General features: G+C 37.4%; 1 long non-coding RNA gene across 1 annotated transcript; it reads right to left on the reverse strand.

Annotated features, from left to right (window-relative positions):
* Nucleotides 1-35,466: 35,466 nt before the first annotated feature.
* LOC135327475 (uncharacterized) lies at nt 35,467-58,349 on the reverse strand. Its single transcript, XR_010387641.1, has 2 exons — nt 58,288-58,349; nt 35,467-38,176 (listed from the first exon to the last, which is right to left on the reverse strand). It is a non-coding gene; the product is annotated as an uncharacterized LOC135327475 (long non-coding RNA).
* Nucleotides 58,350-61,336: the final 2,987 nt, after the last annotated feature.

Consider the following 61,336-nt stretch of genomic DNA (forward strand, 5'->3'; position numbering starts at 1 on the left):
TACACTTTTAATTAAAATGTTAGAACAATCAACAGTGTGCATGAAACCAGAAGAGATGACATTTGGAAATATCAAACATCTTTAAGGGCTGCACTGCAATTACCACTCTTTATATTCAAATGACTAATACCACATGCATCTGTTAGATAAAGGATGCCTTTCGTCTGGTTCTTGGAGACAGGTCCACATATTGATTTACATGTGGTGACTCCTGAGTATCACAATGCCTCAATTCAAAATGTCCAATGCCAGAAGCAGAAAACACAAGCCAAATTGCAGAGCCTAAGTTTCTTCATGATGAAGAGCTGGGCAACCAGGAGCTGCCAGAACCCTCCTCAGGCCACCACTCCGAAAAAAATATGAAATTCTGTTTTTCTAACAGATTTGGGGGCTAAAGAGGCTTGTGCTGAGCAACCACGCTTCACAGGTGTTTCAAGGGACCAAAAGCCTCCTGGTCTCCTGGCCTCCAAGTTATCTCTATGGGAAAAGAGGAGACAATTAAGGATTTGCAGATTGCCTACATTTTCTACAGAATTTTGTGACTGTCCACGAGGGGTTTCTGGAGCTCACTTGGATACAGATGCCTATATTGTCCTCACATTGTGTTTGAACCACCATTTTAAGACTCTTTTCTAGAGCTTGCCCTAACTGCTTGGAGCACTTTGCTCATTTCTCCCAGGAGCAAGAGTTCTACAGGTACCAAAAATATAATGAATTAACCAGGATGCGATCACCTGATGAATCAAACTGTGAATTTGTTAGAGATGGTCTGAAGTGATAAGAAAATTTCAAGCATCTTCAGGTGAAGGGCTCATAGGAGGTTCAAGCTTTTTCATTATACACTTTCCTCAAATAAGTTCACATATAGTCATACTTTCAAGCAATACAGGTACCAAGGGAATCACAGTATTAGAATGATACCCAGTAGCTATTCCTGAGAAAGACTTACTGACGGCACCAGCTTCACCGAATAGTACAAATAAACAGGTACTTCAGTGAAGAAGACCTGGGAAAAAGCACAGAATTTCAGTTAATGGTAAAAGGCAGCAAATTTCTTTATTTTCTCATACAAGACTCAAACAGGAATCACATTTGGGATAAGGATAGCTTCCTTACATGCTGTGAATGGAACAGAACAGAGGGAGCCTCAGAGATTTGCTTGGGTCACATCCAGCATCTTTCAAAGCTAGAAATACAACTTGGAACACCAGCTCACAGATCTGCAACTGGTCTGCTAGACAAGGCTGTGGCACAGAATAAAGAAAAGTTTAACTCTGCTTAGATTACCATTATTAATTAGTGATAATAAAGTCAATCAAAATCTGTAAATTAGGTGGGTTATGGGCCTACCTTTTCTATCAAGATGCTTCTTAAATCAAAAAGAATAGGCTGAACTTAATGCCACATTTATCAGACAGTTCTTCACAGGACTATGTCATGCAATAGCCAACACTACAGAAGACAAAGATAAAGGAATATTTTTCAACTGTGCACAAGAGGTATAACACATCTTGATCTGCTTAAAAGATCTTGTTCAAATAAAAGTATTATAGATCAAGGTTTCATATTGCTCATTGTGAAATTGTGGTAGATTTGTGTCAGAGAGATAGGAAACCCCTATAGATTCAGGAACAGGACTGTGGGAGGCAAGCTGACAAATTAAGTAACCACAGATTTCTAATTACTCATGTACTAAGCCCCAATATAAAATTGCTTATGCTGTGAAGCTCGGTTGTGATGGAGGACAAAGGAAAAAAAAATCAGGACTTCACATCCTCAAAATGTGGATGGGTCCAGCAGAGACTTTAGCAAGCAGAAAAGGCATGTTCCTTGCCCCACAAACATTTACCTACCTTGCAGATCTAAAAGGCATCCTGACACTTCTGAAATCAAGTGGCAATTAAGTACCTTAATATCATTGTCGATGTGTCACATATAGTCTTGGTATCAAATAATCAGGACAAAGTTAGGAAATGGAGAAACAAAAGATTTCTTTAAATGGGAAGTTAAAGATGAGGTTTCCTGGGGAGCAAGATCCAAGTTATTCCAGGAATTCTTATTCTAAAGAGAAAGGAGAGATATCTCTAGTCTTAAAAGCAAAAAGCAAAATGTGGAAGAAAGAGAAATTGTATGTAGACACTGGAAGGATTAGTAATACATTGTATAGTGGCAAAAAGAATGCCAGAGGAAGAAAACGGCACTTATTTGGCACTGGATTGCTGATGAGTAGCAACTTGACTTTTGTGAGGTGAGAGATGGACAGGCAGTGTTCACTGGAGATAAGTATCTTTACAAACTTTTGGGGATGGGAAGAAGAGGATTTAGGCAGTGAGTCACTGGCCATATTTCAGGTATGCTATTTCTTCCCTGCTTATTTTTTATTCATATAGGATAGAAAAATGTTTTTTCAAAAGATACTTTTGTTAAGCTTATTATATGACATAATTTCAAATTTTCTCATCTTTTCTTCTGCCTAAGAACATCCAGCTAGCTAAAATCTTTTTCTGTACCTGCTAAGGCAGGACATCTTGGAGGAGTCAGACTAGAAATGGCATGGTCCTGGTTCCAGGGAGATTCTTTGTTTGGAATACAAATGGACCAACACTATGGCATGGATGAAACAAGGACAGATATTCATAGCACTGGCTGCATGATGGATTGATTACCTGTTGCACAGTGTCTTGTTCAGGCAGCTGGAAGTGAGAAACGTGATGAAATGTAGGAGAGCTCCTGTGGTCAGTGTCCTGTCTTACAAAGATGGACATTTATGGGTTTGAACATGGAAAAGAAGGATAAAAGCTAACTTTCAGCAATTATCAGAGGTGGCCTGTCTTGGAAAACAAGGGGTCCTGGCAACAAGGAAGAGCAGAATGCAAGGACATTTGGCAACAGGGAAGACAGAGGCAGGACAGGGCTATGTGTTTATCCTGCCTGAGTTTTCTAGAAAAATCCCGCAAGATTCCAACAAATCAGCTTCATCAGGAGAACGGACTGGCACATTGTCCTTTCAAGTACACTCTACATCACAGAGGGGGGGACATGTGGGAGCAGAACCTCTCTCCAGCCCAAGGAGGCCGGAAACCCAGACAGAAGGACTCAACTGCCACGCAAATGGTCCTCGATTCCAATGGTCTGAACAACCCACTAGGGTGAATAAGCAAACCTCTTGCTGCTGTTGCTGCAAGTCCTTTTCCCCTACTTTCACTTCCTCAGAGAAAGAGCCTAGTCCAAAAATTAACGTGAATCTCTCTCTTAGGAGGGGAGGATGTTTTGCTAGCTGCTGAGTGTCTGTTTCAAAGAAGTGGACAATGTGGCCTGGAAGATGTTATTACTCTTACAGGGCTGGACAGCAAAAACGCTAAGTGCTTTGTACGGGTAAGATGGGCACCTGTGGTTTAACATACATAGATAACAGAAAAGTAAAGACAATGGAAACTTCAAGAATGAAGTTGCAAAAGTAACAGAATGAGGCCAGAGCAAGAAAAGCATTTCTACTATTTACCCCTATTTTGATGTGTCATGGATAGGAATTTGTACTCGCAGTCATCTGAGTTATTAAGTTATAGCAGTACCCTCTCTGGGCTTAGTTTGTTCAATAAGCTTCTCCTGATGAGTTTAGGAGAGGTAATGTTAGGTGCTTAAGTGAAGGCAGGAGAGCAGATGAGTGCTGGAAGAAGTGATTGTGAAGATGTAGTTGAAGAACAGTGAAGCTGCTGTCTTTGTCATGTATTTCATAGAATAAAGAAAGACTCAGACACTTGTCTTCCCAATCATGGAAACCGCATCACAGCTAAGCATTCTGATAGCAAGTGATAATGCTTGGAAAGGGGACTAGACAGCACAGAAAAAGTGTGAACAGAAATAATTTCCCAAGTTCCTTTTCTCTTTAACATAATAACATGCACTTTTAACTAGTGTGCTTGACAGGGAAGATTATTCCCCCCATTGTTTCTTTTTCTTTTGTTGTCGTTGCTTTTTCCTTAAGAACTTTCTATTTTTATTTAGGGCTGACAGCAAAACTATCTGAAGCAACAGCTGTGCTTTCAAAGGTTGGCAGTTCCCAGAAGAAATGGAAAAATGCCTGTGGCTGTATTTCAGCATATGTGAAGTGAATGTTCAACACCTGTATTGTAAAGCATGGTTACAATTAATTTTAACAATGCTGTATCAAAGAGTATCTTAAAAGGATCCCTAATGAAGAGGCAATTGATCCAAATATATAAGATTATTAATATCAGTGATTTATGGGGAAGTATTTTTTTCTCTTTTGGTACCTTGGTTTGAATGATAAGTGACAGGTGAAATCTGTTCAGGAAAGGAACTCAGCTGCTCCCCAGCTCAACTGCTCTTTCCTTTAAGAAAAAACTGCAGTAGGAGAAAGGATTCTATGATGATTTTGTAAAGCTACCAAACCAAGTAGTCACTAAACTCAATAGTAGGCACTACTGAAAACATCCTACTTTGTAACCAGCATTGCTTTAAGAATTCACAAAATCAAATCATCTGCTGCTGTTTCAACAATTCTAGTAGAAAAGGAGAATCATGTTACAATAAAAGCATGCACATTGCTGTATGTCGATTTATTGCTACTATTCATATCCAAAAGGATATAGATTCCAGCTATGCTATGGCTATATAGCTGTACAGCAGTTCTGAGGTTTCTTGGGATAGGAAACACATGCAGTACACGTTCTGTAAAACATGTTCTCATTAATACTTCTCAGTATCTGCAATCATAAAGAACATTAATCTGGTTACATTTTCAGATCAATCTTGCCCCCCACTGAAGTCAATGGAAACTAACCTGTTGGTTTCAATAGTATCCAGCCCTCTATAAATTTGCAGACATTCATATGTGCAAGAAGCATGAATACATTGTAAGAAGCAATGAATTACTGCTCAGAAAAGGCAGTGAGTTCTTACAGCTATGTGCTGAGTGTTATGAAATGTTGTGGTTGGTACACTAACAACCTGCTTCCACTGGCATTTACAAAAAAGTTATGGCTAAATTTCACTGCTTTGAAAATTTATTCACAGATTTTTAATAACCAAGTATAAAATTAGATTGAGAAATTTTAGACTGTCCAAGGCAGTAACAAGATGGGACATGAATACATCCATAAACTGTACAAATCTTTATGCAGAGTTCTCATTGTAATGATAAGCCTCAGAGATCAATATGTCAGACTCACCTGAATTAACTATGCCAAAGTTCAAATTTTCCTAAAATACTTTTACAATCCCCAATTTTCCTATTACCTATTCAGCTTTTACCGTTGGGTGCAATGCACAAGTTCTAAATCATTTGGGTATCCAAGAATATTTGGATAACCTTTTATCTTTTCTTTAGCTCTCATTTCTCCCATCCCACAGGAAATTTCAAGCCATCTTCCTTTTCAGCTATTTATCCAGAACCTACTAACAGAAAACTAAATACGGTCAAACAAAATCTCACAAAGAAACATGTAACAGATCAGTTATTTTTTGATCAATAGTTTTTAACTTGTTATCTACAAGTACCACCTCATGCTAAAGTCGCACAGCAACATTCTGCTTTCAAAATCAAGAGTGGTTACCCGCTAAATAATTTTATTAGAACATAGTAATATGGTTGGATTCATAAAACTTCCAAAATTTTAAGTTACCATAGATATTTTAACTCTTTAGGTCTCCTAAATTATTATTCTTTTATTAACAGATCCACATCAACTAACCTACATTTATAACATTTAAATTAGTTTGATTCAATTTTATTTGGCTTCTGCTGTTTCCATGGAGTCCATGGAAGTCTGCCTGATCAAAACTTTAAGGGATTCATACACAGATCCATTGTGTAGTAAAATCACCTTTTGTTGCATATAAGGAAGTAGTTTACCCTGTCAAGAATTCTGGTTGAAAAGCAACTAACCATCACTTTTGATTTTTTTTAATAACCCCTTAGTATTCTCAGAAGAGATTTAGACTGTTTAAGTCTCATGGCCCAGTCCTACAACAATATCATCCTACACTAAGAAATTCAGTATCTTTTTTTTTTTTTTTTTTTTGATCAGTCACTGTTTATTTTACTTAGTCACATGATGGAAGAACAGGATGGGAAATATTAAGTTCATTCACTAAGATCAGTGTGAATACTAACAGGAATAACCCAGCAAAATTATGACTTTAGCAGTGATGTAATTTAGATAATTTAGATGAATTTTGTCTCCTCTTCCCTAAAAGTGTGTTAAAGACTTTTTCTGCATAAAATTCCACAGATATTTCTTCTGTATATGCATTAAACATAGAATCTAGAGTTAGAACCTCACTACTCTTTACGAAAGCAAGCTTACAAAACTAGCATGCTCAATCCTTCAATTACATGCAGGTACAATTTTAAGAACTCTTAACACCTGCAAAGGACGTAGAAAGTTACCATCTGAATCTGCTAAAAGAACTTGCATTGGTTCAACAGTCTGACTATTTAAAGGACGAACATAACAAGCTATGGACAACAGGCAAAGGCCTTGGTACAAATGCAGTGTGGGAGATGTACTGTCATTTTCTATGTGCATTATATACATAGTTTTATATATTTACTATGTGCATTTCTCTTATATATTACTATTAAACCCATTCCATCCACTCAACTATAAGTGCATTTTTCAAGGACAGTATAAAAATGTCTACTATGATACAGTTTATAAGCTTATTGCTGTATTTCAGTCATTCAAAATGTGTTTGAAAAATACACTTGCTCAATAATGTTCAGTGGGAGCAATTCTATTTTGATGAAGATTTTCTGACTTGACTCCCAAATTCAGCTGATAGAGACATGTGGGCTAGGCAGCATAACCGCTATGAAATCCTTTCCTATCACAAATGCTTATTGCCTTTGCAAATAGCTGGCTGTCAGAGGGGTTTACAGATTTGTAATTCAGACAACAATCAGATCAGTGTTTATCTAACCCAGAGGCGATTCTGTATCTGGGGCTACCCTCTGCATTTAGTTAGTCATAGTAATTTTTCCTCCTAATGTGGAATGTTAGTGTCTGAAGGATCTTTATGTTTTTTTCTATTGAAAAGCCCAGATTATCTTGATGGGTGGCTTGGATGACACTACAGAAGACTATATATTCTGTCTTTATCCTGAAGGCATTTTGGCCGTGACCTCACCTTTGCCTACTTAACTTGGGGATATCAATGCCGGCATTGTTGCTAACCTTGTGGAGTCCAGACTTTCCATGGAACATGGGAATCAGGCCATGCAAGTCAAGTGCAGATCAGGAAGTTGGTTCTCTCCCTCCTTATACACAAGCGCGGTACAAGCCACAACTTAACTTAAATACTATGAAAGATGTTTTGACAGTGGATACTAGGGAAGCAATTTTCATACTTTAGACATTACCAAAATATAGCCTTGTGGTAAGAACACTAGATCTGGAGGAAATTTTAACCTCTTCTGGAATGCTATCGTCTGTAGTGAGCTATTCTCAAAGTATAAATTTTTGACATATAACAAGAAAAAAGAACTATCGGTTGACTTACACCCCTTCTCAAAGATAAACATAGACAGAGGACATATAGAATTTAGCTCAACATACTCAGGTCTAGATTTATTTATTGCGGCTTTTAAAGGCTTTTCCTTTTATGAGCTTCTGTAAAAATCCCAAGTTTTATGAATACAGGAAAAAAATCCTGATGGATAATTTTCAGATAAAATGTTACAGACTGCTTGATGAAACCATGACCGCCTCTTGTTTAGCTCAGGAGAAGTTTGCTCAATGAGGAAACAGATGGGCCAAGATCTAGTCTAACCAATGACCTCTCCATGAAAATTAATTAATTGGCATGTGTTGCGCTTTGTTAAGAAAAGGGAGTAAGATACTTCATGAATATGAATTAAATGCTTGTTGAAGCCTAGGGGTCTTCTTTTTGAACTACCTCTGTCTGTTTTCCCAATCAAGGCACCCTAGAGGAACATAATGAAGTTGTAAGTAAATAGCATATTTAGTTATTAGGAATAGTTAAAAAAAAAGGAAAAGAAAATATGCATTCCTTATTCTCAAAAACTATTTACATGCTATACTTCATTAATAGCAATTGCATTTTATCATGAAGAGACAGAAAGGTCATTTGGGTCTTAACATTAACATTTTGAAGCAGAAACAGAAGTATAAAATGCACACTTCTTTATGTTTAGAAGTTATTGCTATATTGGGAGTATATGCATAGAAGGGAAAATGGCTGCTTAGATATAAAAATAATTCTATATTTAAGTGTAATGGGGTCTGATCTTCTAACATTTACTCCTGTGAGTAGCTCATATTCACCTTGGCAACTCCATTTATTTCAATATGACTGCTTTTGCATGAGAAGGTTGCTGGACTAAACTGACAACCGGAAAGTTATTTTTAAAGAACAGCCACCTCAAGCCCCTCTGCTCATACTCACAACTGCAGGTAGAAAGTCAGCTTAGAATGGAGTTATACTTGCAGCAGCACTAAACTACTTTGTTTTAAGATTATAATGTCTAGGTTTAGCGACTGTTCCACAGCTCAGGTGCATTCTGTAAAAATGTTTAAAAAGTAGCAGAGGAAGGACGAGAGTGGGAGAAGGGAGGGAGTTCAAAACATGTCAAAAAAGTCTTAGTAGACAAAAAAGAGACGGAGGAAAAGAGCAGAAGTAAATTAATCTTCCTGAAGTACATTACATAAGGGGAAATGCTTGGTAGTCGTTATTTGCTGTAACAACTCAAGACAAATGAGCAGTCGGTGTGTTAGTTCTGATGAAGGACATGCAAGAAAGACAATGGCTTTCCATTTTTAAGTTAATCAGTACCCAAGTGATGTATTTCTGAAAAATAATAAAATGGATTAATCAGGAGCTAAGGGAAAGAAGAGGGCAGACATTTTATTTCCACCACATGTAGATGAAATATACATAACATAATAAAGGGCTGCTGTCGACTATCTGCAGGAAGAGCACCTGGAAGATTAAAGCTGTGGACATAACATTAACAAAGTACAGACCACACTGAATTAATGAGCACTGGAGATAGACATTCAGTGGAGTCTTAATTTATTTTCCTTTTCTAGCTCATCCTTTAAGAAAATGACAGTGTCTTCTTATCGATTTTACACTCAGAGATCAATCAGAATTGCCCTGACTCAGACAAAATTTACAGCACTCCCTGACAGTGCCTCGAGCATCTGGGCCTAAACAGACATTACAAGGAAGCAATATATCATGTTTGTATGTAGAGCCTGACATGCTTAAAAATAAGCTAATCTGTAGTGGAATTTCCTTCTTTTTGACAAGTTGCTCTGCCCAACTCTTTGGCCCCTTGTTATGAATTTCTCTCCCAGCTCCACTATTAATTATAACATGCACATAGGATTCATGCATTTAGACCCTGAGGGAGGTCATCTGCTCTGCAGTTTTAGATAAAATATAAACTAACAGATCACTCCTACTTAAACAATGTGAAATGTCACTCTGATGCACTCCATAAAAAAGCTAGAGGTGTTCCGTCAAGAGCTATGATCAATTCTGACAACCCAACAATATCAGAGCTAAATGATGGGCCCTGTACATTCCTAAACAGCCCTCTGTGGAAATTGCTGTATCCGGAAGCTCTTTTGTGCAAGTAACTAGCTGTATTAAATGCAATAATTACAGAAAAGACATAAGCTGTGATGCTTAGGCAGTTGTTGGCTAAGCTAACTTATTTCCACACTACAATTTTTCTTGTACCTGGGGATTGCCTCTGAACAGTCTTTTCACACTAAAGGAAGAAGATATGTCCCTTCTGCACTAAAGATCTTAAGAACTTCTAGTACCCAGTGGCTCATGGGAGAGGCCTGTTTCACAAACTACTTGCTGAATTTCAGTTAAAGGAAGAAATGAAGACCAGAGTTCAGAAAGAACTAGCCTGTGTTTGAGAAGGGTTGAAGATCACTAGGTTTTGGTGAATTCAAGCTTTTCGTCTCCTTCAGGCAGTGCTTTGTTGGTCAGTTCAGCAGCTAAATGAAGGATCAGGGGACCAGGAACTAAAATGGATTTGCTACATCCCAAAACCCAGAATATTTTTGTTTTTTTCTCATTTGTGATCATCTGAAAAATACTGGGGTGAGAGAGTTCAATCCCAGTAGATGTTCAACATTTTCTGTGCAGTTCAGTGTCCTGTGTTCCCTTTACCTTCATTAGGAGAATTGTGAAGTTCAGAATATTGCAAGGTCAGACCTGTTATACATAGTATTAAAGGACTTAAAATTCTATGCAATACAACTCATTTGATTGACAGCATACCATAAAAAATACCTTTCCCTTGGAACAAGCCCAAGTGCCTCATACACTGCTAACAGATCAGAATCCGTGAAAATCTGTCGTCATACACAGACATTGATTTTAACATTATTCACCCAGTGAAACAGCTGTTTTTGTTTTACAGACTGTGCTGCTGTCTTATCTGGATGGGATCTTATTTATGTTGTGTGTCTCACCAGAGACCTTTTTTTTGGTGAAGACAAAAGTGTTTCTTCAGTAAGCTAAGATGAACCTGGTTGAACCTCTCTCTGTGACATCCATGAAGTCACAGCCAACACTTTTAAGAAAGTTTGAACTGCTCTTATTACAGTCCTAATTCAGTAAGGGTGTTGTGCAGATTTCATTGAGTTGAAAACTAATAAGCAAAAAAAAAACAACCTGCCTTGTTTGCCCTAGCAAAACAAAAACTGTTGCCTAAGATTTGCAAATACATATACAAGCAGGCAATTCTGCTGTTTTTCCCTGACCTAATTCCTGATGGTAGTGGAAGTAGAAACATGCAATTTTTGTATTCATCTAGAACCAAAGATGAAGGAAATGAAACTAGTACCAAGAGAGTAGAGAGATACAATGGCTCATTTGCAGTCTGAACTCTGAAACATAGAAATACAACAACATGCAGAAAAACAAATGCTACGTGGTTTGTTTATGACACCTCAGTATGATTTGCCCTCAAGTAATCTGACAGTAAATTACTATGGTTTCAAAAACCAGTATGACGAGTGCTGATTTATTTTACTTTTTCTTCTTTCCCTTCATTTGTGATTATCTGACACAGTGGGACCAACCCTCAAGAAATTAGAAAGATATCATCTTCTGTGAGAGATATTGCACTTATTTTCCCTGCAGGTGTCTTTTCCCTGTGAGACTGTCTGTGTCTTTTTTAGCCCCCTGGTTCTCCTCTCTTACGGGATAGTCTCATGCTACCTGAACACCTGTCTGCTCTCAGCATATGCCTGAAAAGAATTTACTACTATTTTAAAATGATGATGGTGACAGGTTTTAAATGTAATCAATTTTATTTTACTTTTTCATTTGCAGATATTAACATGGATGTTTGTCTTCAAATTAACGTATATAAAAGGATGCTGAACTGGCTTGGTCTTCCAAGGGACTGTAAGCTCTTTCTAAAGCTGAGGGCCCAGCTTTTATTGTAGAAAATAATTACTGGATAATTCTGCCAACAAAACCTGGTTTTAGGTTAAGCAGTTCAAATACAACTAGCAATTTAGGATGTGTCTGTTTCTGTCAGCCTAATCTGAAGTGTCTTCAAAGATCCTAATTTTCAGAAAATGCTGAGTATTTACCCACTGAACATGTGGACTCTTTCAAGACATTGCAAATTATCCAGAGAGCAAGTGTCTCACTGGGTTTCAAGACTCAAGTCTTGCCCCTGGCTCTGCTGCAGATTTGTTAGTGTGAAAATAGCCAGTTCATTAAGGGCGGGATTCAGGACTTTTGAGTTCCAAAAATTAAGTGTCTAAGATGGCCACATAACCTTCCTCAGCAATCTGTAGAGAGAAATATTGAACGCTGGTAAGCAATTCATCCCAGGCTTATTTTAGACTCCTAGACCTTGCCAAAGCTAGGCAAGGTTGCTCCAGGCCTCAGTTTGCAACCTGTATGACAGGAGTGATAGGACTGTCCCAGGCAGACACACTAGAAGGAGAGCTACCCCATGATGCAACATTATTGTAGCAGGAGTGAGGTATTGGAAAGATCTTTGCAAAGTATATTCCTGGATTTCAGCCTGTCAGGATATTCTAAATCTGAGTATGGGTGGTTCGTATGTGCTACTGACAACATTAAAGCAAACCATAAAAAGCTTTCTCTACTTCTGAAAAGGAAATGTCCACTTTCACAGCTTGTTATTTAATTGAAAATAGGTTGCATTTATACTGACAGCCTCCTAAGTAGCAGACAAGTTTCTTCATGAAGATTTAAAGCTATGCTCACTAGTAAGCTGGAATACTTACTGTACTCTTCTCCCTTTATATATATAATGTGATATTTTGTACTTGATATTATTTCTATTAATATCTTTGCTCTTTTCAAGCTGATAGGATTTTCCAGTGTAAAAAGATTTTATTGGTATATGTAAAGAAATGTGTTAATGGAAAAGTACTATATATATTATGCAACTTAGTCAAGAATAAACTATAGGATTCCATGTATCTTCTGAAACTTCTTAATGAAAAATATATTTCCACTGTTTTTTAAACTGATGATACCTAAGGAATTTTATAACAAACACCTAATTAAATTATATGCATTGGCATAAATGTTTCATAAAAAGGTAAGCACTGCTAAATATTATAGGATCCTGAAGGGAATAATAATTATTGCTACAGTATGTAAAACACACAATGGAAACATTTACCTTTCAGTGTACATATAATATCTGCACCAGAATCTTATGCGCTAGTGAAAGAAAAAATAGAATATATCTTTTCATACACAGGTAGGATCTTGTGTCTTTTCTATAGTCACGCAAGGAATAACAGGTGGCATGGCTGTTGGCATGCTCTCTAGGGTGTTCTGCCACGCAATAGACTGTCATTTTAGTTTACAGTTCAAATGTTACAACAGACCTTGGACGGAGGAAATGTGCTCCTACTCATCAAAACTTTTCCTTAATACCCCAGTGAATTTCACCAGCCATCTGCGTAAAACGAATTTTATTGGCCTTCTGAGTCACAACACATGCAATATCACACACATCATCTTTCCTTCAGCATCTTCATATACATGAGAACTTTAGAACACACCATATACGATATGTCACATCAAGCAGAGAGAAAATGTTAAGGACAGTTCTGAAATGTATCCCAGTCCTCACTCATCCTGGAGAAACCTCAGCATCCCATATGTGCAAAGGCAGAGACAGAGGCACTGGAGTATGTTGTCCTGAAGTTTATTGCACTTTCAGGACAGGTCATAGCTCTCAAAACTGTGTTTAAGGCATTGCTGCACAGATTCAGCTCTGTCGCATGTGATAGTATTAATTGTCTCTACTCCCAAGAAAAACAAAGGAGCAGCATCCGCAGAGCCTGAGTAAGTAAAGACTACTCAGATTACAGCTGACTATAGAACACAAAGTAATGAGCCAGATAATATGCCCCTCCAAATTACAGCAGAATTAATGATTACATTTTGTGGCAGTTTCCTCCCTCTCCCCTGTCAGAAAAACCAGAAACTTTGAGTTTCCAAACCTGCATAAAATCAAGGTTTTCAACTGATCTGAGGTGCTACTGTTGAAAGTGAGTTAAATGTAACGACATTTTTTTCTGGAAAGAATGAAAAAACTGGTGGGAGATGAAAAAAAGAGATGTTTCACATTTCTGATCCCACTGAGGACTTTTTGAGTGTCCAGAAATCTGCATATCGAAAGAATGAAAGTAGAAGACTGGGCAGAAGTACACTGTCCCCTACAGCAACTACTCAGCATGGGAGCAGAGGCCTTGAATCATCAGTCTTCCAGTCCAGGTTGCTAATTACCAGTGCTACTGAAATTACTAACCAATTACACATAGATTTGCACCAGAATTCCCATTAAACTCCAGGAGTTCTTGTTGCTTAACCAGTGGTTTTTCAGGAGCAAAGGAACCTGTACACTTCCTTAGCAATTCAAAATGCAGGACAATTATCCAAAGGAAATTACACTGTGTTTAAAAAATGGCTTTTTTCTTTAGTCTGTTGACCTCTTGTAATCTCTTTGCTGAAATGTAGTATAATTGATTAAGCTATATTTAGTGTAAATTCATTGAAATGATGAATCTCATTTTCTGAGAGCCTGAGGGCACATGGAGGCAAGGCTACAATCAATCTATAAAACCACAATACAGCTACACAAAGAAATTTAAAAAGTGTATTACTGGATTCACCAGTAATTAAAGAGCTCTGTGTAAAGTTATTGAATATCCTACAAGCCCTTAGCTTTCCCTTACAAAGGGGTATACTGCCAGTAGGTTAGGAAAGTAAAATGGTTATGGAAAAACACATTAATATCAATGTCAGTATCTGTTAATGGTAGACACAGACTGAATCTGTCATGAATTTTGGAGGGAGATGTTTCCTATCAGATGGATCCATTCTGAGGTAGACCTGCTCCTCTGAAATCACAAGCAACAGCAAAGTTGCCTAGTCATCTTTTCGGGGCTGCTACCAAACTAGGTATCAGGGTGAATATTTAGCTTACAAACCTGGACAGAATAATTACAGCTTGAATGTGGGTGATGCCTCTAGTTTCTATTACAACTGAAATAGATTTAAAAAAAGCAAAATAGTGGATAGCAAAAAAAAAAAAAAAGGAAATAGTGGATAGCACATTAATCATAGAACGCTTTGATTCTAAAGGAGAAACCTGTTGTGCAATGGAAAACATACTTTCTCCAGCATTATGTCTAATTTTTGCACTGAAAGCGCTTATCCAATATGGCTGATCCTGTTCACATGACAATTTCTCTTTATAAGGATGAATACGGGCATTCACAGAACTTGTGCAAGGAAATTCCCTAAAAAGCACTATAAAATCAGAGGGAAAACATACCTGGCCTTGCACAATATAACTCAAAAGGGCAGATACTCCTGCAGCCTGGGCACACGGCGGGAGTAACTGGAGCAGTTTGTACATTCAAACAGAAATTTCTAGCTTTATTGCTGTAGACCTAGCCCATACCAAAGGGGAAGGTACTTTGCCAAGGAGTAGAATGACAAACAGGGAATTAAAGAAGAATTGCTTGATTTACCAATGCTTTGTAAACCTGCTCATCCACAAACTATATTCTGTTCATCTTTTATGTTCAGAGCTTAACCATCAGTAATACCAGAATTTTAAGCACAGAAAATGCCTTTTAAAAAATGTCAGCAAGGGCTGAAATGCACATCTTGGATGATACAGATCTTACTTAAGTCTTAGAATATCATCCAGTCATTAACTATGTTGAGCTCAGCACCTCTGGCTGTCTTATTGCAATTTTATTTTGACCAAAGATATGCATTTCCTCCTCAAGTAGAGAAAAACTGCAAGGACATATAGTTATATCTTACAGTGAGAAAAAGAAAACAATTCTAGGACATAAATAATTTAAAATAAGTTAGGTTTAAACATCCAACTTGGGCTAAAACAAACATAGAAATATGCAAACCCTAAAAATCTGAAAGCAGGCAAAAAGCGAGCTCATGACCTTGGATTCTAACTGTGAAGTCTGGGTTAAAAAATGTGAAAGAAGGGAAATGGGAGAGGAAATCGGGAATCCCAGCTAGAAAGGGAGGCCTCCAAGCAGCAGTAACTTCAAAATGGCAACTTTGTAGATCAGCTCTATGACTCTTCCTGCTTTAAACAGCCAGACCCCAGAAAGGCTTTCTGCAAAAGTTTGTGTACAAAGGACTCCTACTGTGTTGTGCAAAGTCTCATTACATCATGTTCTCCCTTTCACATCTTGAATGCTGTCCATTAATTCAGTATGCTTTTTGCCCATTCAAAATACTGCATAAATGAGTGGGTGATGAAACTATAATGATACAGATAGATTAAGTGGAGTAAGAATCAGCTAGTATCACATTCAAGATGGACTGTTAAGGATAACACTGTATTGCTAAAGCATTGCTAAAATATATTTGATTCTGTTTCTGAACAGAAAACAACATATTCAGGTGCTTTTTTTGTTTCTTTGCAACAGCTTAGACTCATCTTGGACCATATAAGAACACTCATTATCATATTCTAGTTTTGCAGTTATAGCAGTAGAAGTCAGAGGTGACAAATCTGGGCACAGAGGGATGGGAAATAATCCAGCTATGGGAATCAAAGGGAGTACAGGGGTTGATCTGGGCAGCTGTACAGTTCATCATTTAATCATTTTGCAACAGCAAGTTTCTTAGTATTTTATCTAAGCCAAGGCATAAAATTTAATCTTAGATAAGGGAAAAGAAAAAAGAAGGATTGAGAAATAAATGGTTTCATCCACGTAGTGTCAGAAGGACCACGGAAGGTTGGCTGGTCCAGAACAGCAGAACTCCCCCTGTTCCCTCCCATGGAAGAAAGGGTCACCAAAGAGCTCCATGCAGGTAGGCTGCAGTCACTAAGATGTCAACACAGCCTGTAGGATGGAGACCACAGGGTTTTTCTTCCCTGCTTTTCCTTTTCCTTTAAAGGTTTCTTGATCTATTTGAATGGGAGAATAGAACTTGACAGGAGAAAATGAAAAGTAGGGGAAAAAAGAGCTGCTTCTACTGCTTTTGAGAGAGGTTTCCTGTTTCATCTACTGAACAGCTCCAGGTATCCTGGTACTGCTGGTGGGAGCACAGGTTTGTTTTATGCTAAGAATACTTTTCCTTACTTCCTTTTTTAAGTTACAAACAAAAATGCTCACCTTTCAGGTATGGCTGTTCCATTGTAGCAGACAGGACCCACTGTTACCTGCAAATACTCTACTAAAGTTTGTTAACTAAATCAACACCACCTCTGCAACTGTAAAACTTTCTAACATGGAGTTTATGTAGGGTCTCAAATATAGCAGTGTGAACAATTGTGGTGCCTATCAGACTGAAAAAAAGGTAGGAATGTAATTATAGAGTAGTAACTGATATCACAAGAAAAAGTCATAGCAGACTAATGTGATAAGGTACTATAACATCCGATGAGTAGGAATACTAACATTTCTGTATTAAAATGGTATTAGTGGTATATTAGGCTAACATGATATGACAAAAAAATTGCAAACAAAATACTATAATTTAGTCTAGGGCATAAATGTGAGGGAATAAAACCAAATATTGTCACAGAGGAACACCCTCTTTTCATTTAGAGGAATATGTGGAAATTTTGTGATAGAATATGTTGTCGCATCATACTGATAAAGTTCATAACACATTGCATATTGCTATGTGAATTGTAAGTTAGTACAAATGATATCTTACATCTATGTATCATTTTTATTCCAAGGGATCCCAAAGAGCTTTACAAACCTAAAGAGACATACAAAAGCAATGTCTCAAAGCTTATCATCAGCCACTAACCTGCAGCTGAATAGACTTCCTAACAGTCCCCGATTTAATTAACCAAAGCTTTACCAAACTATTGATGGCATGACAGCATTTATAGAGTGACTGTCTTTTCAAACATTCAGTTTTATGTTTGAAAACTAAGTCCATACCCTTCAAGTCAGATTATAGGTTAACCAGGTTCTGAAGGAGCTTCCGTCTGTATGAAATAACCAGTAGCAACCGTATAACCATATAAAAGATTGCATTCATAGTACCAGAGATACTCTCTGTAGGAGTGATCATGTGATAATTATTGTGACTACTTCAATAACATCATTTAATTACAAGATAAACTCTTCAGTCAAATTATTATCTAATTCCCTTCACTCACACTAACTTCAAACTTCTGAACAAACTTCAGTGATCTGCCCCACTTACCTTCTGGGAGGTAAACCAGCAAGGACAGGTATGTTTCCAAGTCAAGTATGTTTCTGCTACGGAGAGCTCAGAACCATTCACCACAGAGCTTACACTGCCAAATTTCTGCTCACTGTCAGGCATCTCTAAAAACCAGAACAGACATATTAAACACACACACATGCGCACGCACAAATACACACGCATATCTGGATGTCTTTAGGCCTTCATTTATAAACTTAGCAATGTTTAATGAAATTTCTACATAAAATAGCTAAAAAGATGGTAATATGCTTTTCTCTCTGAATATATTTAATTGCTCTACTTTGTAAGCCTCCTGTATCCCTGTCTCACGCAAACCAGTGGTAAAATTCTTGCCTCTATTTTTACAATTTAATCTATACATGTAATAAAGGAGACTAAGTAACCAGAATTATTAGTCCATAGCTTTTTTTAATGAAGCAATTTACAGGCAGACTAATAAGGAGTGTTTAATGATAACACTAATAAAAATGTGTCTGAGGATTTTAGACTCAAAAGAGCAGAGGCTAAGAATGAGATAAATTCAGATGCATAACATATACCTTTTCTTTGTAAACAAATCAATCCAGTAGGGCAGAAATTCCTGGTAGTTCAGCAATAAATGTATTCATTTAAAGGTGTATTAAAGACAATAGTTCAGTTGTGGACCATGATATTAACTTGCAGTGACTATCTTAACACTATTCCATTTACAGTATCTAAGGCAAAAAGTCAACACTGAAGTCAATGCAACAAGTAAGCTGTAAAGGGTATTATTCAACAAAGAACTAATTACTAACAGAGAATTGTAGACAAGATGTATACCATATTTTCTTGTTTCTGCTCATCTACTTTAAACTGTGTGGAATTTTCCACTACACAATATGGAGAAAGAGTCCAGTTACAAACATTTAAGGTAATGAAACTTCTTCAGCTCCCCCAGATGGCGTTTCACCTTCAATGTGAAGTTTCTGTAGCCAAGCATAAACTCCTTGGATTTTCTCTCATTCTGTATATACACACTGTAATTCTTAAAACACTTCACCCTCTCTGATAACCTAAGACTTATCCTGGATTCCTCTCCTTCCTTCTCCCCACTGAATCAGCCTATTCAAACCTTGCTGTCGCTTCTGTGCTTCACTGAAGCCACACTGCCCCATCCCAAACTCAGGGCCTCCCTTTAAGACACAACGCAGCTAAATTATTTCCAATGCACCAACTTAAAACTCCTTTCCTCAGTTTTTGGCTCCGTCAATGCCAGCTTTCTTCAGCTAGAGACTCACTTCTATGCTTCAGTAACACCAGGTTTGATCATCAATTTATTTGCTGCTCCCACATTGTCTTGTTGCTTTTTTAAGAATGGAACACCATTCTGAGCTGATGCCATCAATCTTCACTTTGCTATTCAAGCTTTTTTTTCTAAGATCCTATAAGAAACTCACAGACACAATGTAGGCTGAGGGACAACCAGCTATACTTGATAATTTATATATATTATAAATGTACATAGGAGAGCATAAGTTTCAAATCATTCTCCCCCAATTCCTCTTCCTCAATCGTGTCCCGATCTAAATTTTTTTCTGACAAAAAATAATTAAATTTGATATGGGGATAATCTTCACTGCTGCATTCTTTCCCTCTGCAAAATCTGAGTTATGAACAGCCTCCTCATCCTCTGCACCCCTCACCCCCAATTTTCATACATGTTTTATCTTCTCAGACTGTAAGTTGCCTAGGGATAGGAGACTGTGTGTGTGTGTGTGTGTGTGTGTGTGTGTGTAAATACAATGACTTCCACGCTATCATCAGTAGTATATCAGGGAAGCTTTTGTGATGTAGGTATAGAACTGGAACTCAAATGTGTAAGTGACTAAATGCAGATTTGTGATGGAAGACTAGATTTGATAACTTCTTTCATTTTTTAAAATTGAGAAAGTAAGTATTTTCACTGTTTTGAAATAGGATCATTGTGCAATTCAGCAGACCAGTGATATTTGTTTTATACAAAAAATACATGAAAATATATTTGGAGAAGCACTTTGCTTTACATAAGAGTATAGCTGTAAAGAAATCATTACATTGCATCAAAAGTACTAAAATCATCAGAAAGCTTGGTCAAAAGGTCATTTTTTTTAATTGGTAAAAGAAAAGAGTGGACAAAGAGTAAAATAAATCCTTTCAATTTTTCATGGTTACAATAGATTTCTTAACTGTAGGGGGTAGAATGATGCATCCATTTGCACTTACAGTACCATATTAGGGAATGACTAAATTACTTGTAGAGCCCTTTCCGTGTCACCACTTATGAGTAACGATATAATTTCCTAAATCACATAAATAAATACACAAACTAAACTCTTGGAATCCTGCATTTTTTTATATGCTGCATTATAAAAATAAATGAGAATGGTCATTTTTATGGAATTCAATTTTATTTTCTCTTCAGAAACACTTTCAAACATTTGCCTCCTATTGCTGAAACCAGACTAGATAATATGTAGCTTGTGAATTGTATTTTTCTTTCAATATGTCTGCATTTATGAGACAAATAGCTGGCAACCTTGATCTAGCAAAAGGAAACATTTACATTTACCTTTATTTATACTGCCCACAGTTTTTCAAAATATTTTATGCCTAAATGCCTGGAAATGCTAAGACTCTCTAAAAATAAATTTTTTGTAAATGTATAGTGATTTGAATTTTCATAGCAACCAAGATTTTGTATATTTATTTCTATGTCTTAAAAAGGAATCTCGTATTATTAGTGAAGATAATGTATGTGTCAAAAAAGAGGCATCAAAAGCACTTCCTGTGCACTTGACAGGGTGACAAAATATTTCTCCTATCCTTTCCTAATTGAGCTGCTGTACAAAGGGAGACATTATGATAATATTAATAATAGTTACATGGGTATTTGTAGGTACTGTGTAACCCTTCAGTCCATTTTCCCAGACAATAGTGACTACAAAGAGGCTTCAAAATAGAACATCACACAATATGAATGCCACTTTTTTCTATCTTACATTTTAAAAACATCATTGAAATCAGAAAGTTCATTTACAAAGGACTGGCAGTTGCAATCACTGCAATAATGTAGTGCTGAGAAAAAAAGGGTAATTGGTTTGGTAAAGATCGCTTTCCATTACACCATAAAGCACTACACAATAGGAAAGGTCGCCAATTAAGCAATCATGAATACCAAGTACTGAAGCTGATGAAAATAGGGCAGTGGTTTAAATAGATTTGCAAGCAATTTACCTTTTCACAATGTTGGCAATCTGATGCAATTTGCTTGCAATTTTGTCTGCTTTCAGTAGCACTCGAAGCTGACACTACACAGACCAAATGGCAAAGAGGCCTGCATAGAAAATGTAAAACTATCTTGGCTGCATCAGGGAACCAGAATGGTGGTTCATCAGGAAAATTACAACAATTAACATAAGTGCTGCAAAAATCAACACTTTAAATGTCACACTCACTAGTCTGTCCAAAGACTGTAAAAGTACCATCTCCATTGCTGGACTAACAGTAAATATGAAGCAATCACCAACAAGCCTTGAGGCTGATGGCTTTACAATTGATGTGACATTCTCTGAGTGATAAAATAGCCTCTCATTTTACAAAAGTAAGTATTTTTCTTTTTTAGATTTAACCTGGATTATGTCAATCCAAAACTTGTATTTAATTTTTTTCAACTCTTTTTCCAACAAATCTGTTTTTCACTTGAGTATGTTCTTTACTTGTTTCAATGTTCTAAAAAACTTTATATTTCAGGGAATTGGAGCCAAACGGATAAAGCTTATATATTGATCTGTTATTTTTCAATGTAAATCATACCCAAGATTTATATCAAAATGTGTTAGCTGCTTGAGATGATGCACTTGCACCTAGGGCTTGGTTTACAGTCTTGGGAAGGGGACCTCAAAAGGTAACTTTAGGTACTCCCTCAGGTATTGGTGAAGAATATAGGATGCCTTTACAGATCCATATCAGTGTAAGTCCCACAATTTGAAAGATGACTTCTGAAGTAACTGATATCTCATGTAGTCACTCCCATGTTTAAGACAGACATAAATTTGTCAGGTTGTGAGGGAGAGCTGACTTATGGTGTATATTTAATGACTTACGCTTCTTTAGTGAACTGCAGCAAAGAATAAAGCAGTAATGCCTTTCTTTGACATCACATAGGAGAGTAACAGCTTTTTCTCTGACATCACATGCTGAAAATAACATGCCTACTTTGTCAGAGGTTTGATCTCAACCCTTAATAAGAGAAAAAAGTGTCACCATTTATGGCCTGATTCAAAAAATGCTTAAGTTATTGGAAGTGCATCTAGTACCTTGTCATTCTGAAAACTAGCTAGAATCAGAGTATCAGAGCACTTATACCATAATTTTTGTTATGGTGCTCAATAAATGTACTCTGATGGCTCTATATGCCAAGCGCTGTTAGCTTCTGGAGTCATCTTTGTTTATTCTGCATGCAGTCAGAAATGGCTGATTCATTGAACTATTCTGGGCAGCACCATTTCCATGTTGCATACTGACTTAGATCCTTAACTATTGAAGATACAGACATAAGATACTACTGTAGCATATATTAATTTAAATGTCTGGTCTTAAGCAGCATCAGTCAGTTTTTAAGGTAACATGGAGGAACTGATAAGGAAGGAAACATTTAACCAGACCTTTAATGGTGTGACACCTCCAGTGAAAAACTCTTAACAATCTTTTGTTGTCTCTATCAAAAATGGGAACAGCACTATATATGGTTCTGAATGGCACTAGCTACTTGGTTAAATACAACACAAGTGCAAACATTAGATAAGCAAGAGAGACACTTACTTTTCCTATGATCTGCTTGAAATGTCCCATCCAACAAAAGCCAGACTTCTGACTTACACCAAAGCAAAATAAAAAAATGAAGTACTGGAGTTAAAATTGCATGCAACTCTATAGGTTTCCACAGAACAATAAGTTGTGGATAAGGACAACAGAATAAATACATATTTAAACTACTCAGAGGGTGCTGTTGCTGTTCCAAAAGCCTTTCAGCTGAACTTTCTTGTTACAGGCCTCCCTCAATGTCCATCCCTCATAAAGGTTATGTATATGTATATGGTCCTAAATCAGCTTTAACTCCCATCTATTTTTATTTTGAAGTAAGGCTTCTCTCCATTCATTTTTGCTCCCAGTCCTTTTCTTTCCCATTCAATTGACTTCTAGGATGTCCTCCTTTTTCTGCCCTTCTCCCATCCATGCAAAGTGGCATTATCGTGACATTTGACAATCAGTCTTTTCACTTTCCTTTTCCCACCATTGCCCATCCTCCATGTGCCTCAGCATTCTAACTTCACAAACTTTGTTAATGTTCAGTACACCTCATTGTCAAATCCCTAACATTAAGAACAATCAATATGCCACTTTAAGCTAAGAGAACACTACACGGAATTCCAAACTGGTTAACATCTAAACATAAATTGCCTCTTGATTACACTTTCACCTGCTACTTCACCATCGCTGGTTGGTTCGCACGAGTGCATATGAACATTACCATGTTTACTCACTTGCCTCTATAATGTACATCATGCATATCAGTTGGATCGTTCCTTTTTAATTACAGGATATTCTGTTCTAATGCTCCAATAGGATGGCAATACTGAGCATGACAAACATATATATATACACATATATATATATAACCTCCACAGCTGATTGAAAGGAGAAGCATTTTTCACTAAAACCTTTGCAAAGAAATTGTCATTTCTTCAGCTATAAATTCAGAAGTTGAAACATTTTCAACGAACTTTAACTGCATCTCAATTATTCTTTGAAGCTTCCTATCGTAATTGTTGTTATAAACTCCATCTCATGTGAAGGCCGGTGTTCAGTGATAACTTACAGTTCAGTGAAATGCCACTTCAGCAACATGTGAAACAACACATGGAACAAATACTTGGAGTCCATTTTAAACTAACACAAGCAAAGGAGTACACAGGACACACAAGTCACTCTGGTAGTTATTGCAGCCTGGATAAAGAATTAAAAATGACTGAATTTATGCCTTTAATTTACTCATAGCAGTTTTTTCAAAATCAGGCTGGCTACTGATCTCCAGCAGAAACTATTTTCTCAAAAGGAAGAGCAAACACAATCTTCTTTTTATGTAATATGAGAATAGCAAAGAACAAGGGAGCCAGGAATAATGAGCCTGAAAATGTGTGAAGATGGCTCCATGAGATAGAGCTGCTCTAATTTTACAAATGCTCCAGGACCTCTTCCTGAGTTTATGCTTAGCAGTCAGACATGGATAAGATAGGGTGTGACTGGTATCAAGAGGGAAGGCTATTCTCAGATCATTTTCTCTCTTTCAGTGCTCCACTCTTACTCAGACATATTCTCTCCTGTCTCTGTTCTGGGGCTCTAAAACATATCGAGAGAGAGAGAGAGAGAGAGAGAGAGAGAGAGAGAGAGAGAGAGAGAGAGGGAGAGAGAGGGAGAGAGAGAGGGGGGGAGAGAGAGAGAGAGGGAGAGGGAGAGAGAGAGAGAGAGAGGGAGAACCAGAGCTAGCACAGGGGCCAGAAACCTCAGAAATCAAGCTGGAGGTCTCCACACTGATTCTTGGTGTTAGAGATCAGCAGCAAGAGCTGCTTTGCTTTCCGGAAGATAGAAAAGGCAGAAGATATGACACAATTCTATCCCATAAGGGATGGCTGATCAGAAATTATGCAACTCTAAACTTTCACCTTTCATTTCCCTGCATTGAACTACATAATGACTTAACCTGAAAAATAAACCCTTTTGTTATTTTTTAAAAGAATCCTCCAAGCTACCAGTTTCCACTCAGCTAACAGTCCATAAACTGAAAATACAACTGAAAATAGAGGTCTAGCTCCTATTCGGACATTATGTGAATGAAGATGAATCACCGTGCCGTAATTAGTTTATTATGCATTTTAATTTTTTGCTTGTACATGCCTAAACCTATTTTAGGATCAAGAAAACCTTTAGGATCAAAAAAATGACCTCTAAATGAGCACTGAACTTTATTTATGCCAAGGACAAACCAAAGAAGCCAAAGAAATGAATTTAACAAGTACAAGTTTCTCAGTTTGGTTTTAGTTCTTACGGTTGGGATACAGGGGGAAAGCCAGTAATCAAAACACTAATTGACTTCCATTGACTAGGACTAGATTTTTAGCTAATGTAAGCCTGTGTACCTTCACTGATGGAGTTACAATAATGTAGCTCAGCTGGGGAATGGATGTTTTGTATGTAGGTGATACCTCTATTGCAAAACTACAGTATACAATAAAGAAACTTAATAGATCTTTCAGGAATAATAATTCTACCATTAATAATAATAAGATCTCTCTGATTATACAAAATAAAATCATGTCATTAAAAAGTAATGAACACCCCTCCAAATATATTCAAAATAGTTGGAAAACCAAGCTGAAGAATATCCATCTAATATGGAAAGTTAAATATTTATGTGTGTTTATACACACACACACACATACACACACATATGTTTACACTACATGAGGTGCATTGTATCCATATTTGTTTCTGTAAACAGATCCCAGACTGTTTGTCTTGATATCGAAAACACTATTGTCAATAGCAGGGAATACTGTTTTCATGAGATTTCTTCAATCCTTTGCCATATTTCATCCTCAACCCCGAAATGTCTTTTTTACAAAAAAAAAAAAAAAAAAAAAAAAAAAAGACAAATTGGTCAGCCCATTATCAATTTCCTTCAATCACCACAAAGTGGTGGCTTTAGAAATATGAAAAGCCTTTAGACTAAGCAAATGGATTAGGATTAGAAAAATATATAGACCTCATAGACTGACTGCTAGCAGTGCTTCATGTCAGTTCATAAGTTTTGTGGGAATAAAAAAATTGCACAGATGGGACTATAACTGACCATAACCTGCTCTATTGTATTTCCAACAATCTCTAATTACAGCAACACACCAGAAGAAGAGATTTGAAAGGGCAGGTGATGGGATAGGAGAGAAACCTGTTTGACTTAAACAGCACAGGATCCCTCACCATCAGGGCTGATGTACATCAGCCTGACAGCTAATTAGGGTAGACATGAATTTTTCCAATGTAACAGATGTTCGCTAATCAGGCCAGATTTGGAGCCCTTGCGCCAGCAACATTTCATGCACAATTTAACTATCTAAAAGGAATAAACTACTTAATGCATTGTACTGGAGGCACAGCTGTTTCACAATCAGAAAATTTGCTGTCAAAGATGTTCTCTTTAAAACTGACATGTTTTTATATAACTCTGATGGGGTGTTTATAATGTATTAATAGTTGTCAGTAAGAGCTGCTGTCATCATCAAGAAGTAAAATATTTCTGAAGGTATATTAAAATGAACAGACTCCTTTATCTTTCCAAAATCTATTTAGATAATTTACTTTGAAGATGGACTGTTTAATTCTAAATGTACTTTAAACAAAGGGTTTAACATATATCTCTCAAATTACATCAATAATAAAATATACAGATCTACATTCTGCATATGGAGTAAAGTGGAAACATATTATCATGGAACCATAATGGAAATATATTTTATTTGCAGGAAAAGCATGTACACTAAATATACTGTGTTTAAATCATGAGAATGGTTTCTCTTCTGTTCATTAAAGATAGGTCATCTGATAGAAAATTCAGTTGAAATATAGCCACAGGCTTATAGATTTCTATACATCATTACTTAGGAGATCAGTGAAATACTGAGATTTTATTGTTGTATCTGAATTTCATAGACCAGATCCTAAGGTGGTATTAAAACAGCATAGCTCCATGACAATGTGTGGAATTAAGTCACTTTACAGAAAGCTAAGGATTTTCTATCTGTGTCTGGAATTAAGATAGAATATCATCATTCTGTTAACACAATTTCCTTTTAAAGTTCTGGTCCTTAGATTTTTTTGTTAATTTAACCATGAGGAAAATCATGTGAACTAACATTTTATAGACTATTAGAAAATTCTGAGCAGACATTGCATAACCTGTAAATTGTAATGGCATGAGATAGAGTATAGGACTGGAAACAGTCTGCTGTCCTTGTGATAATGACATCTAGTAATTGCAATTCCCAGTGAGATCAATTAGGACTTGAAGGCACCAAAGTACTTCACATTATCAAGCCCTGAAAATATGTCTGTGGACATATTTCTGTGAAACCCAATGCTCTTTTCATTTAACATCTTGTAAGGACCAAAGTCTGAACCCTGTTACTGTGCATGTGTGCTGTGTTTGCAGTCTAATCTTTAATAAATGATAGAGAATAGAGAATGTTTAACAATGAAAAGAGGAAGCCCAGCAGTCGACAAGGGGAATCTGGTTCTTTCAAGAGGTAGCTGAGGCAAAGCACAGTCCTTTCCTGGATCATTGAGAGTCCTACTTGAAATACTGTTGTTCTTGTCTTCATTGTTTTTGGAGAAGTAACAGTATATATGGGACTCGGAAATGGGGCTAAGGAATCTAGCCATTAAAATATCAAGTTCTCTTAAAAAAAAATTAAGGTGAATTTTATAAAGAGTTGTTTGAAAATCAAGAGTTCAAGACAAAAGCAACCTTGAATAAAACAGAAGGTAGTAACTGTGCCATAATACTGGGGTTGATCAGGACTTTCAGTGAAGAGAGAACTGCCAAAGAGTCAAGCACAATATTGACTGCTTTCACAAATATTCAACAGAGACAGAAATTAGGAAGGATACACAATTAATGCTACAAAATGAATGATGATTTAGTAAGACAATCATTAAGAAAGCTTTTGAAATAAGTTATTTTAGAATAAAGGGAAGCCATGTCCAAATAATTACTAAAAAAGAGCTTGAAAGAAATTTCTTTAGAAATTTTGAAATTTTCAAACCAGCTATAAGAAACTACCTATGTTTGGTTATTATAAGAACCACCTACTTAGTATAGCCCTGATGGTTTTGTTTTTAATGATACTTAAATGGTAAGGAACAAAAATTACAGGAATGGGGCAGAGGGAAGGGAAAGAAGAGTGATCTGAACTGTTACTATCATGGAAATCTAACTTAAGTAAAATAATGACAAACAGTGAGAAACTTAAAAAAAAATCATCCTATCACCGAAAGGATGTGAAACTTTTTGCATTTGCTTATAGAGAGTACATTTTCATGGACCGAGTAGATCCCCTTTTAAAAAGATAAAGAAGATCAATAAGGCTTTAGTCCCACAAGTACATGGTTAAGTTTACTCACATGAGGAACTCCCTCAACTTCAGCCTAACATATATGTGTTGGATGGAGATATTAGCAGTAGGACACAAAGAACACATCAGACTTGCATGGTTTTCATCTGAGACTTGAAGCTGCATCTCACAATATCTGAATTTAAAATGTAATGTAATCTTCGAAAACAACAGGATTTGGTGGGCTGAAAAGTGGATACATGGAAAAGGCACTGTTTTGCATTGATGGAGAGGTGTTCCAGCAGGTTTACCCACAGAAAGAGAATAGTTGTGTCTTGCTTAATATCTTCAGTAATAATCTGAAAGAAGTAATGATCTTAATGAATTCACTATCATAATGAGCTAACAATAGTAATTTAGGAGGAGCTGAAAGTACCAGTAAGAACAAAGACAAATAATACAAAGGGACCCTGAGAGATTAAAAGCATAGGCGAAAATACTGTAACAAAATGAGGTTTGGACTGGAAAGACACAATTCCCAACACATTTGTTGAAAAACAATCCAAAACATGAATATTCAATGACAGAGTCAGACATTAATTGGCAATGCAAAATGGCAGCAAAAAAAAGGGGGGGGAAAGAAAAGAGCAGTCTATTTTGTGCTGCCCATGTACCAGCTTCACAGAACAGGGAGTTACGCTTTTCTATAGCACTGATGAACATAAAAGAGGAATTACCATGCTGGCCTCGGGCTGCAGTCCATGTATCGCAATATCCTACACTTGACTGTGGACAGTAACATCCATTTCAGAAAATGTTCATCCCTTTTAACAACAATAATAAGAACATAGTAGATGCTCTTTTCTTAACCATAGGCAGTTGAGGAAGGGGAGTCATATTCTTCCTTTTATTCTTAAGAAGCTTTTGAGACATTTTAAAAACCAGCAACAACTTAGAGATACAATAACCAGCCACAGTCTTGTTGAGTAACTGTTATGGGTACTATCTTAGCAGAAAAAAATATTCATGAGATCATGAAGCTTGAGCTTTAGAAGAGGAACAAAATTACCTGAACACTGAGAATGCTAGTTTTCAATGAAAAAAATGTAAACATACACTTCCACTAAAAGATTATTAAAGTATCAACAGATACTTTGTTTACAGTACTAGATAACCGTCTACAAATATCTGATGTTTATGAAGACTAAAGACAAAACAAAAACTGTGTTATTAGGAATATAACTATGATGAATGAGAGGAACAGAGAAAAGAAAATGATGACTGAATAGCAAGACCAACATATTTGTGCCTGTGGATGGGCAAGGCTGGTTTCATCTCAGACCTCTTTCTGGGCTTGTCAGCAGCCTGGGCCTAATTGAACTTTGTCACTGGAAAACCAAGAAGAGTTCGCTGGTGAAATGGGCTTGTTTCTTTTACTTTGCTTCAGAAGACGGGTAGGGGTGAATGTAGTGGTTTTGTGGCCAGGAACACCTGATTCATCCCTGAGCAACGGCTTATTTTGTAGATGTTTTTTGCCAGCTTTGCATATACCCGCTTTTATGGGAGTCACAAATGTTGCTGCGTACCTGCAGTCCCCATCTCATGATGTAAAAATATGCCCTGCCCTCCTTCGGTGCTCAGGACAAGGCCAAAATAGATTAACTCTTCCATCCATCTGCACTCCAGGAAATTCACTCCTGGAATAGTAGCCTAAAAGAAACAGTGAAAGTTTGAACCACATTTAAACTCGATCAGACAAAACCCTAGAAAATGTCAATGTGCTGTGAGAACTGCTGTCATACTGATCAATAGCATCTAATTGTTACTTACGTTCCCCCATCTGTTTGTAGCCATCTGTTGTTTCTCATCTTATATTTAGGGTGTCTACTTCCTGGGTACAGATACCCGAGCTGGCCCCAAACCCTCTACCTCCAGAAGCACATGGGTACAGTGACTCCATGGGAGACAGCTGAGGTCTGGAAAAGGGAAAGCTGTTTGCTCCTCTTAGCACCAGGGCAGGGTTGTGCTAGCACATTATACTGCTTTCCTAAACACGCTGGTGTGTCTGCACAGGGATAGCAGCCATTTTCCCATGACTAGTCTCTAAGATTTTCCTTTTAAATGGAATGTAAAGGATACATGCTACTTGAAGTCTTAGTTGAGGTACAGCTTTGTTGAATACTGGAGCCAGTTACAACCTGCCTTGCCACTTTAGGAACTGTATAAGATTTTTCCATAGAATGTCTAAGCATTTAGTATGGCAATGGACACACGTGAGAACTCATATGCAATGTTGTTATTTTGGACACAAGTTCATGCATATCATATGACTAGTATAAACTAATATAGAGATCTACACTCTGCCCTTTTTCCTCAGAACCTGGACAGATTCAGAATGCCAAAACAAAATCACATGGGCTCTAAACTTCCAATTTGTTAATAAAATATTAATATTAAAATAAAATATTAAACACACATCTCAAGAAAGGGTTAACAGGCCTTTACAGCAAAGTCTTCTGGCTACTCAAAACAAACATAGCCCAGCTATCAATAAGAAAAATTGAACCAACCAACAAAGCCCTCAAGCCTCTTATTGTCCCTTACCAAACCAATATTCTACAACCTTGACCTAGCATATAGAAAAGAAAGTATCTGTGTCTTTATATTGACTGACTTAATTGATAGTTAAAATATATATATATATTTGTGAGGGATTTCTGGTATAGTACCCAAGAGATGACATTCTCCTTTACTGAACTGTAGGGGATTGCTGTTCCTTTCATGGAAGGAGTCAGTTCCATGATATAGTGTGGTACAGACAGACTAGAGTCAAATTTTCAAGTGTTTTTAAATGGGCCTCCAAATTTAGACACCAACTTTGTGGGCACAAAATTCTTATTGGGCTACAAACGTGTACTAGAAGCACTGCCTATAAAGCAGAATAGCCATCCACATGCAAAAGATAGCTTTTGCACGCAAAATACACGTGTGCATAATTGTTTATAAATGACTATCAAAGATTTGAGTATAACAATTCAGGTAATAGTCTGGTAGCAGTTTCTAGCCCCCAGCTAGAAACACTGGTTTTGTAGTAACAAATTAAGAAAAGATTTAAAATGAAATTCCTCATGAAAGCATTTTCCACTTTATTTCCTCCCATTAGTACTAGCAGATCTCCAGAAAGATTAGTTGCAAACAAAATTTTTTTGATTCACTACAATATTGAATTTCCTCATACTGTAATCTGAGTTCTTCAACTCGATTTGAACTCAGTTAGGGGAATGAAAACTATCACCTTGAAAACAAATTGTGTCAAGTTCTTGAATTTCCTCAGCATTTAACCCAATGGCAATATCTGATTATATGTTCATTTCAGATGTCTCAGGCTCAGTCTTCAGATCTGATCTCACAGGTTTTACATGGATTTCACAATGTCTTCAGCTAGGTGGACCAAAAGTTATGAAATGTAATCTGATAGCCAAATTTGATATCACGCAATTGAATAACTTTTTATATGCAACAATGTCTAGAGGATGGCAGTCAATATATGATTGACACTATCACATTAGTATTACCAGTGAATGAAAAGTTAAGATAAGATATGGATGTCAAGCTAACATCCAACAGACAGTTTTAAAACCCAAAACTTTATGATACTAGTCCCATAATTTCTTTTGACAATTCTTTTGTTATTTACTGGATTGCTGGATTAACATATTTACTTCAAATAATGACAGAGTTTATTTGTTTTTCTTCCCACTGGTCATTGTAAATGCTGCAGTTTAGCCAAATATAGGATAATATTGTCCAGTGAATATTCTCGTTGAATAAAATGGTTGAAACTATTAGAAATAAATATTTTCACATTAAAGAACATAGTAATGGAATTTCTGTTCTCAGATACTAAGGCTTCAAATAAAAGGTACAAATGCTGTGCAGTTTCTCCTCCACGAATGGCCCCCAATACAGTGGATAATCAGTTTGCAATTGTTTGATATTCTTTCCACATATTGGTTTTAAAATATACAGCTACTTGACTCTCTGCCCAAGAATATCTTATTTTAAGGACAAACTAGTGAAAATATGAGGCCCAGAAATGGCAGCTAAGAGCATCCTGCTTAGGAGGGAGCGCTGAAGTTAATGTGCTCTGAGAGTCTTTGCAAGCCAATAGATCCTCCAGTGGAATACGGCTGCAGATCAAGTGTAATCATTTCAGCCACTTTTCAATTCATGGACAGTATGAATAGATGGCTTCTTCTAACATTTGAGTTTTTTGGGGCCAAAAAGCCTGTGTAAATTAATGGCATGTATAAGTACATACCGCTGCACCGTAACAATGCAAAACGGGAGGTATTCCAATGTGTTTCAGCAAAAGCTCTGCTATGCTGCTGTTCAGCACAGAGTGCTTTATTTGTATCCTGTAAGCTACTCATTGTATTGCTACTGTTTAATCTTTTTCCTAAGTATTTCTGTTCATGCATGTGCTTTTTATTTTACAAGAACTATTGCCAATATTGGTAATATTGGTAATATCTCTCTTTTTATATCAGGTATCCCATTTGGAAAGATGGCTCCGTGATTTCCTCAAAGAAAAAAAGACTAGATAAAGTAATGTTAGCCAATTGTTGATAGTATTTGTTGTTTAATTGGCAGTGACTTTATCAACAGAAAGGTACAGTGCATGGATATGGTCAGGGTAATGAGTAAACATTTCAGTGTCCTGCTCTATGAACTCAGACAAGCAACTTCACCTCTATCTACTCTTCTCTCCTGGCCATCTATTTATCTTTTTTGTCTCTTGCTGCACCCAGTTAGGCATCTGAATAAGCAGCTTGCCAAAACTGTGATGTGTTACTACAGCTGTACTGTGTCCTTGTGGTACTTCTCTAACACATGATTGGTAAATATAATAATAATAATAATAATCATCATCATCATAATGATGATATACAAAAAGCATAACATGAAGTAAATGAGCAGTCCTTTCCAGTGGCTAAATTTAGGGGGAGGAGGAGGTGCAAAAAGGCAAAATGAATTGTCCAGATCTCAAAATTGGAAGCTACAGTCTGCTTGGATGATTTTACCTGGTCTACTTAACAACTGAAGCAATGAGGAGTCACTTCTGGATCACTAATATTTTCTTACATGTTTTTTGTTTGCTTATTTATTTTGTTTTTGATTTTTGACCTCTGTTAGAAAGACTGCAGTCCCCTTCAAAGCCTGCCTACCTCCTGTGTGAACTAAATAGCCTTGCTCTTAGTAAAGAGCTGACATTACTCTCAGCTCTTTAAACTCCTCTTTCTCTGAACTTCACTGCTATGGAAAGCTGTGCGTATCACTGAGTATCAAGCTGCTCAATTCCAGGTGCTAGAGATGGCACAAGAGAGGTGTACTCACCTGAAGCCAAGGTCACTTCCTCATTTTCCTGGGTGGAAGAGCCAGCATCCAGAGTCTGACTCTTTCAGGTTCTAGACAACTTTCTACAGCTACAAGCATAATTACTATTAAGATTTTATATATATATAATTTCAGGTATAAATATATTATCCCTATATATGATTTACATCCACTTTTTATTGTCCCATTACAGTTCCAGAGCTCTGCAAAGACATTTCACAAAAAGAAAAATTAGGCAGATATTCTTACTTTTAGGACATTTTCCTACTGAACCCAATATCAGGACATACTAATCTGATACACAGCGACCAGTGAAGAAACATGCCAAGGCTTATTATTCACCCAAATGTACACAAAATCAATCTCAACCTTAACAAGTATGGGAAAAACATGATTCACTGTTCGGACAGCTGTTTTAGCTGAGGATGTAGCTCACACCTATATTTGGTCTAAAAAATATTGAGGATATGCATGGAAAAAAAAAATCCCTCCTCCTTTGTATACAGGCAAGGATAACATGGAAGCACTTGCCAGCTCTTTTGTCTCAAGGATTATAAACCAGAAGAAATTCAGGAGACCACCTTCTATACATTCCTGTACTCTGCATACTGAGTAAATTTGTAGTCTACAAGTCTACATCTGTTCCTTTTTTAGCTACAGATTTATTTTTTTAAAGAAAAAAAGATGCATCAATTTCTGATCTTCAAGCTTCCAGGAACAGAGAGCTCACCACAAGGCTTGGGGGAAAAATAACCAGCTACTTACCCTGTGTTAAAAATAGGCATCTTTCATACAATCCAAATTTGCTGAAGGGCTTTTATTTATGGTTCCTGTCAGATGTTGTGCAGTGGCTGAAGAGGTTACCACCTGCAGCTGTCTGCCCATCTCTTGTGCCAGAGGTTGCTGTCTGCAGCAATCGTTCCCTCCCCTGTGCTGGAGGTTTCCACTCCGCTGGTTATCCCACCCCTCTGCCAGAAGCCATCGTCTTGGGAGCAGAGGCAGAAGAACAGGCCACGTGTTTGCTCCCCAGGGACCACATTCCAAAGCTTATTAATGTGAAGTGCTCTTCTGTTGGTTTACCATGGCACTCTGGGCTATGAGGAGTACGTACATTCTCTGCTCTCCTGCTCCTACTACAGGATGGGGTACCTTCTGGCTGAAGGGCAGGGTGGGCACCATGGACAGGCACCTGTCATCCACCACAACTGAATGACAGATAGCACAAATCAAAGCCTAAAGCTTAAGCTAGGCCAGTCTTGCTTTACAACAAGCAGTTTTTATGAAGTTGCTTTATAACAATTTTGTCTACTAGACTGAAGAGCTTCCTGTTATTTAAATTCTGTCCTTCGTCTAGAAACCCATGGCTGCGACTAGCTGACCTCTTAACCCTCTCTTAAATAAACAAGCAGATTTGACTCCTTGAATGTCCCTTTTTCTCTCTGACAAGCAAGATTTCCAATGTTTTAACCATTCTCATGTGTTCTCTGGCTCCTCTCCCACTTTTTATCATCCTTCTTGTATTGTACGTACCAGAGCATTTCTATAGTATTCACTACCCTGTAAAATGCAGGGATAACGTACCTCTAACAGTTCCCTGTTTATACATCCCTGAACTGCTTTAGTCCATACAGCCAAGAACATCACATTGGAAGCTTATGTTCTGCTGATTGTCTGCTATGAGACCCAAGTTTTTGCCATTGCACCTCAAGAAAGAACTCCCACTTCATATATGGACTCCCCCTTCAAATGGGATATGCTTGCAAAAGGGATTATTTGAGGAGATTTCTGCAATAGATAGAGATGACGACGATTCCCAGAAATTTCCTTTATTTTTACATAAAAAGGATCTGTTGTACTTCATTCATTAGACAGGAAATTAAAATGTGTAGATTTCAGGTTTGGATGTACCAAAAATACCTTCACTTTTTAATGAATAACATTTTTAGTGGTTTGCAGTGTGAATGGTGTTGCATTGGGGCAACACCCCTTTACAGCAATCGTTTGAGGTAAAAATAGCAGCAAAGATACAGAGCCTGGGAGGGGGGGAACACTTCTTCCCATTGACGCTTTTTCCCAATGCATTGATCTGTCGGTGCCTTATGTTAACCATCTATAATGAAGGAATAAAAATACGTCACTTTCAGGACCATTGTAGGGCATGGAATTTTTATTAACAAGGGCACAAACAAAATATTATGTGTCTGTAGCTTTAGTCTCCTGTGCTTTCCAAAATTATTTTCTACCTTTTAACTTCAACAACAAATCTTCTAACAAATTGAGACTATCTGGTAAAACAATAACAACAAATAGCTGCAGTCACAGGCTGAATCTTTATCTGCCAAGTCGCACCCTAGAGAGAATTTTCATGTCTAAATTGCATAAGCCATAGAAAAATAAGCATTTATAACAGAATTACTGACAGACTTTTAACTATAGCACTGGGAATAGTGTTATTTAACAAACCAGTGGTTATGTTTTTATTTTATTCTTTTCCAGAGTTAGCTCACGTCATCATTTTAAAGAAAAGTCATAATAGATCTCGGTCATCTAGAGTAATAGGTTAGGGAGGATAAACAAGATAAATTAAAGCATAAGTAATACAAAACATAAGCTACTCTATATTTAGGATATTTACCTTTGGAAAGAAATAACTAAAGCACAGAATGAGGTCAATACAGAAACTTAAAAATATAAAATTCAAAAAGCATGATTGAGTTAAACTGTAATCAGATATTATGTGCGCATGTAGTGGTTTAAAATCTTCAGAAAACAGTTCCATTTTGTTCACAGTACAGAAGTATGGGCAGAAATATGTATATTTCATATTTGGTATTGGCAGAAATGAGTAAAACTTTTTACAAAGTAATTGAACTATCAGAAGTTTTAAAAAAAACAAAGTCAGAATAAGTAGAATGAAATCAGAATATTGAAATATACCCAAAATAGCAACATTTTTCTGTGTCTAACTATAGATTGTACCTTGCTTCCAATATACTGAAGAATTAAATGGATAGTCAAAAGTAGTGCTTGAGCTACTACCTACAGTGAGACTGACTATTTCTTTTCAGATTTTTCCCCCCTATCAATTTAACAATGCAAATTTAACAATGGATTTTGTCCAATGATTGCTAATTTCAGCAGTGACATTATTGATAGAATAGCCTGATTAGAAAATAATTGTACTTCTTTTTAGCTACTGTTACCTCACTCACACTTTTCATTTCCTATAAGGTACAGTGGCAAAACTGCATCTTTCAACTCTCCCTCTTTTATCTGATGTAGTGGATGACAGGTAATCTAGCTGAAAGTTCCTACAATTGCACCACTAGAAAAACACTGGCTGATGAAATCTGAGCAGTTATCACACTAACCATCACCTGTCAAGCCTCCTGCTTCAATTTAAGGGTGCATCAATTTTCTGAAGAGGAAATCAAGGGCAAAGAATAAAAGCGCTACAGATAAACACTGACAAAGGCCCTTTCTGCTTTTTTTTATTTATGATGGGATGTACTATCATAGGTTGCTCTGTGAGGTTTTTATCAACTGTCCTGATACATCCCAGATAGCTTGGATTTCTTTGGCCATTGATGAAGTGCTATACTTGCACTTACTGAAAGGGCAGAAGATTTCTAACTGAAAATTACTTTCACTAAATACCACAAAGATATTGAAGTCAGAAAGAGCAAGGAGATGGAACAAATGACAGCTGCCTATAACAATGAACCTCTCTGTTCTGTGAGCTCCAGACAAGGCTGATTAGAGTAAGAACATGAAATAATGTTTTCTTAAAGCCAGAGAGCATATTGTGTAAAGTGTCAGGTACAAAGAGTTCATATGTTCTTTGTAGTGAAATGTGAACACATTTGCTGCTGACTGTATTTGTTGTGTACTCTCTCAGTTCTCCTAGGTAAACAACTGTACAAGGGGGGGAAATTATGAATTACTCAAGAGAGAGGAAAGGGAGGAAAAGACTCCTCAATAACAAAATGAGACAAATTCAGTTTGAGAGCAAGTATATTCAGCATCACTAACTTTAATGGAATGATATTCACCAACATCAGGTCAAAAGTTGGCCTTATTCATAGGTATAAATTATGTTTAGTTTTTCAAATGTTATTCCTTTTCTTTGTAAAATGAACAGAGGGGAGATTCTCACTTAAAATGTGCCCATTTAGTAGCTATCCTGCAGAGGAAAAGATGAAACAAGCAATATAAAGAAACGTAATAGCAAAAAAAAAGAACTTAGGATAGATTCATACCTGGCTATGAATGGCTTGTGAGACTCTAATCTTGTGCTAGTACTTCTTGTTTTCTTGCCAATTAGCAGGAAAGGAACAATATCTCCCAATGAAGCCCATGGGAGACTTCCTGATGACTTCTACAGGCTTTCAGTTGAACACGAAATATTGAGACAAGGGAGTCTGTGGACAAGTGCAGCCTCTGTTCTAGCTGAGTATAGCTATAGCATTAGCAGAGGACTGTGGGTGGATTAAAAGCATATGAGTTCATGCAGTATTGCTTTATTCAGAATGATCATTTCTTCTATCTTTTGTTTTTTCTTTATTATTCATTTCTTGATATTTTAGCCCATAGTGCAGACAGCAAATCTAGATAAATGCAACATGTACAGCCAGCAAATGCCAGCTGCTTTCTCTATACATGATATGCTGAGTTTTGGATTCAACAAGAGATAATGGAGACAGATCAGTTCAACAAAGTTCACAGTCCTCACTGGAAAATATTCTTATATTCAAGTCAGGTCCCACAGAGAAGGGTCTTGCTGCTAACAGCCTTGTCAGGTGACAAAACATAAATTCTTCCAGTGTTGCAACTGTCAGGAGTACTTTAAACACGGCAACCTTCAACAGAAAAAGTAACTGTCATCCTGAAAGTCTGCAAATGCCCACTAACAATAAAACAACTCATTAGCAAAAAGCTATTCCTTTATTGGTCTGAATCCATCAAGCAATTTGCACAAATCATTTTCAACAACTGCATCATTTGCAAACTGTTTTAGATGATAACTTTCTAAAATAATCACACACAATTAGGTTTGCTCCTTGACTAGATGATTTTTAAACAGGAGAATAATGGTAATACCATAAAAAGATATTGCTGAATTTCTCCAGGGTTTCTTTGAACTTCAGCTTTCAAAGTTACATGGTTTCTCAGGAAACCTAGCTTTCAGATTTAGGAAGTCATTTTTAGTTCTCGTATTTGTGGAGAAAATGTGAAGACATTACTGGAGTATGAACTAAGAAACTAGAATCTAAACTAGAAAGTAAATTCAAAGTACTCAAATTTTGTACTATTGTTTCAATTCTACCATTTTTTTTAAACCAGCTGTTGTTTTGCAGGATGGACTTAGGATTTTTGAGTGTCTAAAGCTGGCAATCAACAAAACCATAAACAAGAACCACCAGTGTCTGGTACAGGTTCCAAGTGAAGATGTGATCAGACTGAAATATATGACATCTTCTGGATTCATCAGTCTTTTCTCTAAAACTTGGAGATTATTTGAATAATCCCTGGGGGAAGAGGAGGGGAGAATATATGAAAGGAGAACTATGACATCAGGTCCTATTTCAAAATCCTATTCTTTACCTATTCAGCCAGCTCCATTTAGCAAACATTGTCTCTTTTATTTTTTTTAAAGATGAAACACAACTATTTTGATAATTCAGTTCATATGGCATTGAAACTACATTATTTACATGAAAAGCATTCCATGGTTTTGAGAGGTTTTCCTTTTGCATCACATACATGACATATTTGTCACTTCCTTTCTAGGCAATGCAACTAAGATTCCTTTTTCATTCTGAGTAATCAGAATAGTGGATTCCAATCCAGCCTTAAGAACATCCGGCTAGCCCAGGTAGCTCTGTTCTGTACTTAAGTCTGCACTATAGAGAGTTTTCTCAAAGAAAAAAAATAAGAAAAACTGAATGAAGTTTGCTTCCCTATGGTTGAAGGCCCAGAGTCAGATTGCCTCTGTCTTGATAGAAGGACAGAAATTATAAGAGTTAGGAGTAGGCTGCAAGAAGGTCCCTAGAAATTGCCATGTGGTAGATTAGAGAAAAGAGAGGATAATCTGGGTGGGGGTAGTGGCTACTGCTACAAGAGGCTACTCTCTGCCAACAGGGCCTGCATGCCCCTTGCTTCAGCAGTTACAGCAAATCTAGCTTTTCAGAACTTTAACACAGGAAAAACAGGCAAGGAGGGCACAGACATTTTGCTATTCCTAGCAGTTTGTTGTCCAGCTATCTACTTTGTCTATCCCTAGAGGCAGAAGCGACTATAGACATCCATATAGCCGCACTCTAAGCCATATAACAGTTCAAATAAAGAGGTGAAAAGTAATACCCACTCCCCAAAGTTTTTTGAATAAAAGTACCTTTTTAGTATGGTAGGAGGTGTCATATTACAGTTTTAGGGCTATTTTAGACAATGTCTGGACATTTATTGAAATGATAACAAGCCTCTAAAATTTCAAGAATTCTTATTTGCCCAGAAGCATAGGCACACATTCTGAAAAGCATGAGAACATATGCGCTTAAATTCATCACTAATCGAAAACTGTTAGCAAACATGTGCTTAACATAAGTGATTTTCTGACAACTCATGCTTTTCCAAATCAGGGCTGCAAACAGGAAGCTCATCATTTATAGTTCCTATGCTACCCTATCTATAGATAGAGACTGAAACTTTCCACCACAAAGTTCACAAAAGCTCTGAATGTTGAAGGTTTTGTGGGGTCTGACTTGTTGTAAGATAGTTATCAATTACCCAATTGGAAGTACATTTTGATCCTAAACTCATAATTATCAAAGTTTATAAATTCAGGGCCCTGTTTTGAATCTATCTGTATCAGTAAGGTGTTTGTCCCTGCAGGATGTTAAGCATATGCAGAAGGGATCTAGAATATCAAAATAATAGTTTAAGAAACATTTTGGAGGAAATGACCTTTCAGTAGTAATGAAATCCAGCAAAATCTGAATATAATACAATCGAACAATCTCGGATTTATCAAACAGAGTATGGAGCTTGATTTTACAGTATTTAACCAGAGATTTCAGTCAAAACCTTGCCAAAACAAATACTGCCATTAAGACTGGTTTATTATGAGCTAGTGTACATTGTTATTAAATAATTTGCAGGTGAGAAAAATGAGGATTTAAAAAAATAGATTATCACAGCTGACCATACCCACACATCTTTGGCTATCTTATTTGTCTTCTATCCATAGATTCAGTGTGCCTGGCAAATGTGCCTGCTGTATTTTCTGCTAGCTATGCGGGTTATGACTACCACAGATTTCCCTAAGCCATGACTCTTTCCTTTTCTAGCTACGTGTGAAGGAAGGGTACAGATGTAAAAAGGAAAAGAGAGGGAAAAAAAAAAAGAAATGAGAGGTCCTAAAGCAATCCCCACCCTTTGACAATTCAACCAAATCATACGACGAGCTGCTCCCATTAAAATGAGGTTACTTGATTCAAAAAAATTTTTGAAGGTTACTCTGGGGAAAAGCTTGGGTTTTTTCCTTCCCAACCTGGTGGCAAAACTCCTCCTGACTTCACAGGACTAGAATTTGCCCCTGTACCTGCAATACTGTACAAACAATATCTGAATGTGCTATATGATGTTGCTATACTGCAGTGGAGAGAGTACAAATTCCCAAAATCCTGTAGAAGTACTTTACAAGAGAACGTGCAGAGGAGAGAAACTTCAGCCAGATCCATGTGCCTTGTACGCACTGAGAACACTAGAATTGTGTCTTAGGCCTGCTAGTTACATTTGCAGAGGGGCAGAAACTAGGATTTTCAAACTGGGGAAGTGAGAGTCAGAGTCAATATTCACATACTAACCACTGCAGACTCTGGCACTTGGGTGCCGGAGTGTGCTGCAGAATGGTGTGCAACGTGTGTGCAGATAGATTTTGTAGGTTAGTTCTTAATCTTCTCAGTTTGTTTTAAACAAGTATCAAGGATTATTTTTTGAATAGTGCTACGCTATTTCTGGATTGCTGAAGCATGCTGAGGAAAATCACCCACAAAGCAAAAGAAACATGGCAAAATGTGCCTGCAGTGTGTTGCCTTAATACATTTAAATGATTTAATGACAAGTAGGGGATTACAGAAAAACACAATGCACACTGAAGGTAGCAAAGAACACCTGCTGCCTGTACTGTGAAATTCAAAATGGATTCCAGGAAGAGAACACAATGCCAAGCTGCTTTAACTATTGCTCCTACTTCCTATACTGTTATTACTGCTCAACGGTCTTGAAGTGTGAATGACAGTGGTCTGAGCCCTTTCAAACAACAGCAAGAGGGTCAATATTTGTAATGAGGAAATATAAGTGGTGCTGCAGTGGATCGCTGAACCTTACAGTTTCTTCTTCGATAATGTGACAGTGCTCAAGCAAATTATGGTGTAGGAACACCGCGACAACACCACCATGCAACACAACAGAGTGACTAACAAAAGCACTTAAATGTGTGCAAATCCAACGTGATATCCAAGCTAAGTTTGCTCCTACCTTCACACTGCAGAATCACTGTAACTTCTTACCAACACAAGGGAAAGTCATAGACCAAAGGAGAAAGGCTTTGCTCACAAAGCCATTCTTCTGTCCTCAGTGCCTAGCTCCCGGTCACAGAGTACATAAAATCTCTTGTATGAAAAGACTATTGAATGAACTCTTCCACAGAAATAAAATGTTTCATATCTACAAAAAACTGCTTTGATTACTACTTTAGCTCAACTCATTCGAGGACTTTAGAGCTTACTGCAGGAGAGCAAGCCAACATGAATAACCTTCAAGATGTTAAAATACTGTCAACAGATCTGCAATTACAGTAGTCTAAGACCACAGCGTCTTTGTGTTTGTGCATAAAGCTTCCCTCAAAGACAAAAAATGAACAGCTGTATGCTACAAGTATTTGATCCTTGAAGTCTTGAACAGTAGTTTAAGTTCAAACTACTCCTGTAGCCTTATCCCCCTCTCCCATTTCATATACAACAATATTAAGGGTAATGCCTAGCAACAATATTCAAATATTCATCAGCTTCACATTTTTACTTTAATTTGTGACCCTAATGAAAGAGAGCAAACCTTAGCATGTCAAAGCTACAAAAGAAATTAGACAAACAAGAACAAAGCAACTACCGTATCAGTAAATTAGTAAGAAATGATCCAGCACATCTGAAGTAGGCTGATCACCAGAGAATGAGAGAGTTCATCACCCTGGCATGAAACAGGTAAGAAGAATGAATTAAAAAGAGTTGGATGATTTTCTTACATTGCAATTTACCTATGAGAATAATGGAGAAACACCAGGTAGCATAGGCAGGACACTTTCAAACCTATGCATACAGAAGAAATAAAAATGATGGATCAGTTAGAAAAGTTAAAAATCCAGTAACCAACTCTGATGGATGTCATTTGGCCAAGAATTTTGAAAGGACTGAACTAATCTTTAAAGACTCTAGTCCTGCAACTGAGATGAAGGAATGCTTTACCCTCAAGATCTTCCAACAAACCAAGAAGCAGGCAGTTTGCTGGGTAAATCTTTCTTCTGATTTGTTCTGTCAAGCTATGCTCTAAGGAATGGTTTTGACTATTCATGTTGCTTACTATTCTGATTTTTTAAATGGTACTGGTTGGATGAACACAAAAGATAGTTGAGTCATGGCACCATCTCCATTTCCCCAGCTTAGGAGGTTTGCCATTGTTCCCTTTGCACTCCCACTCTACAAGAGGCCAAAACTTAATGTAGAATTAAAAGTTCATTTGATGGCATTTTAACAACTGCAAGCCTGTTTTTATATGAAGGTGTATGAAAACTTAAGAGTAATATTTATGCAGCATTTAAACAGGCATTAATACTGTGAGAATGCTATAGTTCTAACAGCCACTAAGATATATTGATTGCTGGTATGAAAATAGTTATAGTAACTGCTAAGGGGCATACACGGGAAGAACAACACATCAGTATACAATACTTGCAGCCTCTGAGTCGTTTTGAAAAAGACAGTGTTTTAGAAGCCATTTATCCTCCTATTAATGCAACTAGGACAAGAATTATTTGTATATATATTCTCTGTGGAAAACTAACAAGTTAGATTTCTAGCCCCTAAGAGCACAGTCTTCCAGTCTTGATTCTCCTCCTCACGTATCATCAACAGTTCTTATGTATGCTCCTGTGCCACTGGGCTGAACACAACACAAAAAGTCTCCCACAGTATGTATTTTGTTTTTAAGAGATACTAAATCAATTGCTTCTGAACATTCTGCACTCCCACTGAAATCAATGACAGTTGAAAGCAGTTAGTGATTCCAAGGACTATGCTCTTAGCAACTTGTTAAATATCCCTGTTATTTTTCACTTGGACAGCATTATTTTTTAGTTTCAAAGAAGTTGGTATTCACTTAAAGGTCTCTCTGTCTCTCTCTTCAGACTAAACCTTTCAAGATAAGAATTTTCCTTATTAGCATTTTTAAAAATTTTTTAGAGCTAGTATAGTTAAAATATCCCCTTCTTGCTGAAAAGCATTAGCCTTTCATAAGCCAGGCCTATTAGTCCACAATAACTGATATTTTATAACATACAGTCAACTGTTTATTTTACAAACAGTTTGTCTTTAAAATAGGTGTCCATTTGGCTTCCCTATTTATTTACTCCCAAATGTTTTATTTCTGTTTTCCTAGTAAATCAGCAAGAGTGTCACTTTGGTATTCACCCATTTTAGGCATGAACTGATTTTTGCTGAAATTTAAGTTTGCTGTGAACTCTACTAGGTCTTACAGGAAGGAATAAGCATATGATTATGCCGAATTTAATCAAATTACCCTGGGCTGATCCTGCAAGAAGTCTACACGATTTTTAATTAGATTTTACAATAGCTAAACTGTTGCTGAAGGATAAAAATATCTGAGAAAGTTTGGCTCTGAGTTAATGCTCGGGTAAACCACAGGGCCTGATCTAATTTAATAGAAATTAGATTTAATGGATGACTGGTTCTCAGTCACGAAGACCACAGTATCAGGCTCACCAGACTCACCTCTGTGCCTCAAAGGGATATGTCTTTGCTGCAATCTGCTTATTAGATCTCCTGTCAATAAAATCTGTGAACCAACAGAGAACCTTTATGCAGGGGCCACCTTGAAGTGGTACAGGACTGCCATGCTACTGAGGTAGCCCCAAGAAGAATTTTTGTCTCAGAGGAGCAGAATACTTCTTCCTTTGTATTGCAAGGGAATGTGCAGGGCATGCTTGTCATAGATCCTGGGAATGCCAATGTTCTCACTTTTTTACAACAGGCTGAGCTCAAAGCAATATTCACTGAAAGCCCTCAGGACCTGAGCTGTAGCTTGTCTCAGCACAGGGGGGCATGTCCCAGCAAGTATCTATATGGTCAGAATTAGGGACTGCAACAGACTTTATGCCTCACTTTTCAATGCACACACTCTTACCTAGAATATCCAAGTTTTCCTTTAATATTACTGCAACAGTCCTGGGCAGGTGAAGGGGAAAATTAGCTCTTTGTCCTCCTGGTAGGAGCAAGCACAGCTTTTAAGAAAGCTCTGGAGCACCTTGAAGATTAGCATCTTATTACTGTTAATTTGCCACTCAGACTCCATCATTGAGAAAGGCCCTTTAAAACTGTGCTGCAGCTGTGGAACGAGTGTGTGCAGAAAATTCCACCACAATTTCCCCGCTCCTATTTAGTGATTTATTAAAGATTACTATAATTACATTAATTTCTTCTAAAACCATTTTCAGTGCTCATCTACAGCTCCAGGAGAATTACTGAATGCATGATTTAATTATTTTAATATTCACCTAATCCTTACATGAAAATAAATACAGCAAGCAAGTTTGCTAATAAACTTGCTCTTCAGAGACAGTGTTACCAAACGGTATTTTCGTCTGAGAGGTAGTTCTTGTTATTCCATGTGCTCATATATATCATTGCCAAACCAAACTGTCCCTTACTGGCAGCTAGGCTCAGAATCTTAGCCAATCTCCTAGACAGTCCCAATCTAAAATGAGAATTCAGGCCCATTGCTGCTATATTGGGGAGTGGCAAAGAATTAAAGCCTGGAAGTTCAAGTGACGGATGTGTGGCCTACTCTTCTCATCCCACTAAATTTGTATCATTAGAATCTCCAAGTTCACAGCATTTCTTTGTGGCTCATTAGTCTTCATTGCTGCCATGACATACATCAGTAGGCAGGGGTTGGATAGGAAGCAAGGGGCTGGGCAAAAGCTGAAGAAATAATTCAGCAAGAGCTCTTTCAGCTGGATGCACGTCTTGATTCTTCAGTGCATCTTTGTGAAAGTAAGGACAAAGTGAGGAGCTCAGCAGATTGGAGGACAGCAAGGTCACATGCCTTAACAAATCATACACTGTCAGGCAAAATATATATGGCAACTATAAGGTTCTGACAGAAAGACTGGGGTGCCAGAGAGGCATAAAACGTTGTTAGATTGCTCCAAGCTATGAACACTTTTCTTTTTTTTTCTTTTCTTTTTTTTTTTTTATAGCCCAGAAGAGGAGTTAGTCAGATGCTGGATGGGTAGAACTGGATGTTGGCATCTGTTGCCACTCAATTTAAGCCCAGGCATGCTGGAGCATGAGCTATTTGTTGTCTGCTAGGTAAACTCCTAACCATTCCTGCAGCTCCATCTCCACAGCATCTCAGAATTACCCTACTGATGGCAGCTCCACTGGGAAAAGGTGCACAGACTGTCCAGTTAGAAAGGCTGAGGACTACTAACCTAAGTATTAAGACAATAGCTGGAGTCCCACTCCAGGCTAAGTTGATTATGTAGTTGTGTGTGCACACCCATATATGTCCATTATTTCTTTGGCATAGTTCTATCAAGAAAGCGTATAAAGCCCTATTTTCCTTAACAAGGTAGGGACAAAACATCATAAGTCTGTTCCCTTTCTCAGAGTTCTTGTCTATGTTTCCCCACATGGCAATACCACAAATGTTCCTTCACTTTTTCTTGGCTATTTCAATTCTATGCACAAAGTTTTACCAATAAAATTCATAGCCCCTGCATGTTCAATTGGTCCCATGGAAAACCTTCTCACTGTTCCAGAGAACAAAGTAAAATGCAAAAGGACTGTTTCACCAAACATAATTTCATCTGGTGTACATTCCTTGTTAAATAAAGGGAAGCAATAGTAAAGTTGCCTAAGAGCCTACTCCTGTATTGCAGCTCATGCAGTTCTATGGCTTCACACCTTCTACATCAACTTCTCCTGTTTCAAATAGCTCAGTTCATAAAATAGTTTGACTGGCATTCCTACTCAGTTCAAATACTAGCCCACCTATCACCTTCAGCAAGGTTAACAATTGCTCACAGGTCAAACAGCCTCCAAGTATTACAAAAATATCATTGCTGGTTGCATTAATAATCAGTCTACCCTTGTGTAGGAGAGATGAGTTCCTTTTTAAAATAACTTTGATATGACTTGTTTGATTGAAGGGAGTTTATAGAGGAAGACATAGGTATGTTTTCAGAGAGAAGGGAACAAATCGTATGTGACAGACGTCAGTCATGTCACTTAATGCGCTACTGGAAACACACTTGAATGCTACAAGATAATAGTCTTACACAGACATCTAGAAGAATACTAAGCAGAGCATGTGTAATGGGTTCACAGACAATCATTCAAATAGCTCCAAATAGCAGGCAGAATTGTAAAGTAAACTTTCAGGATAACACAGCTCATCATCTGAAGAGTTTGAACATACATTTTTTAGTTACTTATCTCATTTACTTCCTCCTTGCTTGTATAGCATTTTGTCTTTGGGAAAAACTTGGGGAAATGCTGGCAAGCTTGGAGCAATCTAACAACCTTTAGTCGTGCATCCTCAGATGGTAGTGCAGAGAAGTAGAAAACAAACATAAGATAGGACCTATGGCTAAGAAAACAATTATTTTCTTTGCATCTTACCATCCTCTCACTTTTTCTTTGTGAAACTTCTACTGCCAGAACCTCATGCCTTACTCCTCATTTCTCCACTGTGCCAGATATCGTCCACCAAAACCAGGTTTTCCTCCTCTTAAACCAATCTTCCTTCATGAAAAAACACCTTCCTGTCTCTCTTCACCTACCATTATAGTCACCCCACAGCACACAAAGAGTTGAGCAGTGAAGCAAAGGGTCATTAGCACTTTCTGAGCTGGTAAAGGAAAGACTCAGTGTTACAAATATTTGTCCTCTACAAATAATATGGCACTAGTGAATGCAGAGAGGGAGAAAACACTGCAGTTGCTATGCTAGAGGCAACCAATTTCTGGAAAAGGAGAAAGTAAACCAGACAACATCTCACATCACTTTCTGTAAACTGAAACATTTGCAGGTTGTCAACCCCTAGATCTATTTTAACCACTTGAGACTTTGAATGGATATTTGATTCTTTTTTTGACAGACATCTAATTAAACTAGTTCCTAAATGTATTTGGTCAATTAGGGAGAGATTTAACACAGATTCTAAGAACTGTTTATCTGATGTTTTTATTCCCTAGTGATTGTACAGATCTATTCTGGCTTCTCAAAGAAAGCAGTAGCAAGAAAGGCAATATCAGTTTATCAGCAGAGATATCAGCAGTGCTCAGATAAAGTCTTGTGTGAAACAGTCTATACACACACTCTCCCTTGTAATGACTTTTGCAAGGTGAATTGATGCAAAAGCATTATTCTTAAGTGTGTCAGTAACACACTAACCACACAGGAAAACTGCTTCTTTTACTTTGGATGTGTATGAAGGGAAAAAAATAAGATTGTCAAATTACTGGCAACATTACTGTCAGGTTCACTGAATAGCTTCAGGTTGTCCAAATATAAAATGAAAGAAGTACTTCTGCTTCCATTAGAACTTTCTTAACTAAAGACAAAAGCATTAAGGCAGACCATGGATAGCTATTCATTAAGTGCTCAACAAAATAACATTCAAAATGAGTGTCCATACAGACTTCTTACTGGACACACAAACAGAAGCATTGCTTGCTATTGATACTGCCCATGCTTCCCACTAGAAGATTGAAAGATAATGAACACTTAAAAGTTAGGAGGTGTTGGAATTCAGACTGCACAGGGTAACTGCATTATGATCCAGGCTTAAATAAAGAATGTAGGAACTAGAAGAGACCTGCTGGATCACCAACTTTCAGTCATAGTAAATCATCTTTCAGCACTCGTTTCCATAAACATCTTGGAGGTGTTTAAGTACAATTAAATCATAGTTACATCCTCTTTTCTCATCAGACAGTATGAATGTAACTCACAGGGTGAACCTACTCCAGGGGCTGTGTAGTGAATGAGACTGCTGTCAGTTAGAACCTGCTCACTTGTTGAAGAAACTGGAAAATTCACACTGGAGAGCAGAGAGAGTGTAGGAAGGACAAGAACAGAGTCTTGGTTAAGAAAAAAGTTTACTCTTAAAGAATGGTATTTTCTCTCTGTCTGCACTTGTGATGTTCAAGTCTCAAAAATCGGACTGCTTGCTGTTCATCCTATGCACTACAGGAGGCAGGGATATTGTGAAAAAACACATGACAGTTTTAACACAGTGCTCCCAGCTGACTTTAAACTCACTGGAAAGAGCCTACCTATGGAGGCTTTCTCATGTGGATGAGCCCTTTTTGAGCCCCAGAAGTCACAGATAGACAAAAATCTAGATTAATGCTTAATCTTCAAAAATACTAGCATTTCTTGCAACATGTGACAGAGCCTGAATGAAGAAATATATTTCGCCAGTCATTTTAGCAGAATGAAGATGAGTTCTGAAATTATAGGCAGACCTCTGAACAACAGGCTCCCACCACCTCTGCCACCTACGGGAAGAATGCTCAGGGCCCGCAAAATCAGAAAGCAGGCATTTAAAGGGTGATTAATATACCCAATTCATCCTAGTAAATTCCATACTTTCATGGTGGGGCTAAGGCTCCTTTATGTTTTGTAGAATGGATTTATAGCTTGTTTAGATCAAGAAAATTTACCATGAGTGAACACATTTGTATGTCCAGACACTACAGATTTAGTATGTGCAGATTTGGGACAGCAAAGGGAAAACAGTTCTGAACAGAACAAGTAGAGTGGGGAAAAGATAATGAAATGAGGCTCATGCTTTTCCAAGATTAGCAATAGTTTATAGACAGGAAAAAAATCTCCCAAACCCTTCCACATGGTTAGTTTTTATCTTTCTGGTTTTTCTTCCCTGCAAATGAAAGTACTAAACAGAAAATAAAATACGGCTCCAGAAGCCAACCTTCAATTGTGCTCCACCTATAAAGGTAAAGAACACAGCCAAGCCATGGATGTGATAAGATTTGCTAGTTTTGGGTTTAGAGTCTAAGAAAACATTTCTTCTATCAGTTAGTTAATTCTAATTATTACTTTGACATTCTTACCATCTCTTACTCCCACCCTGAAAAATCTGTCTACAGAGGTCACGCAAATCCCTGACACTAGCAGGCTTCTTCAGTACTTTTGGCTAGGAAGCAGCTTTCTTGAATATGCTGAGAATAGACAACAAAGCTACTCACACTTAATCTGCTCTCCAGCAGATCAGCCCTTGGGTAGTGTCTGAAGAACCTGAGAATCAGTTTTATTTATTAGCCTTTGTAAAGCACACTTTATTACGCCAGCTACAAAACATACCTCCAGGACCTTAAAGCTCCATGTGTCTCTGAGATTTCCTGCTCTGCACGGGGTGTATTTCACCAAGCTCTAAATTTGTGTAGGACTGCTAGAATTTTACTGCCCAGCAGCCACTAAGTGTTTTATACCCTGTGCAGTTTCACACAGACAAACTCCAGTGACAGTATGAATACTTACCATTTTAAAAATTAAATATTTTGAAAATCTTGGAAAGATTTTCAAGAAAAGTTGAAGATTTCTCTGTTACTTTCAATAAATTAAATTTAATTTGATTCTATAGAATCATACTTCTGTGTCTTATTTCTGATCTACTTTGCCTCGTGTCCACAAAATATAGCAACCACAAAATAAAAAGGAAACATAGCAACCTTGCTGGACCTACGACATTTTCAGAAGACTTACTGTATGTGTTTGCTACATGTTTACTGTCCAGAATGGATGATCTTCATTCTTGGGATGTAAGAGATCTTTATTCCACCCCCTGCCAATTTCGACCACTATCCCAAGCCTACCAAAATTAATGGAAAAAGCCCTGTTGTTTTTAAATAGTCTTTGAGTAGGGATCCCCTTTGTTTATTGGATGGGGTTGTTCTGTTTTTCTTTACCATGTTCCTACGCATCTCTTCTGGATAATATGAGCAATTTTTACTATTTCACTACTCTCAATATTTCCTCAGATTCTAATGCAGTGCATTTGATACAAATGCAGAAATATCTTTTAGCTCTATTTAATGTTTTCCCTCTGCATTTGGACAAACTACTTTGTCAACTCAGAGAATTTGGTACAGTGAGGAGACAATTTGTTACCTCCTTCTGGGGTCCCCAAAGACATCAATTAACTCAAAGCATGAGTTCTGACAGCACAAACAGGAAGAGTTAACCCCCCACAGTTATTCTTTATATTAGTCAATCCACCCTCCTCATTCCCTCCGTCCCTCTTCATTTTCCTTTCTAATGAACAGGGACAGATACCTCTTTCTACTGAGATACTTCCACTACAATGACAATTTGCTAGCTCTCCCCAGGTGATTTACTTTTCAAGCAGTGCCCACTTATTGATCTCTTCTGTGACAAATTTCAACACATGCACAGTCCTGGCAAACACTTCTGGAGATGAATCCTTCCTGCTGTTCAAAGAGGAGGATTATTTTTATATCATATATTTCAATACACAGTTTTTGGTATGGAATCACTTTCACTGAACTGTGCAATAATTCAGCTACTAAAGAGTTATTAAAAAGCACAGTTGAACTTCTTAGGTTTACTACTGCTAAAAAATAGTTATGAATTTTAATCTGCATAGGTATTCTTCCAAAATTTGGCTGTGGAGATATATATTTTTTTCTTTTTTAAAAAAATGTATTGCTATCCGATAGAATATTCACTACCTTAAAAATATTTTGATTCAAAAACTCATTGGCTCTGAAAACCAAATAAGAAGATGTTTTCTTGTTCATAACTAAATGGCAGATAAACATTACTTTATGAGGAACCCACCTGTGACACATTCAGTCCCTTCATTTACGCACTAAAAGTCCCTATCTGTTCCCTGCGACCAAGTTGCAGAAAAGAATACCACAGGAAGCATATTATTAAAGCGATGTTAAGAATCGTAAGCTTTAAGGCCATGCAGTGAAAATACAATTGAGAATAAAACATCACTTGGCCTCAGAAAAACACTACCAGCCACATTTTTTTGTTTCCTTTTATCAAACAGTGGCTAATGATTTTACATGGTCAGACATTGCAAGCCCTGGCATAGACCTCTGTCTCCACAGTGGCCCTGAGTGCTGCTAATCCCCAATTTCTGCTGCAAATACTTAATCTGAAATGCAGCTTTTTTCAAAACATTTCATACACAGTTCTGTTTTTTACATCATGAGAAATCTTCCACAAATTGATCCTGAAATGTTACTGATGGTACCAGCTCCTCCCTTTCCCTGAAAAACCCAGACCCTTGCTAACCAGACACTGCTTCATAGCATCTAACTGCCAGAATGAGAGGTGTGCCTTGAACTGAATTTCAACAGAAACAAAGTGTACAAACTGACTCAATGATTTTTCCACGGCTTTCTGCAATTCTATATCTTGTGTTTCCACGGATTGATCATAAACTATGCTCTTCCTAAAAACAGTCAAAACCGTGCTTTTTCAGACAGAGTTCAGAAAGTGATGCGTTCTATTGCGCTCGCACTTCACGCTTTCAAACACTCCTCCTCATCTTATTCTTCAGTATGCTTTCTTTTTAATGCTTGCCCCTTACTTCAAGCCACAGGCTGACCTTCCCCATCATGCTTAGTCTCACTTAGCTCTGTAATACTTGGGTTCTTTTAGTCTCTACAAGCACAGCTATACTTCATTACTCTCTCTCTCCCTCCCTTTACACATATGCTTTAACACAGTAATTTTAGTCCAATTTAGCAAATCTCACTTCTCAGTATGTACATCTTACTCTTTGAATAGTCCAGCTGAATCAGTGGCTCATCTCATACAGTAAAGATGAGACTAATTTTTCACACAAACTATACCTCCTCTGCAAAGTTATATATCCCCTGTGCAAGTAATACGTTCTCACGCTTAGCCAAGCAAACGCCTTCCTCTACTCAAAAAAAAAAAAAAAAAAAAAAAAAAAAATTGTAAAGGCTATTTTCTTTGTATAGCAACAGGTTCTAATTTAGTCATTAACTAACACAAATCAAGTTTTTCTTTGAAAAAAAGAAGCTAAAAACAGCTGAGATTAAAACTTGTAACATATATTAGGGTTTTTTAGAGATTGAATCCATTTATAAGATTGGCTTTTAATCCTCATTTCAACTGTTAAGAAACTTAACCCATTTTAAGTAGTTTTCCCTGATCTGCAGACCTTGGCTAAAAATCCAAAGAATATAACAATCTGGCAACTACAGCAGGATAAACTATGACAGAAAGCTCACTTTTACCCCCTCACCTTCCTCATTTGTACTATAACTCTTTGTTTGCCATTAATCATTGCCAACATTTTCCATTAGCATATCTGTTACTGTTTTTAGGCTACTATGGGTAGAATATTCAGCTAAAATGTATTTATAAAGCTTGCTACATGTTGGATAATTTGTTGCCAACATCCGCTTTTATTCAGAGCAAAAACTAGCATGGTTTGGTTCAAAGCTTAGTTTTCTCTTTGTTTCTCAACACCTTATCTTAGGAGTGACCTTGAAGCCTTCAAATATAGCATTTTTTAAGTTCCTACAATTAAAACATTTTGCAGTTAAAGTTTAAAGAAAACCTGCAAAAATCTCCTGGCCTGTGTAATAGAGTCCCTCAGATTCTATTGCCATGCAGTGCTATTTAACAAGAAAGGCAATCAGGATGCTTTCAAAAGACCAAAGGTTTCTGCACAGTGTGTCACAATAGGAGCAGAAAGTACAAGTGAAGCTGCACTTTCTCCCAAACTTATTTTACAGTCTGCGCCTCTTGTGTGCGACACATGGCCTTTTGCAACACTCCTTGTCTTTACAGCTTGCAAATGGCAGTGGGCCACAGTTCATTCAGAATTTCACATTTTCCACTGAACTGAGTGGTAAAATTTCTGAGCTGGGGCCAGCATCCATTCAAATGTGCTGACATCACTTTGCAAAAACACACATGCCAGCCTATCCAGGCTACATGTTATTCCTAAGCGACAATAAGTAACAATCGCAATGAGTAATAGTAACTAAAGTAATTAAGGAAAATAGGTGAAAAGCACTCAGAGGGCAAATTACGCACATTGAAATGTGATTGGAGACCAAGAAATTCAGTTTGGAGACAACTGTGTTTAAACTTTATAGTGACCTCTCCAGTCTATATGACTTAGGTGGGAAGCTTCAAGAAAAGAAGTTTTCTTGAGAAAATCTAGTACTCCCTTCTTCCTATCACACCAGTAGCGACACAAGACTCATTCCTCTGGTGCTTTATCTTCAGTACTTCTGACCTCTGCTGCAACTAGACAATGCTGGCAAGAATTCATCAAGTTTTGCTGAACTTCAGAAAAGTATAATATTTGAACTTAGATTCAGGAAGGTTCTGAATTTATCCGAACGTGATTCCCTGCCCTGAAATGTATGCAATACTCTGATGGCACACTACAGCTAAGCTTTGCATTGAAAGGATCAAAATAAATCACAGCTAAGGAGCTGACTGCAACTTACCCTGAAGTGGCCTGGGTAAATGAAGTGAACATTTTACACATTCTCTCTCTCTCATCATTTAAACAAAATGCTTTGAGGTGACAAATGTCCATGTATCAAAACATAACACACTAAAAGTGCACTTCCCAACAGCTGAGATGCATAATGCTAAGGAGAATGTGGAGAAACAGGAGTAACGCTGTAACGCTTTGCCTGGCTTTCCCCCACCATCACCCGCTGGCTCACATCACTGCCTCGCTCCTTCTGGACCTGCAGTTCGGTTTGTTCTTACACGGAAAGCGCAGAAAGGGAGCAGCAGCAGCAGCACTGCGGGAGAGGGGCAACAATATAGGAATGGGGAGAGAGTGGGAGGGTGAAGGCAAAGGCAGGGGCCCAAGGGATGGTGGGAGTGGGAATGAAAATGGAAATGAGGGAGAGAAGAAAGCAAAAGCCAGGAGGTCCACATCAGGCAAGTTGTGAATTACAGGGCTACACATGTTAAGCCATCTGTCACTTTTCCTCAGGCAAGGATACAGTTTTGGAAGTAGGAAGGATAATACTTTGCTGTAGTTTTGTTTCCACAGTAAGCATTTCCTTACTCCAAGAGTGACCAAATTTTAGTTGGGACAAGCCACGTTGTCTTTAAAGACGCATGAGAGGGCCATATGCTTTGATGAAACCCACCCACACTGCCAAAATGAAGATGTCAAATCACATCACAAGACATCCAAACTGCCTGTCACAGTCCAGTCATCATGTTTGTTCTCGCTCCCTAACAGTCACATGATGGTGGATTCTTACATTTTTGTGTTGCTAAAGAAAGAAGCAGTATCATTTGAGTTGTCAGTCTACCTTTTCATCTAAGGGCATGATTTTTGTAGAATCTCAGTTCTTATTATCAGATATCCTATGATTTAGATATTAAATTTCATCCTCCTCAATTTTTTTTCAGACAGTGGAGCCTTCTTACTTTTCTATTATTTGTACTGCCATAGCTCAGAAGAGCTCTAATCAAGGATAAGAATCCCACTGCAATTGATGCTTTCCTTACTCAACTGAAAAATAAATTCCTGCCCCCAAAAGAATACAGTGTAGGTAGGAATGCATCCCCTTTTTGGGAGCGTTCCACTGACCATGCAAAAAGCTCTGTGCTCACTTTTTTTTGATAAAATCACAGAACGATTCACAGATTGAATAGAATCAATAGAATTGCCAGGAGGCCATCTGGTCCAGTCACTGCTTGAAACAGGTCTAACTTCAAAGTTAGATTTCTCAGCACCTTGACCAGATGAGTTTTTAGTATCTCCAAGGATGGAGATTCCACAGCCTTTCTGGGCAACCGGTTCTAGTGCTAAATCAGCCTTACTGTGAAGAATATTTCATCTTATTTTTCATAGGAATTTCCCTTGTTGCGACTTGTATCCACTGTCTCTTTTTCTTTTGCTGTGCACCTACAGGAAGAGTCTTGCTCCATCTTCTCTATAACTGACTATAGTAGCTGAAGACAGCAAATGAATGTCCGTTTAGCTATCTCTTTTGCAAGCTGAAGAAACCCAGCTCTCTCAGCTGTTTCTCATATCTCATCTGCTCAGTCCAAATGCATGCATTTTCCTAATAGGGCAAAACTGTCAAACCTTTATGAAATATTTTCACTATTTGCAGTTATGGGTCCCAGTGGACATCATCACACAGTGGGTAATCCTGCCACAGGGGCTATAGGCAAGGGCCTAAAAAACCCACTCTGTGGTGGGGGCAGGATTTCACTTTTGATACCTATCTCACAGTCCATTTTAAGAGGCAGGAAATATTCTACTCACCCTGTACATGTTTCTTGTCTTTTTCTGGCACAGTTGTTTTCCCAGATCTTTCCACCACTGAAGTTTATCTCGATTTCCCAGAGAGGTCACTGATTTAAAATGCCTGTATTCAGAATTTGGTTGTCCTTTGTGCTCCTGTTATCAGTGCTGTATTTGCAGTGGCTTATTCCTCAGCACTGACTTATGATTTGATCTTGCCCTCAAATATGCAATATTGTACCCAGGCAAGTACCTTGGAAAAAATCAATTACTACACATGCATGCACAAACTCAGTAGCTGTTCTTTTGATGATACACCACATTGCAGATTGCATATACAAGGGCAGATCAAGCTTTTAAGATACAAGAAAATAAAAACACTTAGTGGTATTCAGTGTTTAACAGACATAGACTAATCTCTTCCTCTTTGACAGTCAGGCTTCAGAGGTCGCTGTGTGTGCATACAGATAGGTAGAGAATAGATATTTATTCTACATGGAATTCAAAAACAGAGTGGTAAATTCTCCCATTCTACTGTGTGAAATCCCAGATATCTTGCTGCAGTAGGATAAACTGTTACCCTATACAGCACTACAAGCTATTCTGAGTAATATTCTATTCCAAAAATGGACTGTGCTTCTTTCATTACATGGCATTTATGATCTTGTTTATGAAACATGTGCCTTTCCCAGTCCTCTCTTTCTTTAAAGATAACACAATAGAACAGCTAAATGTTAGACCATTCACTGCACATGTACGTCTATCTCTTTGCACAGAGAATGAAAGCTTCTTTTTACAATTTGAAACATTTCTCTTCCACAATGACTAATTTTGGTCTCTTAATCAAAGAAGAGAGTGCGTTTTACCTTTTAATTTATTCTCACTGCCTGAAATGCACCAGCTGCATAATGGGAAGTTTGTTGACTTCCATCTAAATTCTTATCTTTATTAAATCCCTAGTACTATTATAACAAATAAACAACTTAATAAACACACAAAATGCTCATCTAAATGTAGTCAGGGAGAGTTATTGAACAAGACAATTTACCCTTAATTTTCTGAAAAGCATAAAACTATGCTATCTCACTTAGGTCACCAGGGAAATTAAATTCTCCACTATGAAATCTCGTGCAAAGTCTACCATCATTGAAGGCATACTTGTACCTCCTTTGATTATCTCCTTTCTATAAGCACCTAGAACAACCATTGAATGACTTTTTTATTGATTCTGCTTTGGGGATATAAGGAAGATAGGCAGAGCACTGTTTTTTCTGCTCACTTTCAGTTGTCCTTTACACAGAGAAAAGAACTTAAAATCATTTAAATATTTTAGTTTTTCTCAAAACTTTCCTTTCAGTCTGTCAAGCACAGACGAGCAAGTAGGTCTGCTTGTGTGCCAGTATAGACAGAGTTAGGGATTCAGGATCAGCTATTCTGCAGATCTAACTGCTTCCCTCCCAAACAGCTGAGTCACATAAAGGGCCCATACACACTACTCCAAAGACGTTCAAGTGATCTTGGTGATGTGGAGCACTATTGTTCTGTAGGGAGGGCTGGATTTCCATTTCTGAAACCTCCTGGCCACACAGTGCGTCCTAGAGTTTTCCAGCATCAGCCAAGGTCATTCCCACCTGCACTGCAAAGTTTAGGTCTCTGTTTTAAGGACTTTACATTCTTTAAGCTAATTGTTTTGTTTTTAAAAACAAACCAAACAACCCTGCCATCCTACATCCATCTTCAGAGCCAGGCCATAAGCCAGCAAACAAATTGACAGCAATTCTCTCCAGAAATATTTGTAATTCATACCCTTCATGAAAGACATTTAAAACTACATGCTGCTGAGTCATTGTGTTCAGATATCAGTGCATTTAACTAGACTGCAGAACTTCTGCCCTGCAAATGTTTCCTCTATTTGGTACATTAAAAATAGAAATATCCAGCACTGACTGTCTATTCAAAGATATTTCTGAATTTGCTTTTCATAAGAACATATTTTTATAAATCCTAAAACAATTGATTTTTTTCCAGGAACAGGTACCAGGCAAATGCAACTATTTGTGAACAAACATACCTTAACACCATCCCAGAATTAAGAGACAAGAAGCAGCTACTACCAGAAGTGAAACAACCACAAACCAGAAAGTGTGCTCCTGATTAAAAAATTAGAAGCTGACCTCTATCAGTACATCACTAGATATTTCACCATATTCACCATTTACTAATTCTGCTTTCTGTTTATAATATAATTCAACATAAAGAAAATCGGGGAACTCGGAGAATACATTTAGTTCATGACCAGCAATATTTCATATATGATATAAATAAAATTCTCAGAGCTCACCTGCAAATCAGACGACTTCCAAGCTGAGGGCAAACCTCCCTGGAGACGTTCTTAACTGAAGCTTCTAGTCTAAAGCACACAGATTTGCCTTTTAAAAACAACGACATCAGTATTAATGGCCTTTTAGCTAAACACATTTCTAAGCATTAGCCACATTTAAAACATTCTGATGATCCACCTTGAAATGTTATCAGTCAAATGTCTTTGAAAAGGCTTTTCTGGCGTTCCCATCTTTCTATGGGTCAGTTCTTACTTTTTGATTCACCCTGTCAGTGAGTCAATAGAGTTTAGTGCTAGCATGGCTGCATCTGTGTTGAGCCATGTCTGGGCTGGCAGGGGAGGAAAGGATCAAGCTCTGTTCTTGAAACCACCTAAAGAATATAGTTAGCTGATCATGTTGTTAAACAGAAGCAGAGTTGTAGGACTGCAGCTTTTAAGTGTAGTGAGATTAGTCACAGTTTTGATGTTAAACACTTCAGTAAGATCGTGGTCTTAACCAACTTCAATAATATGTACATAATTAATTCACTTTAAATTGTCCCATGCTATTTTATCAACCTTATGTATTAAAGCAACAGCAGCAAGAAGAGAAGAAAATCTTTATATTTGGCATCTTCCTCACACCAGATATTGAAAAACATTCTGCTTGGCATCAAAAAGTGCAATTTCTCATGTATTTGAAGCCCAGTTCTCTGAATACTATCCTTTTTCCATCTGTGGCACATGCATATTGATGCAACAGGTACACATAGGTTATTTACACAGACTGTCAGGGCAGATTTTTAATCTATAATAAAGTAAAGTTTACATTGACTGAAAATTAATGAAACTTTGTGTCAAGATAAATTTTACACATTAAATCTGTTCCAGCTTAAGATCAATGCAGATAGTGCCAAATAAAACAAAAACTACAAGGGAAGATTCACAAACATTAATTGTGGCCAAAATACGCCCCAGCACTGTTGAGAGGTTTACTTCAGTAATGTCTGTGGTCATTGACTAGATCAATGAAACTCATTCTTTCAACAGCATCCAATTATCAGTTTACTGTAGAGTGAGCTTTCTAATAAATCAGTGTACTTTACATAAAAGTAGAAAAAATAAGAAGAAACTTAATAGCAGAGTATAAAAACATTTTGGTTCAAGGAAGTAGAAATTTCTATCACACCCAAGAAAAACAGCATGAATGATGACTTTCTTTATTTAAGTCCATAGTTTGTAACATTTTGAGGCAGTAACTTTCTGTTAGCTAGTTTATGGTTAGCAGTATAATAGAGTTTGATTAAGCACTTAAGACAGGTGATCAATATGCTTTTGTCATATTTACACAATAATATATTGTCATGTACAGTAAGTGCCAAACAACATAAATTCAGGCATAATATCATTCAGAAAGTCAACTGAGTACTATTTTCTGCAACTAAGAATATATAATGCTTTCTTACCAATATTAAATGTCTCAGGTGCATGTTTTTCCATACTCTTGGGTAAGTTAGCCAGCCAGCAAACCTTTGAACTTTGCAATAGCACTGCATACTCCTGAAAAGTAGTGGCAGAATTCAGTTCCTCAGTGGGTACTCTTCTTTTTCCTCTCCAAGAGGTAACTGCATGGGGAATACCCAGCACTTCATGCTGCCAACAACAGATCAGAAAAATAGATAGACCATAAGCACCTTGCAACCTTTTACATTTTTATGTCATAGCACTTCTGTATCATAAAGGTTTCCCAACTATTTCAAAGTTGGGAAATCAAAATAGAAAGATGCAAAGAACCAGACCCTAGAAAGATCTTAGGCAGAGCATCTTAGAAGTCCCACTTGGCTGTCACCAAAGCCCAAGGATAATGACACAGAGACATGGAAAGCATGCAGCACTGACAGAAAAATAATTCATGATCCAGTCTTGGTAGATCAAGATTCATCCTGATTAGCCCTTGGATTGGAGGTTACCTAAGGAAAGCATGAGATGTTACTCAAAAAAATGCACCAGCAGTTGTACCTGAGTCAATGCTGAATGAATGCCTCAGTAGTGATGATAGGCACGGAGATGCCAGGAACGGGCCAATTACATCCATGTTCAAATCCTTCCCCAGAAGCCTGAGAAGAGGTTTATAGAATGCAAAGGACCATCAATGCCTCCTCCACTCCTTGCAGAATATATATGTGTATATCCAGCCATACTTGGTCCATATTTCCGTACTAATGGAGTGTATTCTACAATTATAACCTTGTTGCTATTTCTGGTGCTGTTAGCTGGCTCTTTAGTGTGGTCTTAAGAATCCTACAAAACCACAGATACTATGAGAGGAACAAAAGCATCATTGTGAGTGTTTTAGACACTTGCATTCATACTGGACCTGATGCTGCAGCCCTTATACACCCAAACAAAACTCAAAGGAGATTTTTTCCCTGAATAGAAGCTTTAAGGTTCACTTGGCAGCACACTATCTGCACAGGCTTCATTACAGTGCCAGGATTTGCAGGAGTGAACCAAAGGAAGCAAAATGTACAGGGTCTGAACATGACTGTGACTACTGCTTTGCACTTAGCGAAAGTACTCCTAAAACGAGTGCTGACACTGTATTGCACTGTTCCTACATGTTTGAATTTCATTTGTAGCCCCAGAATAAGGGTGGGGAGCTGTTCCATATACCCTGGTGGATACAGCATTTTCTGCATTACAGCAGCCATACATACACTTTGAAGAAGAGCCGAAAAATGCCAGGCACCAAATGCCAGTTGTTATTTTGTCAAGAGATTGGAGTGAATGTTAATTATTTAAAAACCTGACTGATCAATTAAAATTGATTCTGTTTCTCTTCCCATTGATTACCAAGCTCAATATAATAGAGGAAAAAGAAATTCCTCTTATATCTTTGCTCCTGAGGTAGAATTGTGACATTGTACAATACAGCAGTAGGCTGCTCTTTATAAAGTCCACACAGGATAGGAATTCCTATTGACAGGAGCATGAGCGAAAGTCTGACAACTCCTTCACCTAAAATCTGATTGTACTGAAAATCTCCTCACCATGTGTATTTCATTATATA

Source organism: Dromaius novaehollandiae, chromosome 2, assembly GCF_036370855.1.
Source record: "Dromaius novaehollandiae isolate bDroNov1 chromosome 2, bDroNov1.hap1, whole genome shotgun sequence".
Classification (NCBI taxonomy): Eukaryota; Metazoa; Chordata; class Aves; order Casuariiformes; family Dromaiidae; genus Dromaius; species Dromaius novaehollandiae.